This window comes from Lepidochelys kempii, chromosome 1, assembly GCF_965140285.1.
Source record: "Lepidochelys kempii isolate rLepKem1 chromosome 1, rLepKem1.hap1, whole genome shotgun sequence".
Taxonomy (NCBI): domain Eukaryota; kingdom Metazoa; phylum Chordata; order Testudines; family Cheloniidae; genus Lepidochelys; species Lepidochelys kempii.
Window position 1 is genome coordinate 2,078,690 of NC_136380.1, and position 71,491 is coordinate 2,150,180.

The following is a 71,491-nucleotide window of genomic DNA, read 5'->3' on the forward strand; positions in this document are numbered from 1 at the left end:
CATTTATGTTGCCCAAGATAGCAACAAAATTGCTTTCACAATGCTTTACTGGTGACACAGAATCCAAAAGGCCGTTCCCTTAAAGCAACCTAGAACCCAGAAAGCCAAGTCAAGTATCATGATGATTATGAAATTCTTGTTCATCATAAACAAGTTCTACCAATTCCAAAGGATCAGACACATCCTCTCCCAGGTCAAGGAATGTTTCAGATATTACCCAAATACACACTTACAGCCAATTCTTATTAACTAAACTAAAATTTATTAAAAAGGGAAAGAGAGAGAGTATTGGTTAAAAGATCATTATACATACAGACATGAATAGAATTCTTATGTCAATTTCATAGTAGAGATGGTGGGCTTTGTAGCCACATAGAGTTCTTTCAGAATTAGTCTATATAGTCAAAATATTCAATATCAGGGTAGTTAAGTGTGTAACTGGAGACCACAGTCTTGTGACTCAAGCTTCCCCTGATAAAGCTTAAGCAGATCTGAAGTTAAAAGGATCAGGACCCAAGAGCCCTTTACACAGTTCCTGGGCAGCACAGCAGTCCTTGGGTGAACAATAAGCTTTTGAAGTCACCTTCTCTTTCCTAAACATCACCGGTAATTAACTATCTGGATTAATGTAAGGTAATTATCCATTAAACAGTTCATAGACAGTTTACCACAAACTTTAAAGAGACAATGTGTGGATGAGATGATGGTGTTGGGAAGAGGGTTTTTTTAGGAACTGGGGAAACATTTGGGAAAGAAGGTGTTGGGGGTAGAATTTAGAGAGAGGGACGGATCGACTCCGGAGGCTGGATGGTTCAGTCTAGGTACCACTGTTTATTGCATCAGAGGTGTTACAAGCTTGCAAGTGACCATAATATAATTCAATTTAGCATCCTTGTGGCAGGAAAAACACTACAGGAGACGAACATTTTAACATTTAACTTCGCAAGGCGGAATTACACTAAAATGGGGAAGTTGGTTAAATAGAAGTTAAAAGGTACAGTGCCAAAAGTGAAATCCCTGCAAGCTGCCTGGAAATTCTTTAAAGACACCATAATAGAGTGTAACCTCTTTGTACGAGAGGGGCCTTTGAACTTTAGTGGGAATGTTCCAGTTGGGAAGAGCCTGTGTGCTGTAATCTAGCTTTAGAAACTACAACTCCCATGATGCCTGGGGCAAGAGCGAAAGACTCCCTCTTCCAGGGAGTGCAGAAGGGAGCGGGCGGTGGGCTCCAGTGTGGGAGAGCACTGTCTACACCAGGAGCTGCTGCTTTGAGCCTGCTGGGGCTTTGATGGAGCAGGGAGCCTCAGGTGGCTTCCCTGGGGCCAGGGCAGAGACTGTTGCTGTGCCGGGAGCTGAGGGAGGTGGGGGCTGCAGTGAAGGTCTGTGAATAACCCCCACCCTTATTTGGGAGAGTTCTTGCAAGTGTAGCCCCTCCATCCTCCTGTTCACTGACCCAGTGTGAGGTTGTTCAGGATAGGGGACGCCTATCTGTTGACTTTTTACACAACTTTGGGGACCTGGGCCTGAGGCTCCTTTGTGTGCTCTGCATTGTGAGTCAGTGTGCATTCACCTCAGAGCAGACCCGCTCAGACAAACCACCGGGAACCAGGCTTTATTCTGTAAAGAACTTAGAACAGGATCCCAGTCCAGCAGCCTCCTCTCTGCTCCCCTGCTCCATGCTCCCAGCTCAGTCAGGGCTGAGACCCCCTGCTCAGGGGTGGCAGGTTTGTAGAAATTTTGGTGGTGCCCAGAACCTGCCCCTCCCGAAACTCCACCCCACACCTGCCCAAGGCTCTGGGAGGGACTGTGGGTGGGGGAGGAGGTCTGGGGTTCAGGACCTGGGCTGGGGCAGGGGATTGGCTGCAGGAGGGTTGCAGGGTGCAGGCTCTGGGAGGGCATTTGGGGATGGGAGGGGGCAGAGGGAGCAGGTGCAGGTTCTGGGAGGGAGTTTAGGGATGGGGGTGTGTGGAGGAAGGGGGCGCAGGGGTGAGGGCTGTGGGGTGAGGCTGGGGATGAGGGGTTCACAGTGCAGGAGGGGGCTCAGGTCTGGGACTTGGGGTTGGGGTACTGGGGGTGCAGGCTCTGGGGTGGGGCAGGGCCAGGGATGAGGAGCTTGGGGTGCAGACAGGGTGCCCCAGGGCTCGGGTCAGAGAGGACTCCCGCACTCTGCTCCCCACTGGCAGCAGCGAGCTCCGGGTGAGGGACCCCTCCTCTCCCCCCCAGCACACTCACTCTGCACATGCTCCTAGGGCCCCTCTCAGGTCCAGAAAGCCCCCTCGCCTCCCCTGTGGTGTCCCTTATACTCGGTACCGGGGGGGAGGGGGGGCTCCCATCAAGTGTGGCCTCCCCTGCTGTTGCCCCTCACCGTAGCCTCACTGGAGGTGGGGTATGGGGCTTCCCCTTGCCCAGCATGGGGAAGGAGTGGTGGCTGCGGGAGGAGGGGGGGCAGATAACAGGTCAAACACTCACCGAAGCCCCAGCAGCTGCTCCGGTGAGTGAGGTCCACTGTAGCTGATCAGGTCTCCCGCCGAAAGCCCCCTCGGCGTCTCCTCCTGGTGGGTGCCAGGGCAGGGGAGGGCTGAACTCAGCTCCAAGAACAGTAACCCAAAAGCTACCCCCTAATTTTGAGTCTTTCTTTTTCTCAAGAAGGACCTTGAACAGCAACTAAAAAACTGCCAACAGGGGACTTCTTCTTTAAAAGATGCTCTAAAGAGAAAAGGAAAAGGAAAATTCTTAAAATGAACATTTCGATTAATTCTGTAAATTCCAAAAGTTGTAACTCTTTTTTCTTGGATTCATAGACCCATAGGGTGAGAAGAGTCTGCAAGGGTCAGCTAGTCTAACCCCCTGCCAAGATGCAGGATTCTTCTTTGTGTAATTAATAAAAGACCAGCATATATTTTATGGTGATCGTTAAAGCGGGAGTTGTCAGCTGTAACTTTATGTGAAACCCTGGACTGCACTTAACTGTTTAATATTGTCACAGTAAAACAAGGGTTTTATTAACCCCTTCAACCCACTGCGCACCTACTTTCCCCTCACGAACACAGCTGAACAAATGGGTAGGGTGGTAAGGACCTTAGCTGAGAGAAGAAAGTATCTGATGTTAGGAGACCCAGCTGTTGACCAATAGGGATGTCTTGTGAGTAGGGAAGACAGAACTTGCGTGGGAGATGGACCTCATCTGTGATATTGACTCCCAGGGGAGGTCAAAATGGCCACAGGCCTCACTATGCTGAAAACTTAAAGAAAACGGCTCTTTAAATTAGCTCTCAATAACCCCCTTCTCTCTCTCACCTCCCCTCAATGCCCCAAAAAAGCCAATACGTTAATCTAGGTAGTTCTTCTTCATCTTTGGAAGGAAGAGAGAGAGGAAGAGAGAAAACATGTAACTTATTTTAAATAGGTGGCATTCTGAATCTTCTGTGATGGAGGATTTCTAAGCAGATAGACAGAGGAGATTTAGCTTTGTGCAGGACTGGGGTTAATTGCTCTACCTCAGATGGTTGCAGCACAGTCCTTGGCATGCAGCAGAGGAGCCCTCTTGCTTGACCTAGAGGGTTTTTTGTCATAGGCTGGATGTTCCCAAACTATTATCCAGGAACCACAGGAAGTCTGAATAATACAGCCCAGCAGTCCACAGAGAGCTGGCTGCTCACATCGCTGGCTTTCCTCTTACTTTCCAGCTACTAAATTGTAATTGGTAGGAAGATAAAAACACACAACATACTTTCCCAATATTGCATTTCCATGCCACTCATTGTTTTAGTTATCTTAGTGGTATGTTATTATCATGAAGAAAACAGAAAGTGGCCCAGCAATCAGCTGATGGGAACAGGACAAGGTGGCATTTGCTCAACAGTAATTCATCCAATAGACCCCTAACATCACATAAATATTGAATCATAACTAATCCACTATACGTCTCAGCCATTCCAGCCATTCTGTTCTGATTGCAACATGACTATAGCCATTACTGGCCAAGGTGGATTTACAATCCTGAGACGTGATAAAGCAAACTAAGTCCACATTTCCAAGATCCCAGTGTGGATCAGAGGGTAGAATTTGCCCAACATGTCACAAATGCAATCCAGTGAAGAGAGACTGAAAGGTCCATGTGTTCAATCACATCCACAAACCACTGACCCATACAGAACATGCAGGCACCTCTGTCATAAATAGGAGAGCTAGGAAACCTGCAGGGTCTGCCTGAGGGACAGGGACATTTAAGCTGAGCTAATGTTCGCCCAACAAGTCCCAGTGGATTCAGACATAGGATGCATCCCTTTCTAAATATCCAGAAGAAGACAAAAAATCAGCCACTCATTGAATAACTCAGGTCCTTGTTAGTTAAAAGTGGAATCAAGCTCTGAGATAAGGCTTCCCAAACATTTTGCTGGCATGGAACCCATTTCAATGAACTGTTTCTTCCTGAGACCCCAGACAGCACGGACGATGCTGTTTGGAAGAGCAAAATGGCATCTTCCACATAGTGTGACTTTGTGTGTACATTGTCTGTGAGGTCACACTGTGCTAAGGATGCCATTTTGTAGAGCAAAAAGGCATTCTTCAGGCATCCTGATCTTTCATGCACCAAACCAAAGGGAGGTTTAGGTTGGACATTAAGAAAAACTTTCTAACTGTCAGGGTGGTGAAGCACTGGAATAAATTGCCTAGGGAGGTTGTGGAATCACCATCACTGGAGATTTTTAAGAGCAGGTTGGACAAACACCTGTTACGGATGTTCTAGCTGATACTGGTCCTGCCACAAGTGCAGGGGACTGGACTTGAAGACCTCTTGAGGTCCCTTCCAGTTCTATGATTCTTGGTCCTATACCTGCAAGGTGATGCTGTGCAGATCAAAATGGTGTCCTCCATACACTAGGGATCGCCACAGCCCTATCTGCTCATAGCGTAAGCCACAGTTTGTAAACCACTGTCCTGAGAGCATCTTGGGCTGGGACCCTTTGGATTAACCTTCTAATCAAGGCACGTTCAAGGTCACTGACCTATCTTTGAGTGGCCTGGCCCCAGCATATCTAAAAGGACCTAAATCCCAAGGATGAAGATCTGACCCCCATGTTCCTCAATCTCAGTGGAACTTTCTACCACGAGCAAAAAGCTCATTTAGACCTTTCCCAGGGGCCAAGCCCAGGCTGTGGAACAAAAGGACCTCTCCCATGAGAACTAAGGACCACTCCCAACCCTCCCCACCTTCCGCTCCAAGTGCAAAGTGCACTTCTTCAACCAGCCGTCTCTGGTATGAGCACTGGCTGTGTGGGCATCGGAAACCCCCAAACCCTATCAAAACAAACACTCCACACAGCGTCTTCCCCCTGAAGAGCTCTGTGCAAGCTTGGAAACTTGTCGCTTTATCAACATATATTGGTCCAATAAAAAGTATCCCCTCATCCACCTTGTCTCCCTAGACGTTAGTCATGTCACTTAACACACATCTGGAAGGTACTCAGCTAGTGTAAAGGTGAAGGTGAGAAAAGCACATGAATCGACTAGAACACAATTCCAGACATATGGCTCTCAGAGCTCGGCCCCCGGACCCTGAGCCTGCCCTTCTCTGAGCCCTTCTGGCCAAGGGACAATCTGCCCAGCAGGCAGCCCTTCACATGCCCCAGCTCTGTGCTTCCTCTACTATTGCATAGGACAGGTGCTGAAAACGAGGGACATTTCTGGGCTCCGAAGCCCTGCACTGACCCAGCTCCTGCTCATCAGAGAGGGACTGCTGAGAGCAGCAGGAGGGTCTGGAGGGTCTCTGTGCTCTGTCAGAGGAGCGCTGGGCAGGGAGGTTTATAGCCGTCGCTGGGGGATCCCAGCAGGGTTTCTGAGAAGCCGCAGCTCAGGAGAGAGCGTGAGACAGACAAACAGCCCCCTGTTTTCCCCTGTGCCTGAGCATACAGTGCCCCAAGGGAGCTGGGGAAGGGGAGGTGTCAGGGACAAGCAGAGACAATGGGAAAATCTTCTTGCAAAAACATCAAAAGCAATAAATTGTTTTCCACGGGTTGTTAATTTGGGGGATTTTGTTCAAATATCACTACACCAGGGAGAGTCCTGACTCCTGATTCTTTGGGAGTCTACTCTGTTTTATGGCCTGTTTTGATTGTTGGATCCCAGGTCCCTTCTGATTGCTTCTGTCCCTCATTTTTAAGAGGCGTGGACCAGGTTCTGCCTCAGAGACATGGGGCAACTCCCAACATAGTTAGCAAGAGCTGCACACCATGACTGATGGGGTGGGGGGACAATTGTACTGGAACCCCAAACTCAGGGGCACCACAAAATGTTTGTAATATCTGCATAAATACAGTGAAATGACAGTGTGCGGGGCCCAGGAAATAGGATGTACCATGTCCCCTAAATTTCTCTTGACAGGCCTGCTGCAAACTGACCAGGGGGTGGATCTGCACTTTTTTAAAGCAAATGGCTTGTGGCTGTTACTGGTAGCAGTTGCATAGTGGAAATGTTTGCATTTCACAGCACCAATAATCCAGCAGTTATGTCAGATCTCAGTGTCCCATGAGGGCTGCCCAGCTATGTCCAGATTCTGCCCCCATAGATCTCAACACTGTCTGTGTGTGAGATGTGTTGTGTCCCCTAGGTCTTTATGGTTCATAACTAATGTTTCTATAGCAACCTCCCACAGGACAGGTTACAGAGCAGGTTGCAGGCTGCAGCAGGTTTATGGGAATCGCTTCACCCATTGCATAAGTGCAGCCAGCTGTAGTGTGAAACAGGCAAGTTGCTTCCACCTATCTATTCCATCCATCCCTCTCTCCACGCAGCCCTCTCTCTGCCTGTCTGTCCGGCACTGCACAGACATGGTTAAGGAGATGAAGTGGAAAAGGACTGCACAGCCAGGTGAATTTACAAGGGAATCCTTCTGGAGATATGAAGTAATTCCTCTGGTTTCAATTGAACCAGGACACCAGGTCCAATGCTCCTCACACCTTCATAAAGTGCCAAGGGATCTTTGATAGCCACAAGTGTCCAACCCCTCAGTTTTAGATCTCACGAACCCACTGAATCCCCACCAGGTGAGCAGGCTGGGGTGAGTCCAGGGAGAGGAGAAGTCAAGAAAATTGATATGATTGGTATTAGTGAAACCTAGCAGAACAACGCACAACTGGAACATTAATCACTAGATATGATCTATTTAAGAAGGATACAGTGGCCGGGGGCCGCCCTCTACATTAAAGATGCCATTACTTGCTTTGGAGTTATTGATACTTCAAAAGGACAGGACCAAGAACATGAGAAGACCCATGCTACAGTAAGCCACTCTTAGCCTGAAATCAAATGTCTGCAAAGTCTTTTGCACCAATTTAACTAAATGAGTTTAAAACCACGCCCTATGTTAATACAGTGCAACCCCATGTATACATGAGCCCTGTCATAAATATAAAGGGAAGGGTAAACGCCTTTAAAATCCCTCCTGGCCAGAGGAAAAATCCTCTCACCTGTAAAGGGTTAAGAAGGTAAAGGTAACCTCGCTGGCACCTGACCAAAATGACCAATGAGGAGACAAGATACTTTCAAAAGCTGGGAGGAGGGAGAAAAACAAAAGGTCTGTGTCTGTCTGTGTGATGCTTTTGCTGGGGACAGAACAGGAATGGAGTCTTAGAACTTTCAGTAAGTAATCTAGCTAGGTATGTGTTAGATTATGATTTCTTTAAATGGCTGAGAAAATAGCTGTGCTGAATAGAATGAATATTCCTGTCTGTGTGTCTTTTTTGTAACTTAAGGTTTTGCCTAGAGGGATTCTCTATGTTTTGAATCTAATTACCCTGTAAGATATTGACCATCCTGATTTTACAGAGGTGATTCTTTTATACTTCTATTAAAAGTCTTTTTGTAAGGAAACTGAATGCTTTTTCATTGTTCTAAGATCCAAGGGTTTGGGTCTGTGGTCACCTATGCAAATTGTTGAGGATTTTTACCAAACCTTCCCCAGGAAGTGGGGTGCAAGGGTTGGGAGGATTTTGGGGGAAAAGACGTGTCCAAACTACGTTTTCTCAGGAAGCCAGATAAAGTTTGGTGGTGGCAGTGGATATTCCAAGGGCAAAGGGTAAAATAGTTTGTACCTTGGGGAAGTTTTAACCTAAGCTGGTAAAAGTAAGCTTAGGAGGTTTTCATGCAGGTCCCCACATTTGTACCCTAGACTTCAGAGTGGGGAAGGAACCTTGACAAGCCCCAACCTCTACTTTGCACCCAGTGACCCCGGAAAACCCAGGCCAGGAGCTGGTCAAAGTTCTCCTAGCATGCGCAAAGCCACTAATATGTATCACTTGGATAATGGACAGAACTCTGCCCAAGACTCATTCATTACAGGCTGAGCTGTGAATGCTGGTGCAGTTAGCTCTGATGGTGTGGAGTAAAGTTACCAAAAAGGTTCCTTAGAGGAAGGTGGGCTACACCTGGAGGTGGAATTCCCAGCTTGGGGAGATGCACCCGCGCTAGCTCTGACCCAGCTCGCTCACTACAAATAGAAGTGTAGCTGCCGTGGCACGAGCAGTGGGACAGGCCAGCCTCCCAAATACACAGCTAGGGGTTCTGATGGGCTTGAACTTGGCCCCTCACACCACCACGCCTACCCTGCTGTGTTTAGCATGCTCACTTTATCAGAGCTGGAAGCGAAGTCTCTAGCTGCAATATCGATTGCACATGCACACTGTGCCAGTCCTTTATCAAATTTGCTTCTGCCTAAAGGGAACCTGCTCCCAGGGTCCTCTGCAGCCATCCATGCTTAATTCATGTCAAGTTATGCTCCCTCCAAAAGGACTGGCAGTGACGCCAGCCACAGGTCTCCTGAGCATATGTGGGGCTCCGATTGGCATTTCCAGGTACTCTAGCAGGGCAGTTCCGCTCTAGCTGCGAATCCTGTAAAAAGAAACTTTAGACACAACAGAACCATTCCATCTGAAGGGTTTGCTCTTCTCACATGAATTTATTGCTGGAACTGGTGCTGGCCTGACAGCCCTGGAGAAAGCTTACGGGGGTGTCAAGCTACAATCCCCCATGCCATTGAAATAGGCTTCATCTCTGACTGACAGAGGCTGCCTCTGAGGGGTGCTGGAACCAGGTGCGGGGACCATGGTCCATCCACTTTTTGCCACAGGCCCGGCCTTCTTCTCCTCCGTATCCCTCTGAGGTCTCATTCCCCTGCCAAGTCAGAAGCAAGAGCTTGACCGAGGAGCCCGGTCCCCTCCATCTCCACAGGCTTCTGGCTTGGCAGCGGAGTGGGACCTCGGAGGGAAGAGTAGGGGCAGGGGCAGGTTCACAGAGAGGGTGTGGCCTCGTGCCCCCCCCCCCCCCCCGCTTTAGGAAGAATCTATTGCCTCTCTGCTGAGATTCCCCCCAGGGGAATGATTAGCCACCATTGTTCCACAAGTATCAGGGCTGAGCCATCCAAAATCCATTATTCATATGAATGGTCCTCCTCCCATCACATTCCCTTCCCTCCCCCTAGGATACAAAGCACAGTGAGTAAGAATGGTTCCACTTAGGTCTCTCTTTCAGCTGGCTGCAATGCGCCAGATCTCAGGCTGCGTTAAATGGGTACAACACAAATCGCTCCCTGCCCATTTATACCAGTTCAGGGCTAGGTCTGACAGCTAACAAAGCAGGAGGGTCTATTTTCAGGCAGGTATTTTGTGGACCATTCTTACTACACCCAATGAGAAAAGTGCAGAGAAAAAGGAAGAAAAAGTGCTTTGAGCCCTCATTCACCACTAAAAGCCTCTGTAATGAGTGTTGATTGGCTGCAGTGCAGGAGCCAAGAATAGGATATTTGTGACTCACTCTTCATGTGGCATTAGCACAGGACACGTGAAGAACTAATGCTGAGAAAATGCCACCTTGTCATGGCATTTTATTGCTACGTTGTTTATTGTAACCCACCTCTCATTTTAACCACTCTGCCAATCTTTGGGTCGTCTGCAAACTTTATCTGCAGTGATTTTCTATTTGCTTCCAAATCACTGATGAAAATATTGAATAGCAGGCCAAGAACTGATCCCTGCAGAACCCCACTAGAAATCCCCCCATTCCCTGACAATGGCCCATTGACAACAGCTTTCTGAGATCTGTCAGTTAGCCAGTTTTTAGTCCATTTGACATGTACTCTACTGATATCAGGAGGACTTGTGGAACATGAGAAACAAACAAATTTATTAGAGCATAAGCTCTCATGAGCTACAGCCCACTTCATCGGATGCATAGAATGGAACATACAGTAAGAAGATATACATACACACACAGAGAAGGGGGAAGTTGCCATACAAACTGTGAGAGGCTAATTAATTAAGATGAGCTATTATCAGCAGGAGAAAAAAGGTGTGAGGATACTTAACATGTGGAAATAGATTCAATATGTGTAATGACCCAGCCACTCTCAGTCTCTATTCAAACCCAAGTTACTAGTATCTAGTTTACATATGAATTCAAGCTCAGCAGTTTCTCGCTGGAGTCTGGTTTTGAAGCTTTTCTGTTGCAGAATTGCCACCCTCACATCTTTTACTGAGAGAACACTTCAACCTCTCTGGCCCCTCAGTAACAGACTTAAGGATGGCAATTCTGCAACAGAAAAGCTTCAAAAACAGACTCCAATGAGAAACTGCTGAGCTTGAATTCTTCTCTTCTGCAGACTAAACAATCCCAGGTCCCTCAGACTCTCCTGATAAGTCATGTCCAGTCCCCTAATCATTTTTGTTGCCCTCCACTGGACTCTTTCCAATTTGTCCACATCCTTCCTGTAGTGTGGGGCCTAGGACAGAATGGCTGATTAAGTATCTGTGCACCCAGGCACCCTTCCTGTTGCTCAGGCTATGAGACAGAACAGGGAAGCAGTCACACAGCTGACCTCTCGGGATAGACAGAGGGGTGAGGGAGTGTAACCCGATCCAGGTCCCGATTTTTCAGGACTTTGTCCCTCATGTGCTTCTGAAAACTAACTCTGTCTCTTTAAGACAGGAGGTGGGTGTCTGTTAAAATGCTAATGATTCACCTGAAAGAAGGGAGGAGGAGCAGCTATGAAAGAACTACTGGGAGAAAACACACTTCTCAGCCCAGATCACAACTCTCTAGGTCCCAGTGCTGGGAGTGGGGATCACAAGGAAAGCATGAGATGGGGATGGGTGGATTTTTTGCATGGGCATAACCCTGGGGCTGGGAAGGTACTCCACGGTGGGCTAGCCAACATGCAAAGTCCCCTTGCATCCTTACCTCACCAGACACTGGAATACCAAGACACTAAAAATGACCTTAGGCTGAGATTCCACACTGAAGGGAACACTGAGGGAAAAGGAAAATCAGTAATTAAACACATGTTAATGTTCAGGGAGGACTGAAAGACACAAAGGGTTTTGAACAAAGGAAACAGTCCAAGCAAACAGTGTCTCATAATAAAAATACTTGGAAATGCCTACCTGTGATAAAAGATTTGGTGTTATTGTTAAATCTCATGATGCAAAGTTTGTTGCTAATGCTAAACATTATAACAGAGAATTTGGTACTGATCGTAAATCCTACAAAAAGGTGTAACATGCATGATTTTTGGGAAAAGGTCTTGGACATGCTTGGAGTAGTAAACAAGAAGCCCTATGGGGACACTGCTTCTCAGCTAATGCCTGTAAAGGGGCTCAAAGCTTGTCACGTCAGGGAAAACAAAATAAACCTAGTCTGCTCTGTGGAAGGGGAGACAGGGGCACACCAGCTGATTCCATTGATGGATATCTTTATTGCATTATCACCAGTTGGAAAAGCACAATGTTTTGCAATGCTGCACAGATTCAAAGCGATGTTTTCTAAAGACCCACAGATGACACACTTTCTGACTTTTGACATCACTAGGCTGATCTACAAAGTGTTCAAGGGTATATAAAATTTGCAAGTACACCTGTGGGTACAACAATGTTTTGCATCTCTTCCTAGCTGTATGTTAAAAACATAAAGAGTGCCTTACTCCATGTTAGTCAATGACCAACACTCCTGCAGTACACTAAGGGTGGAAGTATGACATTCTGCATCCCAAAGCAACATCATGGTACCCCATACTTAACAGATCTATCATAGAATCATAGGACTGGAAGGGATCTCAAGAGGTTATGGCACTCATGACAGGACTAAGTATTACCAGTCCTGACAGGTGTTTGGAGATTTTTAAGAGCAGGTTAGCCAATAATAGAGATTCCACAACCTCCCTAGGGAATGTAGTCCAGTGCGTAATCACCTTGACAGTTAGGAAGTTTTTCCTAATGTCGAACCTAAATAAACCTTGCTGCAATTTAAGCCCATTGCTTCTTGTCCTATCCTCATAGGTTAAGAACTATTCTTCTCCTTGCTCCTTGTAACAACCTTTTATGTACTTGAAAACTGTTGTCATGTCCCCCTCTCAGTATCCTATTTTCCAGACAAAACAAAACCTTTTTTTTTTTAATCTTCCCTCATAGGTCATGTTTTTTAGACCTTTAAACATTTTTTGTTGCTCTTTTCTGGACTTTCACCAATTTATCCACATCTTTTCTAAAATGTTGTGTCCAGAACTGGAGACAATATTTCAGTTGAGGCCTAATCAACATGGAGAAGAGTGGAATAATTACTTCTCATGTCTTGCTTACAACACTCCTGCTAATACATCCCAGAATGATGTTCGCCTTTTTTAAAATTTGTTTTGTTTTGTTTTGCAACAGTATTACACCGTTGACTCATATTTAGCTTGTGGTCCACCATGACCTCCAGATCCCTTTCCACAGTACTCCTTCCTGAGCAATGATTTTCCATTTTGTATGTGTGCAACTGATTGTTCCTTTCTAAGTGGAGTACTTTACATTTGTCCTGATTGAATTTCATCCCATTTACCTCAGAACATGTCTCCAGTTTGTCCAAATAATTTTGAATTATAATCCTATCCTCCAAAGCACTTGCAACCCCTCCCAGTGTGGTGTCATCCACAAACTTTATAAACTCTTTATGCCATTATCTAAATTATTGATGAAGATATTGAACAGAACCAGACCCAGAACTGATTCCTGTGGGACCCCACTCATTATAACCTTCCAGCATAACTGGGAACAGTTTTCCAACCAGTTATGCAGCCATCTTATATTAGTTCCATCTAGGTTGCATTTCCCTAGTTTGTTTACGAGAAGGTCATGCAAGACTGCGTCAAAAGCTTTATGAAAGTCAAGATATACATCTACTGCTTCCTCCCATCCACAAGACTTGTTACCTTGTCAAAGAAAGCTATCATGTTGGTTTCACATGATCTGTTCTTGACAAATCCATGCTGACTATCACTTATCACCTTATTATCTTCCAGGTGTTTGCAAATTGATTGCTTAATTATTTGCTCTGTTATCTTTCCAGGTACATAAGTTAAGATGACTGGTCTATAATTCCCCAGGTTGTCCTTATTTCCCTTTTTATAGATTGGCATTATATTTGCCCTTTTCTAGTCTTCTGGAATCTCCCCTGTCTTCCATAACTTTTCAAAGATAGTCGCTAATTGGCTCAGATATCTCCCCAGTCAGCTCCTTGAGTACTCTAGGATCCATTTCATGGCACAATTATACTGTGTTTTAATAAAATATATAATGTAAGGTATAAATGTGTATTGTATGCATGTTTTTCAACCTAAAGTTATGACAATTGACTATGTACCAGGATATCATATGTGTTTCCTCTTGGGTAACGCCTACAAGGTCACTTACATCCAGCTGGATGAACCATTCAAAGTAATGGACCATGAAAAAAACATAATAGCCCTTAGAAGAAGCTTAACCCCACTGCACTGACTTCCCTGTGAATGTTCTAGACAGGATAAGGGTAATGGAACCTACTATGACTCATAGAAGCATGCAAGGTCATGTGACCAGCTCATCCGACAGTGGACTTCATTTTGTGCCTGTTCATTCCCACTAACTATGCTGGGAGCTTTTACTTGGAAAAATGAAGTTCCCTGCACATGGCAGAAGCTATAACAGGGGGAAGTGGCAACATCACTTCACACACCCCACAACTCGACACCTGGAAACACCTTAGGTGCAAGGAATTAACTGGGTCTGTAGTGCCAGCTTGAAGAGATTTCTGTTATGTGTATGGAATATTGGCGGACTGTTTGTATCATCAGGGTGTGACTCTGCTTGATTCAAATCCCGTTTAGTGTATAGAACTTAGATTGCAGTTTTGTTTGTTTGTTCTTCTACCAACTGTGATCTACATACTATTACTTATAGTCACTTAAAATCTATTTTTCTGTACTTAATACATCTGTTATATATATTTAACCTAAAAGAGTGTGTTGTTTGAAAACTAAAAGGGAATCCTGGTCTGGAACAGGGGCTGGTGCATTGTCCTCTCCACATTGAAGGTGGGCAAGACTGGGTAATAATCTTACACTAGTCAGGCTATTGACCAAGACAAGATGGTAAATCTCTGGGGTCTTAACTTGGGGGTCTGGGTGGAACTGGCTGGAGCCTCTGTATTATTGGTTCATGAGTGGCTACTGAAAGCATTTATTAAACTGGGTGTGTATCTGCCTGTGCATGGCTGTGTGAGTGCAAGACCTGAGAGGGTTGCAGATTGTCACAGCCTTGCAGCGTAAGAGGGGGCCCAGATGGGTTTGTCATGAGGCTCAGTGGTACCTGACTTCCAGGTTGCAACCTGAGAAAGTCCATCACACCCATCCAATGAACAGGCACTGTTAGACCATGAACCCATTTCCCTCTTGTCATTCACTCAGTTACTGAGGGAGAGACTGTGGTTACAGCAGGGAATTCAGAGTGATTAATTCTGTCCATCATTTTCTGTGTGACTTTGGCTAAATCACATCTCCCTGTTCCTCAGTTTACCTATCTGTATAATGGGGTTATGTTCATAGTGACTTTCCTTTGCTTGGTGTTTTGAAGATCCTTCAATTAAAGGTACTGCACAGTATGATGATAGTTACTGATGAGAATTACTGATCCCTTAATGACAGCCCAGGGTGCCTCCAGAAAGTGTTTGTGTTTCCTCTCAGTCGTCTCCCTCCAGATCTGTCTATCTACTATCTACCCAGTCATCCTGGGCATTTACAGGGTGTTAGATCAAATGGAGATCTAGATGTTATCCCTAGTTTTCTTGCTAATCAACTGTAATTTTTAAATATACACAAGTACACACAACAGCCAATTCCTTGCTATCTCAGCACAGAGCCCAAGAGTTCTCACCTCCCTTTGGAAAGGTATCTTAGTTACTGTTTACTCCTAATGCTGGATAATTAGCACAGAAGCAGAGACAGGCTTGTCTCCAGCCTGTTTTCATTCAGATGCTGCTCCTCCCCTAGAGGCTGAGAAAATCCCACTGGGACTGCACAGAGCTCTATTATATACAGTGAACATCCCTGTGTGGACTCTCCGTGTGGGATGTTGCTACAGATGGTGCAGTGAGAGAGGTGTGAGACACGGCTACCTGAGAGCAATTCCCAGGGAAGACGCTTCCATCTCCAAATTCACAGGTACGCATCTTTTGCTGAGAAGCTCACCTGTACGACAAACCCAGGACAACATGGGAACGATGGGCTAGAGAGCAAGTCTGGGGTCCTTTCCAATCTGCACAGCAGTTGAACAGCCAAGAGTTCTTGCCACAGATGATGAATTTGCTCCAGTATCACTGGCCAAAATGTCACTTTTCTCTATGCACACCTGCCCATCCCTGCTCATGGCATGCAGCTCCGAAGTGGCTGCATTTCAGTGGCAGAGGGGATCCTTCAGGATGAAAGGTTTTATGAGATATACAATACAAGGCCAAATTCTGAGGCTGGGACACATACTTTGCTCAGACCCCACTAAGGCAAAACTCCCTGTGGAATATGAACTCAGTAAAGAGTTCAGGAGCCATCTGTGTGTTAATGCACAGACACTGTCAACACCTCTTCCACTTAAGGGTCTGACTGTGAATTGGGGGCTGTTACCTGAATGTTATCAGCTGGAATGCATGGAGCTGCTAGGGCTCCTCACTGAACAATTATACAGAATTTTTCAACATGGGTAAGACATATTTTCTCCAAGCTTCATTGAAGAAATTGGCTGAACTGTTATGCCATAAACTTTCAAAGACAATTCAGCCGGAAGCAGAACCCCAGCATGGGAAATTTCAGTCCAAACACCTACAATTTGGCAAACTTCCAAGCAACTGAAAATGAGGTCTTCCTATTAAAGTGTGTCTAAGTCATTGAAGACTAAGGGATATCCACAGTTCCACAGTCCTCCTCTTCTTACAGTTAGGAAGTTTTTCCTGAAATTTAATTTAATTCTGTTATGCTGGAAGTTTGAACACACTGCCTCTTTTCCTGTCCTCTGGTAAGACAGAACAGCTTTCCTCCACCTCTTAATGGCAGCCTTTCAAGTATTTGAAGAACGCTATCATGCCCCCCCTTAATATCCTCTTTTCCAAACTGAACATACCCCGTTCCTTCAGCCTTTGGTCGTATGGCTTGTGTTCTATCCCTTTAGTCATTTTGTCACTCACCTCTGGATCCTTTCCATCCATTGGTGACCATAATTGGACACAGTACTCCAGCTAAGGCCAAACCAGTGCTTTGTAGAGAAATACTATCACATACCGCGACCTGAATGACATGCCTCTGCTAATACAACCTAATGTTGCATTTGCCTATTTTGAAACAAACCAACAAAAAAAAATAGACTAGCAGGTTTGGAAGCGACCTCTGGAGGTCATCTAGTCCAACCTGCTGCTCAAAGCAGGACCAATCCCCAATTTTTTCCCCAGATCCCTAAATGGCTCCCTCAAGGATTGAACTCACAACCCTGGGTTTAGCAGGCCAAGGCTCACACTACTGAGCTATCCCTCCTCTCAAAAAGTCAAACACCTGAGAGAAATATCAATCTAACCCCGGTGTAGACATGAAGAGGTAGACTTAAGAATTCTTCCTTCCACCTAGCTAGCACTTCTTGGGGAGGTGGATTACCTATGCTGCTGGAAGGAGTCCTGCCTTTAGTGTAAGTAGTGTCTACACAGAAACACTAAGTCAGCTCTGCTATAGCGTTTTAATTGTAGACAAGCCTGCAGGCAGATTTTGCAAAAAATTCAGTCTGGATCTGCCGACATGGAGAGTTGGAGAATCCACCACTTCCCTTCACAGTTTGTTCCAGCAGTTAACTACCCTCAGTGCTGAACATTTGGTCATTATTTCCAGCTGGAATTTGTCTGCGTTCTGCTTCTACCCCTTGGGCCTTGCTTTGCCTTTCTCCTCTAGATTACAGAGTGCATCAGTACCCACGGTTATCTCGCCATGAAAGTGTCCGCTTGATCAGTTTTTTTGATAAGTTAAATAGATGAAATCCTTCAAGTTTCTCATGGTCCAGCTTTTTCTCCAGCCTCCAATCATTTTTGTGGCTCTTTTCGGCACCCTCTCCAATTTTTCAACATCCTTTTAAAATGTGGACCTCAGAAATTGATGCATATGGTTTCACCAATGCCATGTACAGAGGTAAAATCCTTCTCCTGCTCCAACTCACCCTCCCCTGTTTATGCATCCAAGGATCGTATCAGCCCTTTTGGCCACAGCATCACACTGGGAGCTCACAAAGAGCTGGTTTTACACAATGACGTCTAAATCCTGTTCAGGATCCTTGCATTGCATAATACAGTGTCCAAGACTGCGGGTCAGGCCTGCATTTCCTGTTATGAGAGGATACATTTGCATCTGACTGTATTAAAACATTTCGTTTGCATGGGACACTCTTACCAATGTTCCAGATCAGTCGGTATGCCTGCCCTGTCCTCCTCATTTTCACCACTCTGCCAATCTTTGGGTCATCTGAAAATTTTATCTGCAGTGATTTTCTGTGTCCTCTCAGATCATTGATGAAAATACTGCCTAGCATTGGGTCTAGAACTGATCCCTTCAGAATGCCACTAGAAACAGACCCGTTCACTGGCAATAGCCGATTAACAATTGATTTCTGAGATCTGTCAGTTCAACAGTTTTCGTCTATTTTATTTGTGCACGACTGATATTGTAGAGTGTTAATTATCTTATCTCAGAGTTTTCCCTGATATATCAAATGCCTCAGGAAAATCAAAGCTGATTACATCTGCATGGTTCCCTTGCTCAGTCAAATGTGTAATCTATTAAAGGGAGGAAATCAGGTTTATTTGATGAGACTGGGTTTGCATAAACAGTGTTGTTGAATGGCATTTCTTATATTATCAATTTTTTTTCTTGAACTAATTCCATACCAGCTTTTCCATTGCTTCCTAACCTTCGCAAATCTTTTTTTTTAAATAGTACCTTAATTTTTTTTAATACTTTACATGTAACAGAGGAATTTCCTTAAAACTTTTCTAGGATTCCTTTTGTTCTTAATATACTTAATAACCTCCTTTTTTGTAATCCTCAGCCTGCCAACTTTGGATTTTCCCCTGATGTCTTCAGTGTCCCTTATCAGTTTTCATAACTTCTGTTATGAGTTACTGGCTATTTTCCCTTTTTCCCATTGATATACATATATCTTCCCCACCCTAATTACTGCCTTCACTTTGCAACTGGACCTGCTTTTTAGCCAAAGGTTTTCAGCATCTTGACGGAGCAATCATGCCTTTCTTGCTATCTCATGATCTCTTTTTAAAAACACTCTCAATTTGCATTCACATTTTTTGTCTAATTATTTCCTTCCAATCAGTTTTGATGAGAGTTTTCCTCAGCTTTGGGGAATTAGCACTTTAAAAGCACTAAGTGTCTATAGAAAGTACTGGTTTGGTGTTCTTCTCTGTTTCTCCATTTGAATGTAATCAGTTCCGTTCTTTATTTTGCTGTCCTCTATTATATGTTCCCCTTGTTTGTCTCTTCTCTAAACAGCCTCAGACTTTTCAGTCTGTCCACATATGGCAACCTCCCCATTCTCAGAGCCTGTCTTGGAATCCCCTTTTTATTTGCTAGATCATTTATAGAGACCAGGTAACCAAAACTGAGCACATATCCAAAGCAGATTAGTTTCCATTGCATTCTGAAGGCATCCAGATATTGTTTTTATTTTGGCCACTGCTGTGAAGGAGCGGGTGTTTCTCCGGAGCTGTTATCAGTGATGCCCAGGCCCTTTCTCTGAGGTGTTTTCTAGTTGGGATGTTTCCAAGGTTTGGGGTTTTCTCTACTCTTATATTTTAAGCAACCAGATGACAAATGGGAACTCCCTACATGGATTCTCTAGCCTGGCTTTCATTGTGTTAAGGAACAATGATTGATAACCAATATTCACACTCGTGTTTCCTGTTGATGCCTCTTAAGGTTTCCCCCACTAAGACATGTAAGAATTATTGATGCATGGAGCATCATCATATATTGAATTGGCATAAGAAGGGTCAGTTGTTCAAAATTCATTTATTTAAATAATAAGAATGTCATTTCTCTGTGTATGAAGAGCAACCAATCTACTTCACTCACAAGAACAGTCTCCGCTAGTGTATGTAGTGTCTCATATTAACATTGTCTCTCCATCTAGGCATTTGTAAAGCGACCATCACCCTGCACCCTGGGGACATACAAGAAGTGACGGGAAACTACAGTGTATGTGGGAGACACCGTTCTGCCTCAGAGTTGGACACCTTCTCCCCTACTCCATGTCAGATTCCAACACAACTGACTTCACAAATCCCTCCACCTTCATCCTGATGGGCATTCCTGGCCTGGAGGCTGCTCATGTCTGGATCTCCATCCCCTTCTGCACCATATACACCATAGCCATCTTGGGAAACATCAGCATCTTGTTCATCGTGAAGATAGAGCCGAGCCTCCATGGGCCCATCTATTATTTCCTCTGCATGCTGTCTGTTACCGACCTGGTCCTGTCTACGTCCACCATGCCAAAAATGTTGAACATCTTCTGGTTCAATTCCACTGAGATAGATTTCAGTGCCTGCCTCACCCAGATGTACTTCATTCACTGTTTCTCAGCAATGGAGTCTGGGATCTTAGTGGCCATGGCTTTGGATCGCTACGTGGCCATCTGCCATCCCCTGAGACATTCTACCATCCTCACAAATTCTGTTGTGGCCAAGATTGGCCTGGCCATGGTGCTGCGCAGTAGCATACTTGCATTCCCCTATCCCTTCCTGGCAAGGTGTTGGCCATACTGTAGAACCAACATCATCCCCCACTCATACTGTGAGCACATAGCTGTGGTGAATTTGGCCTGTGCCGACACCCGCCTCAGTAGTTATTATGGCCTCTTTATTCTATTCTCTGTGATCTGTCTGGATGTTTTTTTTATCACCGTGTCATATATCCAGATCCTCAGGGCCATCTTCAGCCTCCCCACAAAGGATGCCCGACTCAAGACTTTTGGGACCTGCGGCTCCCACCTTTGTGCCATCTTGGTTTTTTACATTCCAGATTTCTTCTCTTCCATCACACATCGGTTTGGCCACAATGTGCCCTTGCATTTCCTCATTCTCATGGCCAATGTGTACCTTTTGGTGCCCCCCTTGTTACACCCTATCATCTATGGTGTGAGGACCAAACAGATCCGGGAAAGGCTGCTCCGGCTCTTTCCTCATAAAGGGACCTAAAAGTTTTCTCCTCATGATTGGGGTCTCAGGCTGAGCTCTGTGTAGAGCTGGCTGGTGATATGGTGCTGGGCCCCCTTCCCTGAATCACTTGTGGGAATCACTTGTGGGCCCCTTCCCAGAATCACTTGTGGGAATCACTTGTGGGAATCACTTGTGGCAGTGGGAGAATTCTAGTTTGGATATTAGGAAAAAAGGTCAAACATTCCTTCAAAGCTTGTAACATCTTTACCCCTTACCTGCTTTCCCATTAAATCTTTCTCTTTTTTTACCATATTCCACAGTACTCATATCAGCACCCCTCTTAAGATACCCAGATTTCACTCCTTATGTTTCAGGGGTAATCTGAAATTGTTCCAAAATGATTTCTTTGAATTTACAATACTCTAAAGCATTCTCAATTGGCATTTTATTGAGTGTATACAGAACTTTACCAGTTAACTTTGCAACTAAAGTGTTCATCTTCTGGTCATCAGGAATCACACATAGCCTCTCAAAGATAGTGAATTATTCAGCAATATCAATGGCCTCATTGTATGCAGGACACAACTGTTCCAATTTGTGGATTTTTGGAGAGGTGGAAATTTGTGGAGGGTTCTGGTTCTGCTTGTCCAGGAAGTCCAACAGGTGTTTCTGTGCTCCCTCTTTCTCCTTAATTTCTTGTTATTTTGGTTCCCTAGACCTACTCTTTTCAGCCTTCTCTCTGGCAGTCTCTGTCTTCTTTAGCTTAAAAATTCACCTATGTGCTTTTTCTTTTTCTGCTGCCTGCAATTTGAATAGCTCCAGTTTTGAAATTGTTTGCTGCTTTCTCTCATTTTGTTGCTTTTTCTGTCCCTACTTCCCTTTCTGAAATAAGGAAACAGAAAATAAAAACAATGGTGACCTATTTGATCTCCAGCCACCACGCTTAACAACTCTGCACAAGTGTATGAAGTTCAAATTTAACTCAGAACAACAAGGTGTGCATTTCACACTGCTTGTAATGCCACTGTGATGGACTTCCTCAGGATGCAATCTGCACTGCTGATCCCTCTAGCATATCAGTCTGGGCCCCCTCCCCTCTCAGGCTATGAGAAGCTTCAGTCACCTACAGGTCCTGCACTTACAAAAACGTTCACAGGCAGGGACACACCCAGTTGAGTTACATGAATGCTTTCACCAGCAACCCGTGAACCCACTGTAGCAAAGCTCCAGTCAAGTACCCCCAGTTCACCAGCCTAGGACACAGAGCTGACTGTCTTGTCCTGCTCATAAGCCTGAATGGTAAGTTTATTACTCATCTGCCCCTTCCTCATTGTGGAGAGGACAAATCACCAGCCCCTGATCCTGAGCAGATTTCCCTTTATACTTCAAACAACACACTGGTTTAGGTTAAAAAAATAAAACAGATTTATTAACTACAAGTAATAAGTGTTTCAAAGAAGATTACCTAAGAAATAAAGCAAAATTGCAAACTGAGTTCTATAAACTAGACAGGATTTGAATCAATGAGTGTCTCACCCTGATGGTAGAAACAGTTCCCCAATCCTCCATACATGGGCCGGGATTTCTTCTTTCCAGCCTGGGACCACCTGCCCGGTCACAGTCTTTTCCCTCTAGCCATGCTTTCAGGTGTTCAGTTGTGGGGGACAGGGAGTGAGACCAAGTGGTGATGTCACTTTCCCTTTTATAGCTTCTGCCAGGTGGACGGAACCTCGTTTTTCAAAATAAAGCCCACAGCAGTTAGTGGAAACGTACAGGCACAAGATTGAGTCCAGAATCATCTGAGTTGGTTACGTGCTCTTGCATGCTTCAGTGAGTCATAGAAGTGAGTCATATTCTGGTCCATGGCCCATTGTGCTCATTAATGGGGCATGAATTTGAATAGTCCATTCACAGTGTGCTGGCTCTACTGAATATAAACTACATTTTGGGAATGACCACAGGAACAAACACATTTGAAATGTAGGTACATAGGTCATTTCAAATCCCAAAATGAGACATGCATACAAATATGATGGTCATATTCAGCAAACCATAACTTTTCCATTGACACCTCATAGGACATATTTTGTACATGAATTGTTGCAATTACATAACAGTGGTTAATATGGAGGTGCCAATATGTTGTTTTGGGGTACATAGTGTCACAGCAATATATCTATCAAATGGTATCATCTTGTCCAACTAGTGCTCGAAGCAGGACCAACTCTACCTAAATCATCCCAGCCGGGACTTTCTCGAGCTGTGCCTTATAAACCTCTAATGCTAGAGATTCCACCACTACCCTAGGTAACCCATCCCAGTACCTGAACACCCTCCCAGTGAAATAGTTTTTCCTAATATCCAACCTAGACCTCCCCCACAGCAACTTGACATCATTGCTTCTTGTTCTGTCATCTGCCACCATTCAGAACAGCCTAGCGCCATCCTGTTTGGAACCCCCCTTCAGGTAGTTGAAGGCTGCTATCAAATCCCCCCTCACTCTTCTCTTCTACAGACCAAATAACCCCAGTTCCTTCAGCTTCTCCTTGTAAATCATGTGTCCCAACCCTCTAATCATTTTTGTTGCCTTCCGATGGACTGTCTCCAATTTGTTCACATCCCTTCTGTAGTGCAGGGACCAAAACTGGATGCAATACTCCAGATGTGGCCTCACCAGGGCTGAATAGAGGGGAATAATCACTTGCTTCGATCTACTGGCAATGCTTCATAGAATCATAGAATATCAGAGTTGGAAGGGACCTCAGGAGGTCATCTAGTCCAACCCCCTGCTCAAAGCAGGACCAGTCCCCACTGTTTGCCCCAGATCCCTAAATGGCCCCCTCCAGGATTGAACTCACAAGCCTGGGTTTAGCAGGCCAGTGCTCAAACCACTGAACTATCCCTCCCCCCTTCTATCCCTCCCCTGCTTCTACTAATGCAGCTCAATATGCCTTTAGCCTTCTTGGCAACAAGGGCACACTGCTGACTTATGTCCATGACCTGACCTGACATGACTTTTGTGTAGACACGACTGACACCGAAGGCAGGGTTTCTTCCATCAGCATAGGTAACCCACTTCCCCAAGAGGTGATCGCTAGGTGGGCGTAAAAACTCTTCTATCTACCTTCTTGTGACAAAGATGACAAAGTGCTGGAATACAAGCCATATGATCAATGACAGACAGAACTGGTTATGTTTAGTTTGGAAAAGAGGAGATTAAGTGGGGACATGATAGCAGTCTTCAGATACTTCAAAAGGCTGCCATAAAGAGCTGGAAGAAAGTTGTTCTGTCTTACCACAGGGGGCAGGAGAAGAGGGAATGTGTTCCAACTCTATTCGGTTACATTTCAAGTCTGAACATATAACACATGATAAAAGAAACTTGTTAACATAATGCATATTTGACCTGTGGAACTTATTGCCACTGACATTATTAGAGCGAAGAGCTCAGCTTAATGAGATACACAAACAGTTTGGCCATTGTACGTGGTGCTGGTGGCATGACTTTTAGTTAAGACTGTCTAACCCCTTCAATAAGAAGACCTTATTTTCAGTTGCTTATAAGTTTGCCAAATTTTAGGCATTTGGACTGATATTTCCCAAGCTGCATGTGTGCTTCCAGCAGAATTGTTTTTTTAAAGTTTTCAGAATAACCGTCCAGCTGACTTTTCTCAGGAAACTAGGAGAAAATATGTCTTCCCCGTGTTATTTTTTTTTCTGATTGTTCCAATGAGTTTCACTGAGGAGCCCTAGCCCTACCCCATAGGGTCTTATACCCTGCAAATTCCCAGGATGGCTGGATCGATAGTAAACAGACAGATCTGGAGAAAGATGCCTGAGGGGAGACACAAGCACTTTCTGCAGACACACGGGGTGGTCGCTAAAGGATCAGAGATCAGTAGTTCTCATCAGTAACTATCATCCTATTGTGCAGCACCTTTCATTGAAGAATCTTGAAAACCCCTAGCAAAGGAAAGTCACTTTGAACATATCCCCATTATACAGATAGGTAAACTGAGGCATGGGGAGACATGACTTGGTCGAGGTCACACAGAGATTGAGTGGCAGGATGACAGGCAGAACCCAGGAATCCTGACTTTCCTGCCATAACCATGGTCTGTGTGTCACACCAAAAGGGAAATAGACTCCTGCTCTGGCAGAGACTGTTCATTTTGAGGATGCAGTGGAAAGGCTGGATGAGCAGAGCCTGAGTCTGCACGATCCCCTCATGGTGAATCTGAGGTTTTCAGAACTTACTGGAGTTTGTGAGCTCCCCACTCCTGGGAAGCATCAACTGCAGGTGTCCACTTCTGTTCCCACTCAGATACCTGCCAACAAATCACAGTCACTGGGGTTACTTCTGGGGAACGGACTTAGTAAAAGCGACTAATCTAATCAAATGTTCCTGGGGATAGTGGCCTCGTCTTCCCCCCAAAGGTGCCATGGGAAAAGGGGCGCCCTGTAGACAGGATGGAGACTGGATTAGTGTTTCCATTGGATTTGTTCTTGCCCTCTCTGTTCGTTTCCTCCCAGTCTCTCCCTGGTGGAATTGAAAATTAATGTTTCAGGCTCAGTCAGACTTTCCAGCATGGCCCCAGTGTCAGGCTGCTTGAATTCCTATAACTGAACTCTCTGCCTGCTCATTGGGCTAATCTGGAGTATTTCTCTGTCAAGGTTCCTCCCCCACTCTGAACTCTAGGGTACAGATGTGGGGACCTGCATGAAAACCTCCTAAGCTTACTTTTACCAGCTTAGGTTAAAACTTCCCCAAGGTACAAATTAATTTTACCCTTTGCCCTTGGAATTTCCACTGCCACCACCAAACTTTAACTGGGTTTACTGGGAAACGTAGTTTGGACATTTCTTCCCCCCCCACAAAATCCTCCCAACCATTGCACCCCACTTCCTGGGGAAGGTTTGGTAAAAATCCTCACCAATTTGCATAGGTGGCCACAGACCCAAACCCTTGGATCTTAGATCAATGAAAAAGCATTCAGTTTTCTTACAAGAAGACTTTTAATACAGGTAAAGGAATCACCTCTGTAAAATCAGGATGGTAGATACCTTACAAGGGAATTAGATTCAAAACATAGAGAATCCCTCTAGGCAAAACCTTAAGTTACAAAAAAGACACACAGACAGGAATATTCATTCTATTCAGCACAGCTATTTTCTCAGCCATTTAAAGAAATCATAATCTAACACATATCTAGCTAGATTACTTACTAAAAGTTCTAAGACTCCATGCCTGTTCTGTCCCCGGCAAAAGCAGCAAACAGACAGGCCCAGACCCTTTGTTTCTCTCCCTCCTCCTAGCTTTTGAAAGTATCTTGTCTCCTCATTGGTCATTTTGGTCAGGTGCCAGCGAGGTTACCTTTAGCTTCTTACCCCTTTAGAGGTGAGAGGATTTTTCCTCTGGCCAGGAGGGATTTTAAAGGTGTTTACCCTTCCCTTTATATTTATGATGTTCTCCCATGCAGAGCACTTGAGCTTTTAAGTACTGGAATGAGGCTGAACAAATTTTCCTCTCCGAACTGAACAGAGGTGCTGTGTCCACCTGTATTCAAGTTACTAACACTCTGTAGCTGGCAAGCATGGTTTGACCTTCATCTGTAGCTATTGCAAAGGGGGGCTAGGACCTGATTTACTTTTTTTATCAATAGACTCATAGGGTTCAAGGTCAGAGGGGAGCATTAGATCATACAGTCTGGCGTCCTGTATAACACACACCATTACATTTCACTCATTTACCCCTGTATTGAGCTTCATAACTAGTGTGTGATTAAGACCTGGTCTACACAAATATTTTATATCATCTTCTAGTATGACCCCCTGCCCGGATGCAGGATTTTTTGCATCTAAACCATCCTAGACAGATGACTGTCCAACTTTTTTTGGAAAACCTCCAGCTAAGGTGCTTCCACGGTCTCCCGAGGCGTCTGTTCCATTTTCCGCCTGTTCTTACACTGAGGAAGTTTTTCCTGAGATTTCATCTCAATCTGCTACGCTGGAGTTTGAACACATTGGCTCTTGTTCCACTGGCTGCGGTAAGACAGAACACCTTTTCTCCATTTTTATGTCAGCCCTTCAAGTATCTGAAGACCATTGTCATGTCCCTCCTCAGCCTGCTCTTTTCCAAATTAAACATATCCATTTCCTTCAGGCTTTGCTCATATGGCCTGCATTCCATCCCTTGGATCACCTTTGTCTCTTAGCCCTAGACCATTTTCAGTTTTTCTACATCCTTCTCCAGCTGAGGCCTAATGAGCACTGAGTAGAGGAATACTATTGCCTCCCATGACCTCCATGCTATGCCTTTGTTAATGCAATCCATAATTGCATTTTCTTTTTTTCCAGTTGCAAAAAAATCCACCCCCCTGAGAGATGTCGCTATATCAACCTAACCCGGGTGTAGACAGCATGAGGTCATTGGAAGAATTCTTCCATCAGCCTTTCAGGGGAGTGGGTTACCTACTCTGATGGGAGAACGCCCTGCCGTTGGCTTAAGTAATGTCTACATTGAAGTGCTATGGCAGCGCTGCTGGAGCATTTTATGTGTAGAGAAATCAGATTTTATTTCAACTCCCTTGACTATCCAAATGTGGACTCTCACTGAAGCATGAAATTGGGTTTATTTGACAAGACCAGTTTTCCATAAACCTTATTGTTTCCTGGCATTAATTATATTCCTAGAATTTTTCTGAACTAATTCCATACAAGCTTTTTCATTATTTCCTAACCTTGTCAAATCTTTTTTTAATCTTTCCCTTTATTTTTAATACTTCTCATTTAACACAGAAATGTCCTTTATTTGTATTTATTTATTTAGGCTCTGCTGCTGCCTGATTGCTTATTTCTGGTTCTGAGTGAGGTGTGTGGTTGATTGGTCAGTTTGTAACTCTGGTGTTCACAACTCCAAGTTTCTACTGTAGATTCTGTTTAGCATCTTCCTTGACAGCTAATGGACTTGAAAGGATTACATAAACTCATGTGATATGAGTACCTCAAACTGCTCCTTTCCAAATGCAGAACAAAACTATTTCTTGAACCTTTTCCACCTTTTCTGCAACATTAACAAGTTTTCTTTCTCCTTCTAGGAATTGGCCCCAAACTTTTGAAGGATTTCTTTTGTTCTTTAGATTCTTAATAACCTCCTTTTTGTGATCCTTAACTATGGCATTGTCAAGTCAGGTCGGAATTGAAAACCTGCTTTTTCCAGGAACATAAGCATAACAAGTGCCTGAGGAGAAAAGTGGAACTCTTGATGGAGGAAATGTCATCAAAAGGGCAGGTGAGCAGATTCATTCGGTGCTTTGCCAACAACATCCATAAAGGACAGATTGGGTCCTGCAGGTATGGCTGATCACTAATCTAGGAGTGGAGCCCTGAAAGGCAGACAAATGGAAGACTCCTCTTCACTGGCAACTCCTGCAGCACAGCTCGTTCAAAATGTATCAACTCCGTCCTTCCTTCGATCCAAACCAGTGAAGTCAAGAGGGGCACGCTCACACATAGGTAAAATAGCACCCTCATATTAACTGCCCAGGCTATTGTGCCACATCACATGGAGAGGACACTCCATCCTTGCTGGCAGCATGGATACAACATGGAAGGTGGCAGTTACGGGTTATAAGTTCTCACTTGATTGGCATAGAGTAGGGCACCAAGGGTTACCTTCAATGGTGGGAGGAACCACTGCACTCCATTTGTCAGCCATCACCCACCACATACCCGAGCAGCCCCCGGACAGTTAGGTGCTGAACCACCATGCCTCATGGGGTGTGCGGGCTAAACCAAAAGTTCAATGATAGATGGAAACCTTGCACCTGGCAAAAATAAGAAACCATGAACTTTCCGGCTTGACAGCTGGAATGTCAGGACCATGTGTCCGGCACTGACAGAGAATGATGACATACAATACACAAGCAGCATACGGAAGTTAACTTCGATAGACCGTGAGCTGTACAAACTCAGTGTTGACATTGCAGCACTTCAGGAAATAAGACTTGAATACACAGAAAAGAATTGAATCATTAGAACAACAGGGAGTGCTGGAAAAGGGGAATCCCACATACAGTAGCCTGATCTGGCCCATATTAAATGCTTCAGGAGATTGAGAGTGGATTTTAGAAAAAATAGTAAAGCTACACCCCCATAGCAACAATAGTGGCAGATCTAGCTCTAGTGATGGCAAGAACACAGGGCCCCCTAGATGGTTCTCTGTCATAGATTAGGCAAATTGTTTTTTCACCATCCCATTGCATCCCAATTCTTGGCCTGCTTTGCCTTACTTTTAAGGGACAACAGTACTTATTCAAAAGAGTCTTCCCCAGTAGACTTCTGCTCCATGTATGTGATAGCCATCTGGGGGAACTTCACCATCCTGTTCATTGTGAAGATGGAGCCAAGCCTTCATGGGCCCATGTACTATTTCCTCTGTATGCTGGCCATCACTGACCTGGTCCTGTGCACTTGCACCCTTTCCAAAACACTGAGCATCCTCTGGTTTAATTCCAGGGAGGTAGATTTCAATGCCTGCCTCACCGAGATGTTCTTCATTCACTGCTTTTTGGACATGGCTATGGCTTTTGACCACTATGTGGCCATCTGTGATCCTCTGAGACATTCCATCATCCTGAGAAACCCCATCGTGGCCAAGATCAGCTTGGCTGTGGTGATGCGTGGCTGCATGCTTGTAATGCCCTGTCCCTTGCTGGCAAGGCAGTTGCCATATTGCAGAACCAACATCGTCCCCCACTCCTACTGTGAGCACATAGCTATGGTGAATCTGGCCTGTGCAGACATTCACATCAATAGTTATTACGGCCTCTTTAATGGCAATCTTGGTGATCGGTCTGGATGTGTTTTTTATCGCTGTGTCCTCTATCCAGATCCTCAGGCCATCTTCAGCCTCCCCACAAAGGATGCCCGGCTCAAGAATTTTCAGACCTGTGCCTCCCACCTCTGTGCCATTTTAGCCTTTTATATCTCAGGTCTGTTCTCCGTCCTCATGTACCAGATTGGCCACAATATGGACCTGCATTTAAATGTTCTCTTTACCAATGTGTGCCTCCTGGTGCCCCCCATGCAAAACCCTGTCATTTTTTATGTGAGGACCAAACAGATCCGGGACAGGCTGCTGTGGCTCTTTACTCATAAAGGGACCTAAAGTTTTCTCCTGGAGCTCCATGGACAGCTGGCTTTTGACATGCTGCTGGGCCCTCCTCCTTGAATCCCTGACTTGACAGTCAGAAAGACATTAATCCCCTTCCTGACCTTACTGTGTACTGTCAGGGTGACAAACTGGGGAATCGGTCTATGTACAACTCATTGAGTTGACACCTTTTTAATTGCTTGTATTGGACCCCCAAGCCTCCCCCCTTGCCCCACCTCTTCCAACAAGGCCCCACCCTGCTCTTCCTCTTCCCCTCCAAGGCCCTGGCCTGGTTGCTTGCTCCTCTCCTCTCCTCCCCGTGTCATGTGCTGGATCATCTCCTTGTCCCTCCTCCTCCCACCCCCCATTTAAGGTTTTGGTAGGGGTGACAACTTTAAACATGATTCAAGGGGCTACTTAGGCACTAAAAACTATTTTTTCACAGATAACTTACCAATTATCTGACTGGAGAACTGTATCTAATTCCTATGTAAAAGAAAGAAAAATAAATAAATATTAGACCCCCTCAGCTCTGATACGAAAATGTTCTGGCATCTTGGGGCAAGGAGAGGCAACCAGGGGCCTATGTAGATGTTTTTTTTCATGGAGGGCTCTTATTCCATACCTGGCTGGACTCCAGCATCAGTGCCCCAGTGAAAGGGGACTTGTGAGCAGTGGGGAAGACTAGAGACCCCGCTACAGGTGACCCAGGAGAGCCAGGAGGGACAATGGGAGATGTATTCGGCCCTGCATGAACAAATGGGGCAGCTGCTCTATGAACAGCAGGCCCTTGTAAGACTCCTGAGGAAGGAATCCAAGAGAAAAGCCCTGCAGCAGGACCAGGAGGCCAGTGGCGGAGTATAGAGCTTGTTACTCCTGCAGGAGGTGTGGACATTTAAGGAGGAATTGTCCCTACTGGGATGGGGCAAGGAGCCTCACCCAGAGAAGGGGAAGGGACATGGCCCTGGGAATGCCTGCTGGGTGAGGAAACCCAAGGGACAACAGACCTGTTGGGCCTGTGGGCAACATGGACACCTACAGTGGGAGTGCCCAGGCCCCAGGTGGAGGGTCCAGTTGAAGCCCAGTGAGAAGGGGCCCAAGGCAGCAGAGAGGCAGGGAGTCTGCTTTGGCTGCCACGAGTGGGGCCATATTAAAAGGCACTGCCCCTTCTGGGGAGGGCAGCCGAAGAAGAAGGTGCCTGGGGACCAAGAAGTGGCAAAGATGAGCGAGGTCAACATGGCAGTGAAGGCGGTAGACCTGCCTGAGAGCCACCAGCATGAGGTGGCAGAAAAGGGGACTGAGACGGAGTGGGCCCCGTGAGAGGTTGGGACCCAGGCTGTGAGGGAGCAGCCTGCAATGGGAACCAAGACCCTGACATTACAGGGTCAGGAGGATGTTAGCCAATGGACGTGGCTGACGGCTGTGGGACAGGCCCACTAGACAGCAGAGGTGGAGCTGCAGAAATTCCACAAGGAGAAGGAAGACCTGACCCTGAAGTTGAAGGAAAATGAAGAGACGTGAGGGTGGCTGGTGAGACATCTCCAGATTGCACAGGGTAGAGGACTCCCCTACCCCAGGGCATGGCATTTTGAGTGGGGGGGTGTGGAGCAGGGTAGTCACCCTGCTCCAGTTTGGATGGGGTTAAAAACAGCCCTGGGAAAGGGCTGCCCCGGGGAGTCAATCACGAGCGGGCTTGAGGCAGGCAATCAGGGCCGAGCAGGACAAGTATAAGAAGGGCTCCTGGGGAAAAGGAAGTGAGTCTTGCTGCAGCAGTGGAGCAAGAAGGACCTAGCTGCCTGGGAGAGACAGGGGAACCTTGGACAGAGCAGTGCTGGGGAAGAGCAAACCAAGCTGGGGAGCTCTGGCCTGGCGACCTCCCAGGCTGAGGCCTTGCAGCAAAGGCCTGAGGATATACTAGGGAGGCAGCCAAGCCAAGAAAAGGCCTAAATGTGGCTTCCACAACCTCTCTCCTGTGCATACATATACCACGACTACCACTACATATACCACGACTACCAGCTCCTTCCCAGAACTGCACATAAGTCAATGTCTGAAGAGGTCCACAAACTTTGGACCTGGTTGGTAAGTTACCATGCAGTTCTTCTGGTCATTGCAAACCCAGCTATCTATGTCTCTAATATCAGAGGGGTAGCCGTGTTTGTCTGGATCTGTAAAAGCGGCAAAGAGTCCTGTGGCACCTTATAGACTAACAGACGTATTGGAGCATAAGTTTTGGTGGGTGAATACCCACTTCGTCGGACACATGTAGTGGAAATTTCCAGAAGCAGGTATAAATACGCAAGCTAATATTTATACCTGCCTCTGGAAATTTCCACTACATGCATCTGAAGAAGTGGTTATTCACCCATGAAAGCTTATGCTCCCATACGTCTGTTAGTCTATAAGGTGCCACAGGACTCTTTGCCGCTTTTATGTTTCTAATGATTGAATCCCCCATAACTATTAACTGTTTCTCCCTAATAATTGGAGTTGCCTCCTCCAGAGAGTTATCCTCAGTATGAGAGGGTCCCAAGGCATCATCTAGAAGGAGGGTCCCAACTGCTCCAATTTGATGTTTTCCTTCCCTGAGACTTTCATCCTCCTCAGCATCACAGAGGCTGTCAGACCAGGGGTGGGACCATTCTGCTCTGTCCCGGGAAGTCTCATCTATGTAGCTCTCTTGTCTCCCTTAGCTCCTCCAATTCAGCCATTGTGGTCTCCAAAGTCCATACATGGTCCTTAAGCACCTAACTCCCTCTGATTTGGGCTTCTAGGGGCTTGGCTGATGGGATGGAGATGGGGGCAGTCAAGGCTGATTCCCCACTCAGGCACTTAGAGTGCAGAAGGTGGGGGCCCGCAAAAGACCTTAAAATACCTTGCCACTCCAGGCTTGTATTAAACTCCCAAGGTTACAGATTCTCCCTTGCCCTGGGTCATGTTTCTGCCACCACCCAAATGCAACACCTCCTTAGAACCCAGGAAGGCTCCCTTGGGAATTCCTTCCTGTGAGACATCCTCAGCTCCTTCACCCCTCCTCTACGGAAGAGTCGAGAAAAGAATCGAGGAAAAGAACCAGCTCTTGCCACCCGCTGAATCTGAAACCCTTTGTTCCTGCTAGTAGATAACTGAATAATGTGCACAGACACCCTCTTCTTCTTAAGACACAAGAATCAAATCATGTTCTTAAAAAGATGATTTTTATTGAAAAAAAAGAAGAAAGAAAACACACCTGGAAAATCAAGGATGTTGCTAGATGTTAAAGAGCAACTGGAAAAGACTAAACCCCAGAAATTGCTTCTCTGGGGTTCAGCTTAAAGATTACAAAACGGAAAAAGCACCTTTGTTTAGCACAGAGGACTCAACAAGCCCAAAATAAAGAGAGAATCCTGATCACATCTAACAAAACATTTTGTGCTACTTACATATTTGTAGTTTCAAATGAATAATTCTAGGTAGGAATGCTGAGGAATTTTCATGCCTGGCCCAAGCTTCTTACAGCATACCTCTGGGATGGTCTCTCCAGGCGAGAGAACAAACCAAACAACAGATGACAGAGCAGAAGTTTTTTTTTTTTTTCCAATTTGAAAGTTTCTACCCTTCCCATTGACTCTTTTGGCCAGGTGCCCACTCACTTCCTCTTACCTAAGCATTTCAGTTAGACTTCTTAACCTTTACAGGTAAGGCAATAGTGTACAGCTACTAAGAAGGATTTTTATTGCTAACTGACTGGCTGGGTGTCCATAAAAGGGTGCTACCCTCCCCCCACATTTACCACAGAGGCATATTTTCATGTGGGATTGTCATCTGTGAGCCCTCTCCTGGAGCGGGATGCCTAGGACAGATCACCATTTTCTCATGAGAGACCCGAGAGAGACATGGGACACCCAGATCCAAAATCTTTGATCTATCTGACTTCAAACAGGGACTTAAACACAGGTCTCCACATCCCCCAGGAGTGCCCTGAGCACCAGGCAAATGGCTGTTCGGTGTGGAGCTCTCAGTCTGTCCGTCTGGAGCTCTTCTACTTTATAGAAATAAACCTTAAGTGGCACAGGGCTTTGAATCTGGGTCTCTCACACTCCAGGTGAGGGTGCTAAACCGCCGGGCTATGGGACATTGTGGGTGTGCACATGCAGGGACACACATCCACACACATCATGGATGCATGTGAAAAACACACAGACACATGGACGCACGTGCATGTAGACACATGCATTTCCAGCCTGCAAGGCTGCATCCAGAAGTCATAATGGATTTGGCCTCTGGTGGAACCTGAGGCTCCTGCAGGGTCAGGCAGCGGATGAGCCGGGGTTTGAGAAAGGCAGCGGCGCCTAAGTTCAGTATTTACCCAGGTGCCTTTGTGGATCTAGCCCCTGGAAGCATTTCTGGAAGATGCTTTAGTCAAACACAAGTTGAGGATGTTCAGTTCCAAGGGTGCTGGCTGGCGTCGCTTGGAGGAAACAGCTGCATTCCCGGACGTCCACCTCTCACTTTCAGAGAACTCTTTCCTCTTTTCTTTGCACAAGGAGAAGCTCCCTGCAGCAAAACACATTTGTATCGGCTCTTCCCTTCCTCCAGTGGCTCTCGTGTTCCAGCTGCTGCCCTGCTCGGACCCGGGCAACGCCCCTGTATCATCTTTGTGTCTGAAGATTATTGGTTATGTACTGGTATCAGTGGAGCAGTGCCCGTGAGTGGCCAGAGCAGCGGTGCTCAGGGGTCAGGGCTCTTGGTTTCTATTCCCAGCTCTGCCACCGACCCATTGTGTGGCCTTGGGCAAATCACTTTACCTCTGCATGGCTCAGTCCCTCCTTGACATGGGGATGACGCTGCCTAGCAGCCTAGCGAAAGGAATTCGAGAAAAAGCGTCATGCAGAGCGTATGTTAGACTCAGCTTCACTGTTCAGCTTCAGCCCCTAAGAAATGGGTGCCCTGTAGCTCCAGATGGGGGGCTGTGTACATGTGTAAATATCCAGCTAATGGCAGGTGGGCTGTTTATCTCACTCCCGGTGAGCTATCAAAGCCACCCCGGCCTCTGCCCAGCATCCCAGCTTCCCAGCTAATGAAGGGGCTGATCCTTCTGCCTCTCTCAGCTGTTGTTCACCTAGATACCAACCTGATCTCTTGCTATGCCCCCAAGGCCAAGCTCAGGGCAAAGGGCTCCCAGCCCATCCCCATTGCCAGTACCCTGCCGGCTACAGGCTCCCAGCTGGGAGGAACAAAGGGGAACTGAAAGCTAAGGAAATAAACCACCCAATTGTCTCTGGCCTTAGAACTTTGTAGCTGAGCTTTAGGGCCCACAAGCTGTATGATGCAGAACCTCACCCACCTATAACACAACCTTGCTCCCAACCCTCAGCTGCTTTTATACGGCTTCCTGGCTTCCCTCTCTGCTCCTTGTTGGTCCCAGTACTGCAACCCGGCTGCACTCACTGAAGACTCCTTCTCAGGCTGCAGCAGCTCCTGTCCCAGCCCCAGAGCAGAGGGAGCCCAGCTGTGGGGGAGGGTGAGAGAGAGGAGGAGATGATATAGAGAGTGACAGGGGAGGAGAGAGGGACAGGGGCAGAGCCTTAGGAGAAAAGGTGGAGAAGTGGGTGGGGCCTTGAAGGAAGATGGGGAGCAGAGGCGGTCTAGTTACCAGAAATAAGAAAGGTGGCAACCTTATGAGTTAAAGGGTTTGTCACACTGACACAGCACAGTATGGTCAGGAAAGGATTTAATGTCTCTTTGGCCAGCCAACGATTCAGGAAAGACGGCCCAGCACCCTGTCACCAGCCAGCTCCCCACAAAGCTCAGTCTGAGAACCAGAGGACCAGGAGAAAACTTTAGTGCCTTTCTGAGTAAAGTGTTGGAGGATCCTGCCCAGATCTCTTTGGTCTTTATCCCATAGATAATGGGGTTTAGCATGGGGGACACCAGTAGATATACATTAGTGCTGAGAATGTGGAAATACAGGGGCATATTCTGGCCAAACCGGGATGTGAGGGAGGAAAAGAGACGTGGGATGTAAAAGGCTGAGATAGCACAGAGGTGAGAGCCGCAGATCTCAAACGTCTTGAGCCTGGCATCCTTTGTGGGGAGGCTGAAGATGGCCCTGAGGATCTGGGTATAAGACATGGTGATAAAAACCACATCCAGACCAGTTACACAGAATACCACAAACAGGCCATAGTAACTACTGACGTGGGTGTTGGTGCAGGCCAGCTTCATGACGGCCATGTGCTCGCAGTGCGTTTGGGGAATAATGTTGGTTCTGCAATATGGCCACTGCCTGGCCAGGAGGAGATAGAGCAGTACAACTATGCCACCATGCAGCATCACAGCGAGGCCAATCTTGACCACCACCGGGTTTGTCAGGATGGTGGAATGTCTCAGGGGATGGCAGATGGCCTCGTAACGATCCAACGCCATGGCCACAAAAATCCCAGATTCAATCATGAAGAAGCAGTGAATGAAGTACAGTTGGGTGAGGCAGGCACTGAAATCGATCTCCCTGGAATTGAACCAGAAGATGGTCAGTGTTTTGGGCAGGATGGACATAGACAGGACCAGGTCAGAAACAGCCAGCATGCAGAGGAAATAGTACATGGGCTCATGGAGGTTCAGCTCTATCTTCACAATGAACAGGATGGTGAAGTTCCCCAACATGGCTATGGCGTACATGGCACAGAAGGGGATGGAGATCCAGACATGGGCCACCTCCAGGCCAGGAATGCCCAGCAGGATGAAGGTGGAGGGGTTGGTGAAGTTGGTGGTGTTGGAATCTGACATGGAGTAGGGGAGAAGGTGTCCAACTCTGAGGCAGAACGGTGTCTCTTGCATGTACCGTAAGTTCCCCTGACTTCCTGTATGTGCCCAGCCTCTAGGGTGATGGTCGCAGTACAAATACCTGGATGGAGAGACAATGTGAATATGAGACACTACATGCATTACTGGAGGCTGTTCTTATGGGGGAAGCAGATTGCTCGCTCTTCACACACTGAAATTTGACGTTTCTATTATTCAGATAAATGAATCATGAACAACTGACCCTCCTAATGCTAATTCCATATTTTATGGTGGTCCATGCATCAAATAATTCCTACACATCATGGTTTAGGAACTCTTAATAGACACCAGCAGGAAACACAAGTGTCAATACTGGTTATCCCCAATTGTTTCTTAATGAAATGAAAGCCAGGCTCGGGAGTTCATGCTGTAGGGAGTTCACAATTCACACGGTTGCTCAAAATCTGAGAGTGGAAAAAAAAACTTTTGCCAAGACATGTGCCAGAGGAAACATCCCAGCTAGAATACATCTCAGGGAAATGACCTGAGCATCATTGATGGCAGCTCCACAGAAACTCCTGCTTATTCGCAGCAGTGAGCAAAGAAAGAACATATTCGAATGCCGAAGAAATGAGATGTGCTCAGTTTCGGTCATCCAGACTCTACTCTAAAGGGTATAGCAGTTATAAAGGGGCTTTCCACGATAGGCTGTGAAAATGCTGGAGGTTGCCATGTGCAGACAGATTGAAAAGTCTGGGACTGTTTAGTTGAGGGAAGGACAAACACAGGGTCATATGATACAGGAGGGAAAAATAAAAGATGGAACTGATTACATTTAAATGGGCAGACAGAGAACTGTTCCTTACCAGTAATATCTATAGACACTTAGTGTTTGAAATGGGACTAATCCCCCAAACTTGAGGGAAATTATCAGAAAAAAATGATTTGGGAGGAAAAAGATAGACAGCAAAATGGGAATGAAACTTGGAAGTCCTTTGAGAATAGTTTATTAGATTGCGAAAAAGCTACAATTCCATAATCAATGAGGGAGAACAACTTTAACTAAAAATCCCATCCAGTGGTAGAGGGAAGTCAGTAATCAGTGGGGGGAAAGGAATATATAGCAAATGGGGGGGAAAGGGAATACAGATAGCAAGCCATACAAATTGGAAGTTATAAAAATTGATAGGGAATGTTAAAGACATAAGGGAAAGCTCCATGCTTGGAAAGACTAAGGATCAGAATAGGAGGTTATTGAGTTTTTTAAATCCTAGAAAATCCTAGAAAAGGTTTAGGCCAATTCCTAGAGGGAGAAAGGCATCTTGTTAATATTGCAAAAAAGGTAGATTTGTTCGATAAATATTTTTGTTCTGCACTGGGAAAGAAGCAGTATGAGACGCCTATATAACACGAGGTGATGAAATACTTTCCAGTTCATTAGGAGTAAAGGAGGATGTTAAAAAGCAGCTGTAATAGAACCATAGAGTTACAAACACCTGAGTTACCACACATCTCATTCGGAACCAGAAGTATGCAGCAGTCTATGCTGGTGTTAGGTTGATATAGCTATATCTCTCAAGAGTGTGGATTTTTTTTTTTTTTGCTATAGCAAAAAATACAAAGGCAATTTCTGGTTGCATTAGGAGAGGCATAGTATGTAAGTCACGGAAGGTGATATTACCTCTCTATTCCTCACTGGTTAGGCTTCAGCTGGAGTACTGTGTACAGTTTTGGTTATAAATATATAGAAAGGATGTTGAGAAACTGCAAAGGATCCAGAGGCGAGAGACAAAGATGATCAAAGGGATGAAATACAAGCTGTACTATCAAAGGCTGATGTTTAATTTAGAAAAGAGGAGACTGATTAGGGATGTGGCAATGGTCTTCAAATACTTGAGAAAAGGTGTTCTATCTTGCCACTGAGCTCAGGACAAGAGGCAGGGGGTTCAAACTCCAGCAGAGCAGATTTAAATCTCATGGAAATCTTCCCAACTGTAAGAATAGGCCTCAGGAGGTTGTGGAAGCTCCTTCAATGGAGAGTATAAAAAGGAGGCTGGATAGCCATCTGTCTTTGATGGTTCAGAAGCAACAAATACTGTATCTTCACAGGGGGTTATACTAGCTGACGTTTATCATCCCTTTTCACCCTGTGACTTTATGTTTCTATGATGTAAAATCATAGTGAAGACCAGGTCTTACTCACACACAAGTCACTGGGCTCAATTCAGGGGTAACAGGGTGAAATTTAATGGCCTGTATATTACAGGAGGTCAGACTGGATGATCTAATGGTCCCTTCTGACCTTGAACCCTATGAATCTATTGAAAAAGAAAGTAGATCAGACCTTTATATTTACTCCTTCTCACAACACATGAACAAAGGAACATTCAATTTTATAACACTCTGAACATATAATACTGATAAAATAAAATTATTTACATAATGCATATTTGGCCACTGGAACCCCTTGCCAAATACATTATTGGAACAAAAAGCTGAGCTGAATGGGATTCACAAATGGATTGGCCTTTGTAGGTGGACCTGGTGGCACCGCTTTTAGTTATGGCTGTCTGACATCTTGAATTAGAAAAGCTCATTTTCTGATGCTTGTAAGTTTGCCAAACTTTAAGTGTTGGAACTTAAATTTCCTACACTGGGTGTCCCCTTCTGGCTGAATTGTTTTTTGAACGTTTGATACATAACAGTTCAGCTGACTTCTTGAATGAAACTAGGAGAGAAGATGTCTTGTCCATGTTGAAAAAAAAATCATAACTATTCCAGTGAGGAGCGCGAGCACCTCCATGCTTTCCAGCAGATAAAAGTCAGGTAACAGCCCCCCAGTTAGCAGCCAAAGGTCTGAAATACAAGAGCAGGAGGGGACAGTGTCTGTGCATTAATGCACAGCTGGCTCCTCAGGTCTTTAATCAGTTCTTACTCCAAGGTGAATCTTGCCTTTGTGGGACCTAGGCAAACTATGGGCCACTGAAATGCAGCCACCTTGGGGTTGGAGGCCATCAGCAAGGGAGGGCACCAAATGGTGGGAAATTTTGGCCCATAACACTGCAGCAAACTCGTCATCAGCTGGAATTACCCTGGTGTACAGAGTGGAAAGGGTCACAGACCTAGTCTCTACCCCATCACGCCCACATAGTTCTGGGTTTGTCGAGCAGGTGAGCTCCCCAGCAAGAGATGGTACTTGTGAATCCTGAGAGGGAAGTGTCGTCCCTGGGAATCCCCCTCAGGTATCTGTATCCCACATTTCACTCACCCCAGCATCTGCAGCAGTATCCCACACTAAGAGAGGACCCAGGGGTGTGCACCGTTTATAATCTAGCTCTATTAAATCCCAGTGGGTTTGCTCTCCCTCTAGAGGAGAAGAGAGCATCTGAATGTAAACAAACTGGAGACAAACCTGTCTGCGCTTCTATGCTATTTGTCCAGCATTAAGAGTAAACAATAATTAAGAGACCTTCCCAAAGGGAAATGAGAACTCTTGGGCTCTCTGCTGAGTCACTGAGGAACTGTCTGCTCTGTGTATTTGTGTATATTTAAAACTGTAGTTGATTAGGAAGAAAATGAGGGATAATGACTAGACCACCTTAGGGTCTGATATCCTGTAAATGCCCAGGATAGCTGGGTAGATAGCAGACAGATCTGCAGACAGATGACTGAGGGGAGACACAAACACTTTCTGCAGGCACATGGAGCTGTTGCTATGGGTTCAGAGATCAGTAATTCTCACCAGTAACTGTTATCATACTTGGCAACACCTTTAACTGAAGGATCTTGAAAACACGTAGCAAAGGAAAGTCACTATGAACATATCTCCATTATATAGGTAGGTAAACTGAGGTACAGGGTTGTGTGATTTCGGCAAGGTCATACAGAGAATGACAGACAGAATCCATGAGTCCTCACTTCCCTACTGTTATCACTGTTTCTCTGTCAGTAACTGAGAGCATGACAAGAAGGAAATGGACTCACAGTCTAGCAGGGCCTGTTCATTGCGTGGGACCTGGAACTGGGGTACTGTTGAGCCCTCTGGCATACCAGTCTGTGCCCCCTCTCACAGTATGAGGCTGTGACAAGCTGCAAGCCTCTCCAGGTCATTCACTTACACAGCCGCACAGAGACAGGAACAGAGCCAGCTGCAGTTACATGAAAACTTTCACTAGCCACTCATGAACCCACAATAGAGAGCCAGTTCCCTCCAGTTCCCCAGCCTAGGACCCCACAGTCTTTCCCTGGTCAGAAGACTGACCAGTGTAAGTTTATTACCCAGTCTGCCCCCACTGGGTGTGAAGCAGAGTGTGCACCACCCCCTGCTGCTGAGCATAATTCCCATTTGCGTTTCAAAGAACACACTAGTATAGGTAAAAAAAAATAGAACAGATTCATTAAGTATGAAAGGTAGATAGTGATTATAATGAATAGCATACAGATTAGGGCTGTCAATTGATTGCAGTTAACTCACCTGATTAACTGAAAAAAATAATCGTGATTAATCACATTTTTTCACACTTTTAAACAGTAGAATATCAATTGAAATTTATTAAATATTTCTGGATTTTTTCTACATTTGCAAGTCAGAATACAAAGTGTACAGTGCTCACTTTATATTATTATTTTTATTACACATATTTGCACTGTAAAAATGATAAAAGAAATTGTATTTTTCAATTCACCTCATGCAAGTACTGTAATGCAATCCCTTTATCATGAAAGTGCAAAACTTTAGCGCCTACAGGTCCACTCAGTCCTACTTCTTGTTCAGACAATCGCTAAGACAAACAAGTTTCAGAGTAGCAGCCGTGTTAGTCTGTATTCGCAAAAGGAAAAGGAGGACTTGTGGCACCTTAGACTCTAACCAAAGCTTATGCTCAAATAAATTGGTTAGTCTCTAAGGTGCCACAAGTCCTCCTTTTCTTTTTAAGACAAACAAGTTTATTTACGTTGTTCAGGGATAATGCTGCCTGCTTCTTATTTACAATGTCACATGAAAGTGAGAACAAGTGTTTGCATCGTACTTTTTAAGCCGGCATCGCAAGGTATTTATGTGCCAGATATGCTAAATTCATATGCCCCTTCATGCTTCGGCCACCATTCCGGAGGATATGATTCCATGCTGATGATGTTACAGAAAAAGGGTTAATTAAATTTGTAATTCAGATCCTTGGGGGAGAATTGTATGTCTCCTGCTCCATGGTTTTGCCTGCATGCTGCCGTATATTTCATGTTATAGCAGTCTTGGGTGACGATCCAGCATGTGGTCCCCGTTTTAAGTACACGTTCACCAGAGATTTGACAAATCACAAAGAAGGTGCCAGGGTGTTGTTTGTGGCAGAGACTGTGACACCTGCCCCCTTCATTTACTGCAGGAGTGTTAGTCACTGAGGTGCTGGTTTCCCTGCTGTGACAAGCTTTGCGCCTTTCTGCAGGTATTAGCTGAGAAGCAGTGTCCCCAGAGGCATATATTTTATCAACAGTAGGCATTTCCCAATATTTTAATTATAACACACCTTCTGCTTGGATCATTTGTTTTGTTCAATACTTATTGTGTCTTTCAACTCCTCCCCGAACTTTAACCTGTGATTATTTACTGTTTTTCCTTCCCCCCATTGTCTCCTTCAGTATGAGATTTCAGTGTAAAGTCATGTTTGGGATTGTTAGGGGGCTTATTCCTTCACTCACTTACTTCCCTGGTCCTTCTCGCATGAACAGAGAGCAACAATACCTGAAATCCAAAGGTGCAAATTATTCAATGTTTATTGGGTGAATTTCCAGCAAGCACGATTCCAGTTTCCTTCCTTAGTGTCCCCCTTCGCAGCTCTGACACCACAGAGCCTTACACCTGTGTCCCTGTTCCCATTCACCCCCCCTTAGCAAAACATGATTCCAATTTCCCCACACCCATTCCCTGTTCCCATTTCCCCCCCACTTCCTGACTGACTGCAGACTATATAGTAAAACTTGAGGTCTGCCTAGCTATACCTTAACCAATCATTTTCCTGAAATTTAACTAACCAATCCTAACATCTTGTAACATGATTATGTAACCAATTATATCCCACCACCTTCATTAGTTTACACCCAGCAAAATTAATGATACAGCAGACAGAAACAATCACAGAACCAGACAGAGATTATGCAGACAAACAATAGGGAAATGGGGACTACAATGATCAAACAACACATGCATCCGATGAAGTGAGCTGTAGCTCATGAAAGCTTATGCTCAAATAAATTCGTTAGTCTCTAAAGTGCCACAAGTCCTCCTTTTCCTTTTACAGAAATGAGGATTTCACATCCCAGCTATTGATAAGTGAGTTCTTGCCAGAGAGGATGCTATCAAACTAAGTTTCCTTTTACTTCCTCTAGGCACTTCTCTTTCTCTGGAGGCGATAGGCATTATCAGGACAGGATTTATCCTCACAGCCCAATAGCACCTTCTTTCAGTGTGACTAGTTTGGAATGTGAGGATGTGACCGGTCGCTTCCCAGTTTATGGCTGCCTCTGCTGATTAACTGAAACTGTAGCCAAAGGCCTTAGCCTAATCACAGGGCCTCAGACTGTCACAGTGAGAGAAGAACCTTTCACCAGTAGACAGTGATTTTGAGTCTTTCTTGTATACCTCTAGAACTAGCCAAGTGATAAGAATACACCTAAATTCTTAGAGTCTAGGCCTTTACAGACAGGCCTGAAATCTATATCCTAACAGGTCTTGGTATGCCAGGCTCTGGTGAGTTAAGGATCTAAGGGGACTTTGCATGCTGGCTATCCCTCTGTGGAGCTGCTTCCCAATCCCAGGGTTATGACCTTCCAAAAAATTCACTCCTCCACCCTGTCTAGTGGTTTCCCTGAGATCCCCACTGCCAGCATTGTGACGTTCTCCATCCCCTTTTTCTCACGGCTAAGAGTATGTCTTTTCTCAGCAACCCTTTCACGGCTGCTATCTGTGTCTTCCCAAGCCAGACGATTTCCTCCTCCCCTCTGTCAGGTGGGTCATTCACATTTTCACAACCAACCATTTCTTCATCAGGATCTACATCCTCTCTCAAAGAGACAGAGTTAGTTTTCACAATCACATCAGAAACAAAGTCCTGAATAATTGGGACCTGGATTGGCGTACCTTCTGTCACTCCTCTCTCTACCCCAAGAGGTCAATTGTGTGACTGCTCCCCTCCAGGAGGTCAGTTACACCTTTGTCTTTGAAAGTCTGAACCATGGGTTGGGTGCCTGAGTGCACATATGATGAACCAGCCATTCTGTCCTGAACATTCTCCCCCGTGTGACCAGTGAGGATATATTCTTGTACCCCATCTATTCCTACCCCAGTTTCCTTATCTGGGCACCCCTCTGGAACACATACCTCTATGCTCTCGAGGCTGGGATCTATCCTCTGCTCAGTTGCGAAGGACTGACAGCTAACAGCTTTGATAGTTTTTCACTTACATTTGCTACAATCCCCGCCTTTCCTCAGTGGTGTTCCCTCCTGCTTCAGTGTTATAGTAAACCTCACCCACCTCCTCAGTGGTTTCTATGATTCCATCCCCCTTCTCTGGGCTCCGCTCTGGGACACATCTCCCTGTGCTCTCTAGCACTGGGTTTGTCTCTTGCTAAGCTGCAATCTGGACGTTTTTGTCCCTGACAGGCAATACAAACTCCTTCCTCACTGAGGAGACTCTGTCTTCACCTGTAGGGCAGGAGTTGGTCTCAACCACCCCCACCCCTGGAAACATCAAAGCTTCCCCCCTGCTGCAGACAAATCAAGGAGACTTTCTCCCATTCCCTGAGCAGTTCCTAGGACTTTCCCCTTTTGCTCTGAGGTCCCTGCAGAACGCTCCTTCTTCCTGCAGGCGGACACTTTAACAGCCTGAGCTACGTGGTTGAAATCATTACCAATTATTCTATCAACAGGGTTATGGTCTATGTCAGAGTTCCTTCCCCATTCTGAACTCTAGGGTACAGATGTGGGGACCTGCATGAAAGACCCCCTAAGCTTATTCTTACCAGCTTAGGTTAAAAACTTCCCCAAGGTACAAATTTGCCTTGGCCTTTAACACTATGCTGCCACCACCAAGCGCTTTTTTTTTTCATAGATTCAAAGATATTTAGATCAGAAGGGACCATTATGATCATCTAGTCTGACCTCCTGCACAACGCAGGCCACAGAATTCCACCCACCACTCCTGTGAAAAACCTCTCAGCTATGTCTGAGCTATTGAAGTCCTCAAATCTTGGTTTAAAGACTTCAAGGAGAAGAGAATCCTCCAGCAAGTGACCCGTGCCCCATGCTACAGGGGAAGGCGAAAAACCTCCAGGGCCTCTTCCAATCTGCCCTGGAGGAAAATTCCTTCCTGACCCCAAATATGGCGATCGGCTAAACCCTGAGCATATGGGCAAGATTCACCAGCCAAATACTACAGAAAATTCTTTCCTGGGTAACTCAGATCCCACCCCATCTAACAAAGAACAAGGAAAGAGCCCACTTAGAGACGTCTTCCCCCAAAATATCCCCCCAAGCCCTACACACACCCCTTCCTGGGGAGGCTTGAGAATAATATCCTCACCAATTTGTTACAAAATCATCAAAGACCCAAACCCCTGGATCTTGGAACAGTGGAAATATCAGTCAGGTTCTTAAAAGAAGGATTTTATTTTAAAAAAAAGAAAGATAAAAATCATCTCTGTAAAATCAGGATGGAAATACTTTACAGAGTATTCAGATTCAAAACACAGAGGATCCCCCTCTGGGCAAAACCTTAAAGTTACAGAAAACAGGAATAAACCTCTCTCTTAACACAGGGAAAATGCACATAAAACAAAAGATGAACTAATCCGCCTTGCCTGGCTTACCTATACTGGTTGCAATATTGGAGACTTGGATTAGGGTGGGGTGGAGAAGATGGATTTCTGCCTGGCCTCTCTCAGTCCCAAGAGAGAACAAACATGTAAACAAAGAGCACAAACAAAAGCCTTCGCCCCCTCCCCAAGATTTGAAAGTATTTTGTCCTCTTATTGGTCCTTTTGGTGGGGTGCCAGACAGGTTAGCTGAGCTTCTTAACCCTTTACAGGTAACAGGATGTTGCCTCTGGCCAGGAGGGATTTTATAGCACTGTATACAGAAAGGTGGTTACCCTTCCCTTTATATTTATGACAGTCTACTACCCCACTGATATTACAGCTTCCAAACCCTCCGTTTGTATGTGCACTTTCGCCAAAGGCACAAGGATTCAGTAACCTGCTACTAAAAAAGCTCTGCCATCTGTCCTGACAGTATGTCATCTTCCTACACTATACTCCACCTAACTACAGAAATTTCTGCCCCTGTATCTTCAAACCTAAGGCATTCCCTGCCATTAATTCTGACACACTTGATCTGCTTCAAGCTTACTTGTAGAAAGGCTAATTTTTCTCACCCAGTATGATAAGAGTCAGCTGCCACAGGGGCTTCTTTGCTCACATGGGGAACTTGATACCAATTTCCATACAGAGGCTGGGATTTCTCCTTTCCAGCCTAGGGCCACCTCCCCAGGAAAACTCTTTTTTCCTGTAGTTGTGTTTTCAGATATTCTGTTGTGTGGGGACTGAGACCAATGGTGATGATATTTCTCCCTTTTTTTAGTTTCTACCATTTGAGGGGAAACTTCATTTTTCCAAGCAAAATCCCCCAGCACAGATAGTGAAAAAGTACAGGCACAAGATGGAGTCCAGTGTCACATGAGCTGGCCACATGCCCTTAAATGACTCTATGAGTCATAGCAGGGGCTATCACCCTTATTCTGGTGACAACATCCCCAGGAAAGTCCATCAGGTGAGGATAAATTTCTTCCATGGCCCATTGTGCTCACTGATGAGCCATGACCTTGAATAGTCCATTCACAATTTGCTGGCTAGACTGGATGTAAACTACCTTGTGATAGTTGTCAGAGGAGCAAACACATTTGAAATACAGCTACATAGTCAATATTCATAACTTCAGATAAAAAAAATGTGACATGCATACAAACAGGATAATCATATTCAGCAAACCAGGATTTCTCTACAGATACCTCACATGACATATTTTGTACAACATTTGTTGCAATTATATAACTGGTAAATATGGGGGTTCCAGGATATTGCTTTGGGGCACAGAATGTCACAGAAATATATCTATAGAACTAGAACTTTCTGAGATCTAATTTTGTATTTTTATATAAGTCACACATCCATGTCCTGAAAAAGACTACATTCTGGTATGTATCACAAGAGGAAAACAGAGAAAAGGAAAATGAAAGACTGTTTTCCCCACTACATATCACACACGCAATACGTGAACCTCTGAAAATGTCCTTCCCACTTTCCTTGTTCAGCGAGTGTCACCTGCACTTTCTGTTTATCGGATCTCAGCCTCACACACATTACTGGATCAACAGACCATTTGCCAAAGTATCTGGGGAGCCTTTCGTCCCATCAGTCATCATCAACATCTTCATGGCAAATCCCAAAGGAATGTAGCCTCCTTGAAAACCATGCGCTGCCCGGATCGATCTCTGGAAAGGTGATTAAGGGGATAAGGTTGTATATTTGCGCAGTGGCAGTCTTGTCGTGCCACCAAAACTTTCTTAACTATCTTTCTGTATTCAGAACTGTAAAATTCCTCATGGCTAGAGGCAAAACCCTTTCACCTGTAAAGGGTTAAGAAGCTAAGATAAACTCTCTGGAACCTGACCAAAATGACCAATGAGGAGACAAGTTACTTTCAAAGCTGGGTGGGGGGAGGGAAACAAAGGTCATGTCTGTCTGTGTGATGCTTTTGTGAGGAACAGAACAGGAATGGAGTATTAGAACTTGTTAGTAAGTAATCTAGCTAGAAATGCGTTAGATTTCCTTTTGTTACATGGCTGGTAAATAAGCTGTGCTGAATGGAATGGATATTCCTGTTTTTGTGTCATTTTGTAACTTAAGGTTTTGCCTAGAGGGATTCTCTATGTTTTGAATCTGGCTACTCTGTAAGGTATTTACCATCCTGATTTTACAGAGTTGATTATTTTACTTTTTCTTTAATTAAAATTATTCTTTTAAGATCCTGATTGCTTTTTCATTGTTCTTAAGATCCAAGGGTTTGGGTCTGTGTTTACCTATGCAAATTGGTGAGGATTTTTATCAAGCCTTCTCCAGGAAAGGGGATGTAGGGCCTGGGGGGATATTTCTGGGGGAAGACATCTCCAAGTGGGCTCTTTCCCTGTTCTTTGTTTAACTTGCTTGGTGGTGGCAGCATAGGGTTCAAGGACAAGACAATGTTTGTACCTTGAGGAAGTTTTTAATCTAAACTGGTAAGAATAAGCTTAGGGGGTCTTTCATTCAGGTCCCCACATCTGTACCCTAGACTTCAGAGTGGGGAAGGAACCTCAACATGGTGGCAGAGTGGTGGGATCATTTTAAGATTGTTTTTAGAAAATTTTGAGATTTTTTTTTAGATCATTTTGAAGCAGAAGCACAGTGGGATTCTAAAAGGACATTTTTTTTCCTTTGGGATGCTTGGAAACAGGTTTTAAGCTAAAGCAGTTAGAGGCTTTTTTGTCTCTGCCTGGGGGCCAGAGCAGAGACAAAAGGGATTTGTCTTTTTTGAGCTGGAGTTTTCTCTACCTCAAGGCAGGGTAGTTAACCTCCTGCAGGGAAATTCACAAGTTTTTCACAGACCTGAAGAGGGTTTTTTGTTTGTTTGTTTTTGTTTCTTTAACGTAAGAGAAACTAGAGGGTTTTCTGTCTATTTGCCTGGAGACAAAGGATTTTTCTGTAGGCTGAGAATAGCTATCAGCGAACATAGGTATCATATTACAGCACAGCAAAATTTTACAAGACAAGTTTTTTTTTTTTGTTTTTTTAACTCTCGGGTGTAAAATTAGTTAAAAACAGAGAGGCTAAGATGACAGAATCCAAGGCAGAAAAAGCCAAAGAGGCTGCCCACAGGAGAGAAATGGAGGTAAAGGAAAAAGAAATGGAGGCAAAAGCTAAAGAAATGGAGGAGAAGGGAAAAGAGAGGAAGCATACAACTGGAGATGGAGAAAGCAAAGGCTCAGCAGAATGTAGCGGATAACCCTAACAATCCTTACCCAACAATCCACAAATGGGAGCGACTATGTCCACAGTATGATGAATCTAGTGATATTGCTGAATATTTTCTCACCTTTGAGAGACTGTGCACACTTCATCAAATTCCTGAAGCTCACAAGATGACCACATTGGTCGCAAAATTGATTGGAAGAGCTCTGGACATATTTAATAAGATGCCTATTGATGAGGCTTCTAACTATAATAAATTCAAGGATTTGGTTTTCAGGCAATTTCAAGTTACACCTGAAATTTACAGAGTAAAATTTAGAGCCCTTAAGGGAGGACCTGGACTAAGTAATGTGGCTTATCTAAACCAGATAAAGGATCTGTGAGTTTAAATGGGTCAAAGGAACGGGTGTCACTAGGTTTGAAGTAATGTGTGATTTGATGGCTCAGGAGCAATTCCTGAATATTATGTCCAAGGAGGAAATAAAACAGAGTTTATGGGATAAGAAAATAGACTCAGCAGGAAGTCTTGCTTCTTATGCTGATCAATACGAGCAGTCCCAGAGTGCCAGAGAGGTGGGGAAAACTGGAAAAAAAAAACGGGTCGAGGGAGGAGAGAGAAACAACCCTGTCACAGTTGGAGAGGATACCAGAAGGGACAACCTCAGACCACACCCTACTACCCGGGGCAGTCCAAGGCCCCAACTACACACCAAGGAATACTCCAGACACCTTATCATCCCACCACACTGTTCTCCAGCAACCCACCTTGCCCCAATGACCTGTCAGCTGGACGATGTTTTAAATGTAACAAACTGGGGCATGTAAAGGCCAACTGCCCCAAGAACCCCAACAGATTACAGTTCATTGCACCAGAATCACACCAGAGGTCCGCAGGCCCAGATACCTCCCAGATACCCTCAGAGTGGAGGGAAACTGTGAGTGTGGGTGGGAAGAAGGTCACCGTGTGGAGGGACACCAGAGCACAAGTGTCAGGTATCCATGCTTCCTTAGTGGACCCCAATTTAATCAACCCAGAGGTCCAAGGAACAATTCAACCCTTCAAGTCCAACTCTTTCAATTTGCCGACAGCCAAGTTGCCTGGCCAGTACAAGGGCTGGTCAGGAACATGGACTTTTGCAGTCTATGATGATTATCCCATCCCCATGCTGTTGGGGGAAGACTTCTCCAATCATGTGAAGCTAGCCAGGAGGGTGGGAATGGTCACCCGCAGACAGGCTAAGCAAGTTTTCACGCCGAGCTCTCCAGGACCCAGTCATAGGTAATGGATCCAGTCCCAGAGACCGAGTCAGAGCCAGTCCCAGAACCGGAACTGGCAGAAAAACCAGCACCAGCACCAGTGCCAGGTGATTCTTTTACTTTTTCTTTAATTAAAATTCTTCTTTTAAGAACCAGAATGCTTTTTCATTGTTCTTGATATCCAAGGGTTTGGGTCTGTGTTCACCTATGCAAATTGGTGAGGATTTTTATCAAGCCTTCCCCAGAAAAGGGGGTTTAGGGCTTGGGAGGAATTTTTTGGGGGAAGACGTCTCCAAGTGGGCTATTTCCTGGTTCTTTGTTTAACACTCTTGGTGGTGGCAGCATAGGGTACACGGACAAGGCAAAGTTTATACCTTGAGGAACTTTTTAACCTAAGCTGATAAGAAAAAGCTTAGGGGGTCTTTCATGCAGGTCCCCATATCTCTACCCTAGAATTCAGAGTGGGGAAGGAAACTTGAAATGCCCACTTCAGAATTTGCTAGTCTTTTACTCTAATAATGTGTCCCCGGTAAGAAATCTGCCAAAACATACACAGCACTGAAGGGGGCATTTGCTGGCTTCAGCTTCGAATATCCTCAGTCCTAATCTTGTGCTGCCCCTTTGTATGGAGTAGCTACTAGGGGACCTTGAGCATTGAAAATATCAGTCTGGAGTTCCTCAGCCTTCCTCATCTCCCACCCCCCATTCACTCCCATCTGCTGGAGCTGGGGTGCCCGCTGTTCTATAGAGCTACTGCTTTTTAGCAAGCCGGCTGCCACGACATCCCCACAAAGGCTGTGGAATGGAGCAGGGCAGACGATGGAACAAGGATACAGATGATTCATAGAATCAAACGTGAGTTATTAGTTATGACACAGCATCAGAAAGGTATATGCAACTAGGAGGCTAATAGACCCAAACTGACAGTCCGTATGAGGAGAGATTACAGTGACTGGGACTTTTCAGTTTTGAAAAGAGATGACTAAGGGGGGACATGAGAGTGTAAATAAAAGCATGAATGGTTTGGAAAAGTTCAGTCAGGAAGTGTTATTTACTCCTTCAACTAACACAAGAACTAGGGGCCAGCCAAATGAAGTAATAAGCAGCAGATGTAAAGCAAACAAAGTATTTATTCACAGTTGACCTGTGGAACTCTTTTCCAGGTGACGTTGTGAAGGTCAAAACTATAACAGGGTTCCAATAAGAACTAGAGAAGTGAAAGAAAGGTAGGTCCATCAATAGTTATTAGCCAGGAAGCCAACACCATGTTCTGTGTGCCCCTGACCTCTGTTTGCCAGAAGCTGAGACAATAGGGGATGGATCACTCAGAATTTTCCAGTTCTGTTCATTCCCTCTCAAGCATCTGGTATTGGGCACTGTTGTGAGCTAGGATACAGGGCTAGATAGACCATTCATCTTACCCAGTATGGCCAATCTGATGTTATATGGACCCCAGATGTACCTGCCCCCCTGCCTTAGCCCACTGTACCCCACTCCCCTCCCAGACACCACTCCCCTCCCAGAAGGCCTGAGGGGGTCTCTCCCTCTCTCTGCAGAGTTAGTAAGAAAGTAAGAAGATACATGAAATGTTTAAACCTAACCAGTGTCCTTAAGTGACCAGCCAAAAGATGTCAGAACACATTAGTATTAGAGCTGAGTGAGTGGATTATTAATTTAATTGTATTACTTGTATATAGGAATGTGGTACAGTATTCCTATCAGCTAATTGCTAAGTTATCTGTTAAAAACATAAGATTTCAAGAGCCTAACTAGCCCCTGGAAGTGCACATGTGTCAAGGTGGATGACCCAGTGAGTGATATGCGGAGGGGAGGAGAGGAGTGAGCAACAGGGGCGGGACCTTGGAGAAAGAAGTGGGCAGGGCCACAGAGGTCCTGTTACCTAAAATTAGAAAGGAGGAAACCCCATGAGTTAATAAGTTCTATGTAGACCAATGCCCCAGTTTGTCCCACCGAAACAGCACAGTAAGGCCAGGAAAGGATTAATGTCACTTTGACTGTGCAGTCAGTGATTCAGGGAAGAGGGCCCAGCACCATGTGAGCAACCAGCTCCGCTCGGAGCTTAGTGTGAAAGTCAGAGCACCAGGAGAAAACTTTAGGCTCCGTTATGAGTCATGAGCCGGAGCAGCCTGTCCCGGATCTGTTTAGTCCTCACCCCGTAGATGATGGGGTTTAGCATGGGGGGCACAAGGAGGTACATGTTGGCAATGAGAATGTGTAAATGAAGGGGCACATTGTGGCTAAACCGGTGCATGAGGGAGGAGAAGAGAGTTGGGATGTAAAAGGCTAAGATGACACAGAGGTGCGAGCCACAAGTCCCAAAAGTCTTGAGCCGGGCGTCCTTTGTGGGGAGGCTGAAGATGGCCTTGAGGATCTGAGTATAGGACATGATGATAAAAAACACATCCAGACCAATCACAAAGAATGCCACAGAGAGGCTGTAGTAACTGCTGATGCGGATGTCTGCGCAGGCCAACTTCACCACTGCTATGTGCTCGCAGTACGAGTGGGGGATGATGTTAGTTTTGCAGTATGGCCACCGCCTCGCCAGTAAGGGATAGGGCAGTATGAGCATGCCACCACGTAGCACCACGGCCAGGCCAATCTTGGCCACCACAGGGTTTGTCAGGATAGTGGAATGTCTCAGGGGATGGCAGATTGCCACGTAGCGATCGAAAGCCATGGCCACAAAGATCCCAGACTCCATCCCTGAGAAGCAGAAAATGAAGTACAGCTGGGTGAGGCAGGCATTGAAATCTATTTCCCTCAAATTAAACCAGAAGATGCTCAGCGTTTTGGGCAGGATGGACGTAGACAGGACCAGGTCGGTGACAGCTAGCATGCAGAGGAAATAGTACATGGGCCCATGCAGGCTCGGCTCGCTTTTCACAATGAATAGAATGGTGAAGTTCCCCATGACGGCTATGGCATACATGGCACAGAAGGGGATGGAGATCCAGACGTGGGCCGCCTCCAGGCCAGGAATGCCCAGCAGGAGGAAGGTGGAGGGGTTGGTGAAGTCAGTTGTGTTGGAATCTGGCATGGAGTAGGGGAGAAGGCAGACCGATATCTTCTGCATATACCGTATGTTCCCCCAACTTCCTGTATGTGTCCAGGCCTAGGGTGATGGTCTCATTACAAATGCCTGGATGGAGAGACAGTGTTAATATGAGACTCTACATGCACTACTGGGGGATATTCTGATGGATGAAGCAAACTGACTGATCTTCACACATTGAAAAATGACATTTTCCTTATTCAGAGATAAGAATTACGAAGAACTATCCCCACTAATGCCAATTGCATATTTTATGGTGTGCTGTACTTCAATAATTCCCACACATCATGGTGTGGGAAAACTTAATAGACACCAGCCGGAAACATGAGTGTGGATACTGGTTATCAATCCTTGTTCCTTGGGCCTTTTCTACACTGCCAAGTTTTTTCACCAAAAGGCAGCAACAGTGGAGGAGGACACTCTGCAAAGCCACTTTTGATGGCAGAAATTGGCAGTTTCAGTGACACAATACAACTACCTTGAGAAGAGTTGGAAAGCTTTTTACACAAAAGTTTTGTCAGTGACATGCCAGTGTAGACACTTCCAATTGATTTTTTCAAAGCAATAGGCCTTTGGAAGGTGTCCCACAATGCCCATCCTGACCACTCTTGTCAGAAGTTTGAACTCCTCCTTTAAAGGCCCAGGAATTTAACAATTCCCCTTCCTGTTTGCTCGGCATGGAGAGTTTACATCACGTTTTCCCAGGTGGCCATGGCTGCTCCACCCAGGAAACGCTCTCCCACTTGGACCACTGCAGAGCTGCTGGATCTCCTAAGTATTTTGGAAGAGGAGGTTGTGCAGTGCCAGCTGCACTCCAGCTGCAGGAAGTTTGATACCTATGGGCAGATTTCAAGCAGCTTGTGGGGAAAGAGCTGTGATCAGGACACACTGCGGTGCACAGCAAAGGGGAAGGAGCTGAGGCACATGGGCCAGAAGGCAGGGGAGGCAATTCGTCCCTCTGATGCTGATCCCCAGACCTGCCATTTTTATAAGAACTTGAATGCTATCCTCGGTGGTGACCCCACAACAATGGCCATGACACAAGTGGATACTGCCGCAGGCTGCAGCTGACAGAAACTGAAGCTCACCCAGAAGTAGTGACAGGGAAGTAGTGAGTTGGAGCAGGGGAAGGATTTTACTTCTGCACATGGCATTGATGAAACCGTCTGTGTCCAGTCCTGGGATCCACACTTCAATAAGGATGTTGAGAAATTGGAGAGGGTTCAGAAAGGAGCCACAAAAAAGTTTGAAGTTTGGAGAAAATGTCAGACAGTGAGAGACATAAAGAGCTTCATCTATTTATCTAATTAAAAAGACAAGTGGAGATTTTTATGGGGACAAAACCGTTCATAATAACAGGCTCTAAAATTTAGGAGAAAAGACAGATCAAGGCCTAATGGCTGGAAGCTGAAGCCAGACAAATCCCAGTTGGATATAAAGGCCAAATAATTAGCACTAATGGTGGTTAACCATTGGAACATGCTGCTAAAGGAAATGGTGGATTCTCCAACTCCAGATGTCTGCAGACCCAGGTTTGAGGCTTTTCTGGAAGATCTGCTTGAGGACTTGTCTACACTTAAACCGCTACAGTGGGGCTGCTGAAGCACTTCAGTGTAGACACTACTTACACTGACAGAAGGGGTTCTCTCGTCAGTGCAGGTAATTCATCTCCCTGAGAGGTGGTAGCGAGATCAATGGAAGAATTCTTCCATCAACTTCATGCTGTCTACACTGGGGTTCGGCTGATATAACTGTATCTTTTATGGGTGTGGATTTTTTTGCTATTGCAAAAAAAGAAAATACAATATTAGGTTGCATTACTGGAGACATAGCATGCATGTCATGGTGGGTGATAGTACAACTCAACTTGGCACTGGTTAGATCTCAACTGGAGGCCTGAGCTGGACACTGTGTCCAATTTTGGTCACCAATGTATAAGAAGGATGTAGAGAAACTGGAAATGGTCCAGTGGTGAGTGACAAAGATGATCCAAGGGACGGAATGTAAGGCATACAAGCAAAGGCTGAAAGAACTTGGTATGTTTATTTTGGAATACAGGAGGTTAAGGGTGGATATGATAGCACTCTTCAAATAGGTCCATCAATGGCTATTACCCATGACGGGCAGGGATGGTGTCCCTAGCCTCTGTTTTCCAGAAGCTGGGAATGGGTGACAGAGTATGGATCACTTGATGATTCCCAGTTCTGTTCATTCCCTCTGGGGCACCTGGCAGTGACCACTGTCAGAAGACAGAATACTGGGCTAGATGGATCTTTGCTCTCACCCCATATGGCCATTCTTACGTTCTTATATTCTTATGTAATACTTGAAAGGCTGCCATAAAAAAGAAGGAGAATAGTTGTTCTCTCTTCCTGCAGAGGGCAATGGGTTCAAACTACAGCACAGCAGATTTAGATTAAATATCAGGAGGAACTTCCTAACTCTGAGAACAGTAGGACACCAGGATACATGCCTTGGGAGGTTGTAGAAGCTCCTTCTCTGTAGGTTTTCCAAGGGAGGCAGGATAGCCATCTGTCCTGAATGGTTTACATGCAACAAATCCCGAATTTTAGCAGTGGGTTAGACTATACGACCCTTGCGATCCCCTCTCACCATGTGCCTCTATGATTCTCTGATATGAAATTCTAATGTAGACAGGGCCTTTGTCAAACAGAGATTGTGGAACTCAGAATGGATGACCTCCTGAATAACACCCTGAATGGGTGTTAAATGGGTGTTATTCACACCCTGAATAACGCCTGAATGGTCTCTTCCGTCTTTAAACCCTATGAATCTATCCACAAAGAACCTATATTCGGAATGTATATTTACTGTGTCTCATAACACAAGTATAAGGGAACATTGAATTACAGTGACTGTTTCAATGTCACTGAATGGGTTTCACAAATGGATTGGGCATTGTAGATGGTGCTGGTGTCACCGCCTTTAGTGTAGGGTGTCTGACATGTGGAATTAGAAGTCCTCATTTTCAGATGCTTATAAGTTTGCCAAACATTAACCTGAAATGTATCATGGTGGGCCTCTGCTTCTGGCTAAACCTTCTTTTAAAAAAAGTTCAGACAGAACAGATCAGGCAACTTCTGGAATAAAGCTAGGAGAGAAGATGTCTTCTCTACGTTGACATTTTTTAATAATTATTCTAGTTAGAAGCCCGAGGACCTCCATGTTTTCCAATATATAAGTCAGGTAACAGCCACCCTGTTAACAGCCAGACCTCTGAAATGCAATAGGAGGAGGTGAGAGTCTCTTTGCATTAACACTCAGCTGCCTCCTGAGGTCTTTACTCTGTTCTTACTCGAAGGAGATTTTTTCCTCAGTGGGGACTGGCCAACGTATGGGCCACAGCATCAGAATTTGGCCTTTGTATTGTACATCTACTAATACATTTAATCATGAGGATTCACGGTGCCACTGAAATGCAGCCCCCTTGGGGCTGGAGGCCATCAGCTTCAGGGGCACAACATACAGGGACATTTTGGTCCATGATATGGGAGGAAACTCATCTCCTGTGGCAAGGCCCTGGAATGTTTAATGTCTGTGCAGAGCAGAAAGGATAACAGACCTATTCTCTTTTCCATCACACCTAAGTTGACCAGGGTTTCTCAAACACCAATTGCTGGGTACCTGTGAATTCTGAGAGAGAAATGTCTTCCCTGGGAATCCCCCTCAGGTCACCGTGACCCACACCCCACTCACCCCAGCAGCTGCAGCAGCATCCCACGCCGACAGACGACACAGAGCTGTGCACCGTTTATAATGGAGCTCTGTGCAATCCCAGTTGGGTTCACTCAGCCTTTAATGGAGAAAAGAGCATCTGAGTGCAAAGAGGGTGGAGACAAGCCTGTCTGCACTTCTGCGCTATTTATACAGTTTTCGGAGAAATCAGTAATTAAGGGACCTTCCCAAAGGGAGTTGAGAACTCTTGGGTTCTGTGCTGAGTCACAGCATAATTGGCTACTCTGTGTATTTGTGTATATTTAAAAATTATAGTTGATTAGCAAGAAAATTAGGGATAATAACTTGATCTCCGTAGGGTCTGATACCCTGTAAATGCCCAGGACGGATGGATAGAGAGTAGACAGAGATGTGAAGACAGATGACTGAGAGTTGATACAAACACTTTCTGCAGGCACATGCGCTAAAGGATCAGAGATCAGTAATTCTCATTAGTAACTGTCATAATGCCATGTAGCATCTTTCATTGGAGGATCTTCAAAACACCTTGCAAGGGAAAGTCACGATGAACATATCCCCATTTTACATATAGCTAAACTGAGGTACAGGGAGATGTGACTTGGCCAAGGACACACATAGAATGGCAGACAGAACACAGGAGTCCTTGTGCTTCCCTGCTGTCTCCATGGTCTCTCCATCAGAACTGAGCCCATGACAAGACTGCCTTCAGGAGCAAACAGTTACGAGTCCAAGCCCTCCATTAGGGCAGGGCAGCAAAGAGTCTATGCCTTGGGCCTGTGTTGAGGGCCAAGCAGCAGACAGTCAGTTATGAGCCCCAGTTCCTCAGTCAGGGAGGGCCAGCAAAAAGTCAAGCTCAGGACTGTATTCGGGGCCGAGCAGTAAGATGGTCGGACATCCCAGCTTCTGGGGATGGCCAACAATTACAGTCTCCTTGGTCTACAGAGCGGGGGAGGATGAGGAATCTTGGTGTGCCAGCCTAGACTCCACGCTGGTCCTGCAGCCTGCCGGGGACATCGGTTGGCGGTTCCTTCATGAAGCTGTGAGCATGGGTGTGTACTTGGAATGGTTCACTCCAATCCCCAATGCTTGCCCTTTTCCTGTGTGAAGGAGACCTGTGGAGGTTCTGGCTGCACTTTTCCCCACACCTCTTCTTATATGCACACCTTTTCCAGGGCCCCATTGACTGACAAGACCTCCTCATCAGCCTCCTCCTGGCACTGGCCAAATGACAATCCACAGCCTCAGGAGGATGCTGGACAGTGAGGTGCTCTGCAAACGTGGGGACTATTTCTGCTCCTCCCTTGTCTCAGGCATCCAGACACAGGAGGGCTGGGTGATGACCACTGGTTTTCTAGGCAGCTTTGAGGAGGAGTGGGTGCTAAAAAGGGTTCTGGCCTCAGTGTCCCCTTTATCTTAAGAGTAGGTTTCCGGTATAGGGTGGTGTTTATGTGAGCATTGTTTATTAGCACTGTAGTGTCCAGGAAGTGGATCTCTTGTGTGGACTGGACCAGGCTGAGGTTGATGGTGGGATGGAAATTGTTGAAATCATGGTGGAATTCCTCAAGGGCTTCTTTTCCATGGTTCCAGATGATGAAGACATCATCAATATAGCACAAGTAGAGTAGGGGCGATAGGGGACGAGAGCTGAGGAAGCGTTGTTCTAAGTCAGCCATAAAAATGTTGGCATACTGTGGGGCCATGCAGGTACCCATAGCAGTGCCGCTGAGCTGAAGGTATACATTGTCCCCAAATGTGAAATAGTTATGGGTAAGGACAAAATCACAAAGTTCAGCCACCAGGTTAGCCGTGACATTATCGGGGATAGTGTTCCTGACAGTTTGTAGTCCATCTTTGTGTGGAATGTTGGTGTAGAGGGCTTCTGCATCCATAGTGGCCAGGATGGTGTTTTCAGGAAGATCATCGATGGACTGTAGTTTCCTCAGGAACTCAGTAGTGTCTCGAAGGTAGCTGGGAGTGCTGGTAGCGTAGGGCCTGAGGAGGGAGTCTACATAGCCAGACAATCCTGTTGTCAGGGTGCGAATGCCTGAGATGATGGGGCGCCCAGGATTTCCAGGTTTATGGATCTTGGGTAGTAGATAGAATATCCCAGGTCAGGGTTCCAGGGGTGTGTCTGTGTGGATTTGATCTTGTGCTTTTTCAGGGAGCTTCTTGAGCAATTGCTGTAGTTTCTTTTGGTAACTCTCAGTGGGATCAGAGGGTAATGGCTTGTAGAAAGTGTTGTTGGAGAGCTGCTGAGCAGCCTCTTGTTCATATTCCGACCTATTCATGATGACAACAGCACCTCCTTTGTCAGCCTTTTTGATTATGATGTCAGAGTTGTTTCTGAGTCTGTGCATGGCATTGTGTTCCGCACGGCTAAGGTTATGGGACAAGTGATGCTGCTTTTCCACAATTTCAGCCAGTGCACGTCGGCGGAAGCACTCTATGTAGAAGTCCAGTCTGCTGTTTCGACCTTCAGGAGGAGTCCACCTAGAATCATAGAATCATAGAATATGAGGGTTGGAAGGGACCCCAGAAGGTCATCTAGTCCAACCCCCTGCTCAAACCAGGACCAATTCCCAGTTAAATCATCCCAGCCAGGGCTTTGTCAAGCCTGACCTTAAAAACCTCTAAGGAAGGAGATTCTACCACCTCCCTAGGTAACGCATTCCAGTGTTTCACCACCCTCTTAGTGAAAAAGTTTTTCCTAATATCCAATCTAAACCTCTCCCACTGCAACTTGAGACCATTACTCCTCGTTCTGTCATCTGCTACCATTGAGAACAGTCTAGAGCCATCCTCTTTGGAACCCCCTTTCAGGTAGTTGAAAGCAGCTATCAAATCCCTCCTCATTCTTCTCTTCTGCAGGCTAAACAATCCCAGCTCCCTCAGCCTCTCCTCATAACTCATGTGTTCCAGTCCCCTAATCATTTTTGTTGTCCTTCTTTTTGTAGTGTTGGTAGGGAGGTCTCTGTGGATTAGTATGTTGTTCAGAGGTATGTTGGAAATATTCCTTGAGTTGGAGACGTTGAAAATAGGATTCTAGGTCACCACAGAACTGTATCATGTTCGTGGGGGTGGAGGGGCAGAAGGAGAGGCCCTGAGATAGGACAGCTGCTTCTGCTGGGCTGAGAGTATAGTTGGATAGGTTAACAATATTGCTGGGTGGGTTGAGGGAACCATTGCTGTGGCCCCTTGTGGCATGTAGTAGTTTAGAAAGTTTAGTGTCCTTTTTCTTTTGTAGAGAAGCAAAATGTGGGTTGTAAAAGGTAGACTCCCTCCTCAGGCCCTACGCTACCAGCACTCCCAGCTACCTTCGAGACACTACTGACTTCCTGAGGAAACTACAGTCCATCGGTGATCTTCCTGATAACACCATCCTGGCCCTGACAATTAACTTAGGCTTGAATAGAGACTGGGAGTGGCTAAGTTTTTATGCAAGGTAACCTATTTCCCCTTGTTTTTTCCTACCCCACTCCCCCCGCCCCCCAGACGTTCTTGTTAAACCCTAGATTTGTGCTGGAAATGGCCCAACTTGATTATCATACACATTGTAAGGAGAGTGATCACTTTAGATAAGCTATAACCAGCAGGAGAGTGGGGTGGGAGGAGGTATTTTTTCATGCTTTATGTGTATAAAAAGATCTTCTACACTTTCCACAGTATGCATCGGATGAAGTGAGGTGTAGCTCATGAAAGCTTATGCTCAAATAAATTGGTTAGTCTCTAAGGTGCCACAAGTACTCCTTTTCTTTTTGTGATTGTTAGTTTGCCTGTCCCGCCCTCACCTCAGCAGTTCCTACTTCTGCTCTTCCTCCCCACCCTGGCCTGCTTTTCCCCTAAACTTAACTTGCCACCCCCTTGATTATGTCTTGCTCCATGCACCCATGTCACCTCCCGAAGGGCTTATGCCCCTTCTCCCTTTTAAATTTCAACCCTTGTTCACTGCACCCCATTCCAATGATATTGCGGCTGGAGAGCCAGTATACCAACCTCGCACAGGTGATCAACCCCCCTTCCCTGCCTCAGTCATCTTCTTCATGCACTCCCACCCACCCGCCGCATTCGGTTTGAATTGCATGATGGAAACCGTGGCTCTGGCGTGACGAGAAACTGTGGTTACGGCAGGGAAGTCAGGACTCCGGGGTCCTATCTGTCCTCCTGAGTCCTATCTGTTTTCCTTCCACACAATCTCTGTGTGGCCTCGACAAATTTATGCCTCCTGGTGCCTCAATTTGCCTATCTGTGTAATGGGGACATGTTCATAGTGACTTTTCTTTCCTAGGTGTTTTGAAGATCCTTCAATAAAACATGCTGCAGACTGTGAGGATAGTTTCATATTTAGCCAAAGGTGGAAGTCCTTTGTTTCGGTTTGACTCTCTCCCAGTTCCTGATGGAGAAGTACATGGTTTAAGATGGATTCCATTATCAGCTGACTTGGCCACCTCTCTTCGCAGGGCCCCCATTGCCCCTCCTACTTGCAGGTGTCCCGCAAACATACAGGACAAAACCCATTCACAGCCAATTGCTCGACTTAAATGGAGCCATCATTTCCCTGAAATACCATTCATGGCCCTCACTTAGTGTGACTACATCAGTAATACAAGTTAATACTTCATATTCCTACCTTCAGTCATAAAAATGATACATGCATACAAATAGGATGAACGCATTCAGTCGATTGTACCTTTTCCAATAACACATGACAAGAGGCATTTCACAGAAAGCATATGCCATTAAGGTCAGATTCATATTCATAAGTATATTTCCATAAAGCATATGGAGTGCAACGTCACACAGCCAATTCCTCTCTGACTCAGCACAGAGCCCAGGAGTTCTCCTCTCCCTTTGGAAGGTCCCTTACTACTGGTGACCTAAATATAAAGGGAAGGGTAACAACCTTCCTGTATACAGTACTATAAACTCCCTCCTGACCAGAGGCCCAAAATCCTTTTACCTGTAAAGGGTTAAGAAGCTCAGGTAACCTCGCTGGCACCTGACCCAAAGGACCAATAAGGGGACAAGATACTTTCAAATCTGGGGGCAGAGCCGGGAGCGGCAAGTGGGGGGGGAAGGTTTTGGTCTGTCTGTTCCGAGTGCTTGCTGGACACAGATCAAGGAAGCAAGCAATCCGACTCCATTCGAATCGCTAAGTACTAGCAAGGGAATACGTTAGCTTATTTTTGTTTTGGCTTGTGATTTTCTCTGTGCTGAGAGGAAGGTGTGTTCCTGGATTTCTTTTTGTAACTTTAGAGTTTGGCCGAGAGGGAAATCCTCTGTGGTTTGAATCTGATTGTCCTGTATGATTACCTTCCATCCTGATTTTACAGAGGTGCTTCTTTTACTTTTTCTTTCTTTCCAATTCCTCTCTGCCTCAGCACAGAGCCCAGCAGTTCTCAACACAGTCAAATCCTTGCCTCGATGGCATCCGAGACAGACCAGAGAGCTGAGAAGAACAGACAAAGAGAAAAGAAGCCGTATATAAAATTGGCAACCCCCTTCTCTGCGTGCCAAGCAGCACTGAGTGGGGCCCGCACAGGAACTGCTTGCGTATCTCTGTGAAACAGAGGCTCATTTAGGGGACTGTAAATCTCTTCATGTATAGCTTTGTCTAACACAGGAGTTATGTGCTTGATATAACCCATCACCACTTGTGTAATTCCTTCTCAATGAAATCCTGTGTATTGTGGATAATTCTTGCGGATGTTTTCACTGGTCGGACAGTCATCCTCTCCACTGGGAGCCATGCAAGACCCATTTCAGGGGTAGTAGTGCCCCCCTAGTGTTAATATTTGATAGCAGAGGACGGTTTACTGTCATGTCTATGTGAATAGGTTTTTCCACTGAATGAATGCTGTTTCTGGACTGGCTTCTCGGTAAGAGGTTGCTATCCTGGATCACTGGTGTTGACCAACTAATTTACATATTGGGCTGAATCAGTTCTGACCTATTATTTATGGCTCGAGGTTTGCAAATGCAGACAGTGAGGGGTCATCGTACCAAGGCTGAAGGGGATGCCCAGAACCCTCCGGTTGTGGTGAAGGGGTGTTTACTGAGATAGGCATGTGAGGATCTGGGCTCTGTTCTCCGGCTGCCAAACGCTTTTCCTGTCTTGTTCAGGGAAGGGTGTTTGAATGACATATTATTAAAATATCAGACTTGTGCACTTCCACTCCTAAAAAAAGAACAAATGAGAAATGCTGCTGTTTGGATTATGTATCAGGCTGTGAATAAGTTTGCAGAGGAGCATGAGATCTGGAAAGATGAGAAGGAAAATTTGCAACAGGAGCTGCAGAAGCTGAGATTGCAAAATGAGGGGATGCAAAGAGATTTACAAACTTCTCTGATGCAAAATATAGCCAATGCCCAGCTATGGTTGCGTTAACTCAGACTTGTCAGGAATTGGGATGTGATATGAATGCACAAATGCAGGAAAAACAAAAGTATCAGTTGGAGGCAAAACAATATAAAGGGGCTATGTCCGTTTTGACTGAACAGGCTACAAAGCCCCCTGAAAAAGAAAATCATAAGAAATGATGTGAAGTGATTAACAAGCTGTTCTCGAGTTGGGATAAAAGGACTTCCCCTCACCCAACTCCCCAGGAGCTAGGGGAGAGAGAGGTCTGTCCTCCATGTCATTACACAGTCCAAGGTCCTCCCTCATCAGTCCAACACTAATATCCATTCCCAGACACACACACCCATGTCAACCCCACACAAATATCCATTCCCAGACAGGTCCCACCCCCCCATCACCTGCATGGATAATATCGATTCTGATACCCCTCTCCCCCATCAGCCCCACGTTAATATCCATTCACAGACCACCCACTCCGTCATCCCCACGCTAATATCCATTCTAAACCCTCCACCCTGCTCTCCCATCACCTCCACCCCAGGGTTCCACACCACTAACCACCCCTTCCCCCTGATTTTCAGTTGGAACATCGAGTCAAAAAGGGGATCTGGCAGTGTCCAGTTACAGCAGAGTGTGTGGGGGGGGCACAACCCTGTCATTAACTCACATCAGCCCCTGCTCAACTGGGGCTGCGTCCTACAAGCAGGAAGGATCCTCATCAGGTTTCTGAAACTCTGGTTCCATCCCCGGCACATAGAGGATGCAGCTGGGATAGAGAGGGGGATGGAGACAATCCAGCGAGTAATAGGGATAGTGGAGGAGAGGAGTGAGTGACAGGGGCAGGACAAATGGGGAAAAGGTGGGTCAAAGTGTGGGGCCTCAGGTGTCCAGTTACCGGCAATAAGAAATGTGGTAACCTTGTGAGTTGTACATTGATGGAGTCCCTAGACTGTCAGGTTGACACAGCACTGTAAGGTAAAGAAAGGATTTTATGTCTCCAGTCACTGATTCAGGGAAGAGAACACAGCACCATGTCAACCATGAGATCTCCACAGAGCTTGGTCTGAGAGCCAGAGCACCAGAAGTAAACTTTATTCAATATGAGTAACGTGCCAGATCAGCCTGTCCCGGACCTGTTTGGTTCTCACCCCGTAGATGATGGGGTTTAGCATGGAGGGCAGTAGAATGTACATGTTGGCCATGAGAATGTGGAAATGCGGGGGCACATTGTGACCAAACCTGTGTGTGAGGAAGGAGAAGAGACCTGGGATATAAAACACTAAAATGACACCGAGGTGGGAGCCACAGGTCCCAAAAGTCTTGAGCCGGGCATCCTTTTTGGGGAGGCTGAAGATGGCCCTGAGGATCTGGATATAGGACACAGTGATAAAAGACACATCCAGACCAATCACCAAGAATGCCACAGAGAGGCCGTAATAACTACTGATGCGTATGTCAGCGCAGGCCAGCTTCACCACGGCTATGTGCTCGCAGTAAGTGTGGGAGATGATGTTGGTTCTACAATATGGCCACTGCCTCGCCAGGAAAGGAAAGGGCAGGGCAAGAATGCTGCCACGCAGCACCACGGCCAGGCCGATCTTGGCCACGAAGCGGTTGGTCAGAGTGGTGGAATGTCTCAGCGGATCACAGATGGCCACGTAACGATCCAAAGCCATGGCCACGACGATTCCAGACTCCATCGCTATACAGCAGTGAATGAAGTAGAGCTGTGTGAGGCACAAACTAAAATCTATCTCCTTGGAATTGAACCAAAAGATGCTCAGAATTTTGGGCACGGTGGATGCAGACAGGACCAGGTCGGTGACGGCCAGCATGCAGAGGAAATAGTACATGGGCTCATGGAGCCTTGGCTCTGTCTTCACGATAAACAGGATGGTGAAGTTCCCCAAGAGGGTGACAGTGTACATGACAAAGAAGGGGATGGAGATCCAGACGTGGGCTGCCTCCAGGCCAGGAATGCCCAGCAGAATGAAGGTGGAGGGGCTGGAGAAGTCGGTTGTGTTGGAATCTGACATGGAGTAGGAGAGAAGGTCTTCAACTTTGAGGCAGAACAGTGTCGCCTGCATCTACTGTAAATTGCCTCGACTTGCTGTATGTGCGCAGAGTCTAGGGTGGTGGTCACATGAGAAATGCCTGGAAGGAGAGACAATGCCATTATGAGACAAAACATGCACAACCGGAGACTGTTCTCACGGGTGAATCAAATTGATCACTTTTCACACACTGGAAAATGGCATTTTCTTTATTCAAATAAATGAATTCTGAATAACTGGCTCAAATAACACCGTTCCATACTTGACGGTGCTCCATGGGTCTATAATTCCTACACGCCATGATGTGGGACACCTTAATAGGCACGAGGAGGAAACGTGTGTGCGGATACTGGTTATCCGTCATTGTTCCTTCATTCAGTGGAAGCCAAGCTCGTGAGTCCATGCTGTCTGGACTTCCCCATTCACCTGCTTGCTCATTCGCAGTAGTGGCTGTTCGGATATAGATATTCAGGCCTGTTGGTAAAGGACTGTACTCGAAGAATTTAGGTGTATTCTTATCATTTGGCTAGTTCTAGAGGTATAATAGAAAGAATCAAAATCACTGTCTGCTGGTGTAAGGGCCTTCTCTTACTGTGACAGTCTGAGGCCCTGTTCTTAGGCTAAGGCCTTTGGCTAAGCAGCAGAGGCAGCCATAAGCTGGGAGGCGACCGGTCACATCCTCACATTCCAAACTAGTCACATTGAAAGAAGGTGCTATTGGGCTGTTAGTATACAATCCTGTCCTGAGAGTGTCTGTTGCCTCCGGAGAAAGAGAAGTGCCTAGAAAATGTAAAAGGAAACGTAGTTTGATAGCATCCTGTCTGGCAAGAACTCACTTATCCATAGCTAGGATTTGAAATCCTCACTTCTGTATTGTTTTGTCATTAGAGTTCCCACTTTGCTATTGTTTGTCTGTATAATCTCTGTCTGGTTCTGTGATTGTTTCTGTCTGCTGTATAATTAATTTTGCTGGGTGAAAACTAAATAAGGTGGTGGGATATAATTGGTTACATAATCATGTTACAATATGTTAGGATTGGTTAGTTAAATTTCAGGAAAATGATTGGTTAAGGTATAGCTAAGCAGAACTTAAGTGTTACTATATGGTCTGCAGTCAAATTCCTGACCGTTCTCTGTTAACAGTAAACTATTAAAAAAAAGGAAAAGTTTAAAAATTTTTCACAAGGTGAGGAAACAATGGAGAAGCTGGTATGTGATTCATTACAAAAATGTCGAGGAATATAATTAATGACAATCAACAACATTTTGGTAAACAGGTTTTGTCAAACAAACCCAATTTCATTCTTTAGTGAGAGTATTTGTTTAGTTGATCAAGGGTATCTGAGGCATTTCATTTCATGGGAAAACCTTCAGATAAAAAATGAACACTCTACAACATCAGTAAAGCATACTTTAAATGGACTAAACACTGGCTAACTGACAGATCTCAGAAAGCAGATGTCAACAGGCCATTGCCAGCGAATGGGGGTGCCCAGATTGGTGTTCTGCCGGGATCAGTTCTAGGCCCGAAGCTATTCAATATTTTCATCAATGATCTGAGAGCAAATAGAAAATTACTACATGGCATTGGTGAAAAAACGTTCTGCACAATGGTGTGTGTAATCTACCAGAGAAAGGAAGCACAAGGCCTAATGGCTGGAATGTGAAGCCAGAGAAATTCCAGTGTGGGGGCCAAATATTTAGCACTAAGAATGATTAACGATTGGAACAAACAGCAAAGGGAAGAGGTAAATTTTCCAACTACCCATATCTCCAGAACCACTTAAACAGCTACAGCAGCCTGGCCATAACACTTCAGTGCAGACAGTACTTACACCGATGACAGTGGTTCACCCACCAGTGTAGCTAATAAACCTCCCCTAGAGCTGGTAGCAAGATTGATGCTGTCTACTCCAGGGTGAGGATGACACGGCTACATCTCTCAAGGGTGTGGATGTAATTACTGTTGCCAAAAAAAAAAAAAAAAAAAAGGCAAATGCAATGTTCGACACCAAACTGGGAGGAGAGGTAGATATGCTGGAGGGATAGGATACAGAGGGACCTAGAGAAATTAGAGGATTGGGCCAAAAGAAATCTAATCAGGTTCAACAAGGACAAATGCAGAGTCCTGCACTAAGGATGGAAGAATCCCATGGACCGCTACAGACTAGGGACCGAATGGCTAGGCAGCAGTTCTGCAGAAAAGGACCTAGGGGTGACAGTGGACGAGAAGCTGGATATGAGTCAAGAATGTGCCCTTGTTGCCAAGAAGGCCAATGGCATTTTGGACTCTATAAGAAGGGGCATTGCCAGCAGATCATAAGACGTGATCATTTCCCTCTATTCAACATTGGTGAGGCCTCATCTGGAGTACGGTGTCCAGTTTTGGTCCCCACAGTACAAGAAGGATGTGAGAAAATTTGGAAAGCGTCCAGCGGAGGGCAACAAAAATGATTAGGGGACTGGAACACATGACTTCTGAGGAGAGGATGGGGGAACTGGGATTGTTTAGTCTGCGGAAGAGAAGAATGAGGGGGGATTTGATAGCTGCTTTCAACTACCTGAGGGGGTTCCAAAGAGGATGGATCTAGACTGTCTCAATGGTAGGAGATGACACAATGAGGCATAATGGTCTCAAGTTGAAGTGGGGGAGGTTTAGGTTGGATATTAGGAAAAACTTTTTTCATTCGGAGGGTGGTGAATGCATTCACTGGAATTCGTTGCCTAGGGAGGTGGTAGAATCTCCTTCCTTTGAGGTTTTTAAGGTCAGGCTTGACAAAGCCCTGGCTGGGATGATTTACTTGGGGATTGGTCCTGCTTTGAGCAGGGGGCTGGACTAGATGACCTCCTGAGGTCCCTTCCAACCCTGATATTCTATGATTCTATGGTTTGTTGTATTAGGAGAGGCATAGAGAGCAAGTGATGGGTGTGTGATACTACCAGTCTACTCGGTGCTGGCTATGTCTCAGAAAGAACACCGTGTCCAATTTTCTTCACTGCTATATAGAAAGATGTGAAGAAAGTGGAGACGATCCAGAGGAGAATGAAAAAAGATGATCAAAAGGATGGAATGCAAGTCATATCAACAAAGGCCAAAGGAACTGGTTCGGTTTACTTTGGAGAAAAGGAGGTTAAGAGGGGACGTGATACCGCTCCTCAAATACAGAGCACATGAGAGAGGCAATGAGTTCAAACTACAACAGAGCAGATTTAGATTAACTCTTAGGTCAAAACTCCGAACTTTAAGCACAGTAGGACAATGGAAGGGGTGCCTCAGAAAATAATGAAAGCTCTTTCACTGGAGGTTTTCCAAAGGAGGGTGGATAGCCACCTGGTTAGATACAACAAGTCCTGACTCTTGGCAGGGAATCAGGCTAGCTGACCCTTGAGGTCCCTTCTCACCCCGTGGCTCTATGATTCTGTGATGTAAACTCCTAGTTTCGACCAGGCCTTAGGCAAACACAAGTCAAGGAGCTTAATACAAGGGTAATTGGGTAAAATGTAATGGTCTGTGTTATACAGAAGGTCAGACTGGATGATCTAATGGTCCCCTTTGACTTTAAACCCTATGAATCTATCAATGAAGAATGTAGATCAGGAATTTATATTTACTCTTTCTCACAACACATGAATAAGGGAACATAAGTCATAAGAATGGCCATACAGGGTCAGACCAAAGGTCCATCTAGCTCTGTATCCTGCCTTATGACAGTGGCCAGTGCCAGGTATCCCGGAGGGAATGAACAAAACAGGCAATCTGTAAGTGATTCATCCCCTGTCCCCCATTCCCAGACTCTGGCAAACAGAGGTGAGCGTTACCCTCTCAGCCCATCCGGGCTAACAGCCTTTGATGGACCTATCCTCCATGAAATTAATGAGTTCTTTTTGAAAGCTGTTATGGTCTTGGCCTTCACAACATCCTCTGGCAAGAAGGTCCACAAGCTGACTGTGCGTTCTGTGAATAAATACTTTCTTTTATTTGTTTTAAACCCACTGCTTATTATTTTCATGTGGTAACCCCTAGTTCTTGTGTTATGAGAAGGAGTAAACAACACTTCCATATCTACATTCTCTACACCAGTCATGATTTTATGGACCTCAATCACATCTCCCCTTAGCCATCACTTTTCCAAGCTGAAAAGTCCCAGTCTTATTAATCTCTCCTCATTCAGAATCCGTTCCATACCCCAATTCATTTTTTTTGTCCTTTACTGAACCTTTTCCAATTCCAATACAACTTTTTTGAGATGGAGCAATCACATCTGCACTCAGTATTCAAGAAGTGGGCGTACCATGGATTTATACAGAGGGAAGATGGTATTTTCAGTCCTATTATCTATCCCAGTCTTAATTATTCCCAGCATTCTGTTTGCTTTTTTGATTGCCTCTGCAAATTCAGTTGATGTTTTTAGAGAACTATTCACAATGACTCCGAGCTCTCCTACTTGAGTGGTAACAGCTAATATAGATCCCATCATTCTATATTAAGAGCCTTTGGTGAGGGACCTTGTCAAAGGCTTTCTGAAAATCTAAGTAGACTATATCCACTGGATCCCATTGGTCCACATGTTTGTTGCACACCTCAAAGAATTCTACTTGATTGGTAAGCATGATTTCCCTTTCCCAAAACCGTGAATTTGTGTGGGGGGGTGGAGGGTGAGAAAACCTGGATTTGTGCTGGAAATGGCCCACCTGTTGATCACTTTAGATAAGCTATTACCAGCAGGACAGTGGGGTGGGAGGAGGTATTGTTTCATGATTTCTGTGTGTATATAAAGTCTGCTGCAGTTTCCACGGTAAACATCTGATGAAGTGAGCTGTAGCTCACGAAAGCTCATGCTCAAATAAATTGGTTAGTCTCTAAGGTGCCACAAGTACTCCTTTTCTCTTTCAACAAATTATGTTCCTCTATATGTCTGACAATATTCTTCTTTATTATAGTTTCAACCAGTTTGCTCGCTACTGAAGTCAGGCTTACAGGCCTGTAATTGCCTGGATCACCTCTGGAGCCCTTTTTAAAAATTGGCATCAAATATAATATCCCCCAGTCATCTGTTACAGAAGCTGTCATTTATGGTGTCAACTGCATCCCCTCCTGAGGTGAGATGAACCCAGTCAATATGGGGATAATTGAAATCCCTATTATTATTGATTTTTTTTTAAAATTTCAATATCCTCTCTAATATCCCTCAGCATTTCACCTTTACGATCACCATCCTGATCAGGTGGTCAGTAATATATGCCTACCCCCACATTCTTATAATTAGAGAATGGAATTTCCCTCCATATAGATTCTATGATACAGTTTGATTCATTTATGATTTTTACTTCATTTGATTCTATGTTTTTCTTCACATGTAATCTCACTCCCCGACCAGCATGACCTCTTCTCTGCTTTTGATATATTTTCTACCCTGGTATTACTGTATCCCAATGATTATCTTCATTCCACTCAGATTCTGTGATGACTATGATATCAATATCCTCATTTAATATGAGGCACTCTAGTTCACCCATTTTATTATTTAGACTTCTAACATTGTAGAAGTTGTAGCATTCTAGAACATGTCTGGGACATGTTGAAAAATTGTTATTATTCTTTGGTGAGGAGCCCTAGCACTTTGCAGCAGATAAAAGTCAGCTAACAGACCCCCTCCCCCATCAACAGCCAGGGCCCTGAGATGCAAGAGGAGGCGGTGACAGTGTTTTTGCATTCACACATGGGGGGCTCCTGAGGTCTTTAGTCAGTTCTTACTCCAAGGTCAGTTTTGTCTCAGTGGGGTCTGAGTAAACTATGGCCCATGGCCTCAGAATTTCAGCTTGTCTTATACATCTACTAACACCTTTCATCCTGAAGGATCCACTCTGCAGCTGCCTTGGACCAGAGGCCATCAACCAGCTGGGGAGCCACAGCAAAACGTGATATTTTGTCCTGTGGTACTGGAGGAAATTCATCACCCTTCGCAAGGTCTTTGAGATGTTTCATGGGTGTGCACAGCAGAAAGGACCACAGACTACCACTCCATCCCACCACACACACATTCCATTAGGTTTGTCGAGCTGGTGAGCTCCTCGTCAAGAGATGCAGTACCTGTGGATCCTGAGATGGAAGTGTCTTTTCTGGGAATCCCCCTCAGGTAGCCGTGTCCCACACCTTTCTCACCCCAGGATCTGCAACAACATCAGACAAGAAGAGAAGACACAGGCATCTGCACTGTTTATAATATGGCTCTGTGTAACCCCAGGGGATTTGCTCAGCCTCTAGGGGAGAAGTGGCATCTGAATGAAAACAGGCCAGAGACCAGAGATACTCTTACCAATCTCTCTCTTTCCATGACTGCACTTCTGTATAAACAGTAAATAAGGGGCCTTCCCAAAGGGAGATGAGAGCTCTTGGGCTCTGTGCTGAGTCAGAGAGGAAACATCTGCTCTGTGTATTTGTGTATATTGAACAATTATAGTAGATTAGTAAGAAAACGAGGGACAATGTCTATGTCTCCATAGGGTCTGATATCCCATAAATCTGC

The 71,491-nt window shown here is 45.4% G+C and overlaps 5 protein-coding genes across 6 annotated transcripts; 2 read left to right on the plus strand and 3 right to left on the minus strand.

The window, feature by feature from the left end:
* The first annotated feature begins 19,575 nt into the window (after nt 1-19,575).
* On the plus strand, nt 19,576-20,574 carry LOC140913382 (olfactory receptor 52E4-like). Its single transcript, XM_078853587.1, has one exon. It carries the CDS (start codon nt 19,576-19,578, stop codon nt 20,572-20,574), a length of 999 nt encoding a protein of 332 aa, XP_078709713.1.
* Nucleotides 20,575-28,882: 8,308 nt separating this feature from the next.
* On the plus strand, nt 28,883-29,704 carry LOC144930873 (olfactory receptor 52H1-like). The gene has a single exon (XM_078854347.1). The coding sequence runs from the start codon at nt 28,883-28,885 to the stop codon at nt 29,702-29,704; it is 822 nt and encodes a 273-aa protein (XP_078710473.1).
* Nucleotides 29,705-35,347: 5,643 nt separating this feature from the next.
* LOC144930906 (olfactory receptor 52R1-like) lies at nt 35,348-36,457 on the minus strand. Its single transcript, XM_078854526.1, has one exon. It carries the CDS (start codon nt 36,455-36,457, stop codon nt 35,348-35,350), a length of 1,110 nt encoding a protein of 369 aa, XP_078710652.1.
* Nucleotides 36,458-51,872: 15,415 nt separating this feature from the next.
* Nucleotides 51,873-56,918, minus strand: LOC144930713 (olfactory receptor 52M1-like). Of its 2 annotated transcripts, XM_078853630.1 has the most exons (2): nt 56,902-56,918; nt 51,873-52,830 (listed from the first exon to the last, which is right to left on the minus strand). In XM_078853630.1, exon 2 carries the CDS (start codon nt 52,818-52,820, stop codon nt 51,873-51,875), a length of 948 nt encoding a protein of 315 aa, XP_078709756.1. In that variant the 5' UTR covers nt 52,821-52,830; nt 56,902-56,918. The 2 variants fall into 2 exon arrangements, with proteins under 2 accessions (XP_078709756.1, XP_078709729.1); XM_078853603.1 differs by lacking the exon at nt 56,902-56,918 and having other exon boundaries at nt 51,873-52,856.
* Nucleotides 56,919-64,001: 7,083 nt separating this feature from the next.
* Nucleotides 64,002-64,946, minus strand: LOC140913300 (olfactory receptor 52E8). Its single transcript, XM_073349462.2, has one exon. It carries the CDS (start codon nt 64,944-64,946, stop codon nt 64,002-64,004), a length of 945 nt encoding a protein of 314 aa, XP_073205563.2.
* Between the last annotated feature and the right edge of the window lie 6,545 nt (nt 64,947-71,491).

Bases quoted from the DNA above. Each gene is read 5' to 3' on its own strand.
- LOC140913382 (XM_078853587.1), top strand. From the start codon at position 19,576: ATGTGGGAGACACCGTTCTGCCTCAGAGTTGGACACCTTCTCCCCTAC.
- LOC144930873 (XM_078854347.1), top strand. From the start codon at position 28,883: ATGTATGTGATAGCCATCTGGGGGAACTTCACCATCCTGTTCATTGTG.
- LOC144930906 (XM_078854526.1), bottom strand. From the start codon at position 36,457: ATGTCAGATTCCAACACCACCAACTTCACCAACCCCTCCACCTTCATC.
- LOC144930713 (XM_078853603.1), bottom strand. From the start codon at position 52,856: ATGCAGAAGATATCGGTCTGCCTTCTCCCCTACTCCATGCCAGATTCC.
- LOC140913300 (XM_073349462.2), bottom strand. From the start codon at position 64,946: ATGTCAGATTCCAACACAACCGACTTCTCCAGCCCCTCCACCTTCATT.